Consider the following 72,089-nt stretch of genomic DNA (forward strand, 5'->3'; position numbering starts at 1 on the left):
AATAAAACAAAGAAGCGCAGACGCTTTTCACGCTTTAGAAGACAGGGAGCCCTATGTCGAGACAGGAGAACAGCTGCCCAAAAATAAAGAAGTCTTGCAAAGAGGCCGAAGCTACACCTCTTATATACAAAAGACAGTGGCAAAGTCGCCTACCAGATGTCAGCTACAGGAAGCCAATGGCTTCGATATGGGTCAATACCCAACCCAAGTAACATCCTCCAACAGACAACCAAGCTCGAGGATCCACACGAATTATCTCCATTCTCCAGGCAGCGGGGTCACAATGAGCTCTATGGCGTCGATGCCATACGCGAGGCGCGCACCCGAGATCGCGATCCCTTCTCCGGAAGAGCAAGCCCAGGAACCTCCAATCTCCAAGGCTCAACGAGGCTCCAAGGAAGCGCCCCGCACATAGGCAAACTCCTCGAACAGGAGTCAACCTTACACTTTGAAAGAGTTATCCACATCGAAATCAACAGGAACCACTGAGGCGTCCAAGGATGACCTTCATTTGGGGTGTCTCTCCCGAAGGCCCCAAAATTTGATGCAAGATCTCCAAATAAACTATCAGGCCACGACAGCTCATGCCTATCCGGTCGGTCCCGCATCAAGCCAAATGAACGGCAAAAAAGAAAGTAGGAAAGAGCCTTGCCCATCAGCTGGAGACCAAAACAGGTTGTCACGGCAAACTACAACGGCCCAGAAGCAATAGAAAGCATTTAAAAATCCTAAAGGGCGTGAAAGTAAACAAGCGCCAGAGGAGGAGAAAAGATCTATCTCACGCGGCCCAAAGGGGCCATCTACATCCAGATCAATAAGGTCTCCGAGCTACCCGAGAACGGCCTACATCCGGAGCGGCGCCCCTGGAGGCCCCGGAATTCAACACGCAATCTCCGAATAACTCGGGAGACTCTTACAAGCACCAACCTATCAGATCGACCCGAAATTGTCTCGAGGGACGACAGTAGGACCGAAATGGCCCATGCCAATCGGTGGGAAATCAAAGAAAACACTCACGTCCAAGATTAATATCAGCAATCAACAACACAAGGGAATACATTTGAAGATCCTCGAAGGGCATGAAAGCATGAGGAAATAAAGCAAATTCGAAAGCAGAGATCAACAAAATTCATTTCTCATTCATGAAGTTTTACAAAGTACAAGAACCCCCAAGGGGTCACAGCGTTCGATTACAAAGCCCCGGAAGGTCATTACATACAAGATACAAGGACTTACGAGAACCTATGCCTAAATCAGAGGAGCGGAAGGATGTATATGTGATGAAACCTGGGCGCCCCGCCCACCCTCGAGAGTTCATCTCCGGTATCAGCATACCCGGGTGCCCCACCCTCGAGCACGTATCCTCGAGGGTAAATCCTTCGACCTCCACCTCCCATAGGTTCCCAGCTCAATCCCCAAAGAGATCTCCATTGGGGAAGATGCAGGGAAGGAAAAGAAGGGGATGCGGAGGAGGCAGAGAAAAGAGACATGGCCCGCCAGAGCCAAATCTTGAAGATTCGGCGGACCCCCGTCTCAACAGCCCGCGGTGCCACTTCATCCTTTGGGTAAGAAGAGGCCTAGGAATGAAGTGGCACACCAGGCCCGGGTAGAAGAGTGAGCAGCGGTGCATAATTTGAACAATCATCTAAGCAAAGGTGAAATCAACTCTCCATCCATCGCCATCTCGAGCCGACGATAGCAGCAGCAACCAAAGTACATGTTTTCGTTCGATGAAAGTAGACCCCGACAGAAGGCTTCGAAGCGGCCCGGAGGATTCCCTCCAAACAGCTTCAAGATGGAAGGTTCCCACCATGATACTCAAAGACAAAAAAATGAGGGGAAGGAAGAAGCAAAACATATCAACATAAGTGTTGAGATGAAAATATGCAATACCACAAAACGCCTTCATTTATAGGGAGAAAACGACATGGTCATCGATGCCCTGAAAGACTGACACCGACGGGTGTAATTACTACGTCCTTGAAAAAATGAATCAACGGCAGCATGTTTTCCTCGAGGAGCGAAAGCGACACGAAATCGAGTAAAAACCTGTGAGACACGCCAGCGGCTATGAAAGAGCGCGCCCCGATTTGAATCGTTAGAATAGCGTCGCCAAAAGGAGCTCGAGGAGTCGAGTGTCCGAATCATTTCCCATCACTTCGTCATGGGAAACGCGGAGACTATCTGTACGCGGTAAAAATCAAAAGACTTGATTTTTTTCTATTAAGACAATTTGGGATGCTTCCCTCGAGACCCCAAGGATAGAAGGCTATGATCGAGTCCTCGACCTATGGGTTCATCGAGGTCCAAATTAAAGGAAGCGGGGCTCGAGGTCAGGGTAAGAGAATATGACTCCGCAGCACATGGCTACGCCTTACAGGGCCGATCTATCTATACCCTACTGAGATGACGAGCAATAGGGCGTCCCATCTTTCTACTCTTGTAAATAATATATGTATATTTTACCGAGTCCCCTCGCCTATATAAGGGGGACTCACCCCACCTTGTAAAGGACTGATGTTGCTCAACTTCTCCAATAAGCAATAATATCTCTCTCTATCTCTTTCTTCTAAATTATCGGTGTTCTTCGACCCCGAGGTCGCCCAAACATTTTATTGTTCTTCATTTGTTCTTCGTCATTTAGCTCAAGATTGACGGTATAAAGCCTTGTATGCATACATTTATCTGTTATCCCCTTCCCGATTACCCTCGATAAGGTTATCTTTGATAGACCCGAGGTAGGCTCGAGGCCTGGCCCCGAGGTATCTACTAGCTTGTCCTAAGCCCGGGAACATCCCTTACTGGTTCGATTATCGTTTTTGGCTAGCTCGATCTTTACTGTTTTTACTCCACATTAGCACTAATCACCCTTTCAAACTAGCTCGGGAATAGATCATATATTTTTAGAATCCCATTTACAAATTTAATTGCTGTTACCATTTTCACGGTAAACAATAATCTAACCGCAAATGAAAACCGAGAGTGCATACTCCCTTGTCTTAATGGACAACTAGCGGCCGCTAACTGTTCATAAAAATATTTTTCCTCTTCGTTAGGAGGTTGTTCAACACTTTCATGGGATTCAAAATCGAAGTGCATCCCTGAAGCACCCGCAACCATTTCATGGTATCTAGGATGTTGAACGCTATTCTCCACCGACCTACTACTATCACCAACAACTATGTTATGAAATACACCATCAGTACCATCAACCTCTCCATGACAAGTCCACACAAAATAATTATCCATAAACCCCTTTATATAAAGATGAGTCGTAACATCCTCCGGACCAAAAAATGCAAACACTTGCACTTCGTACAAGGACAGCTAATCATCCCTCCAATCCGAAACGGTTCGAGTGACATTGCATGCCTAAGAAATTCCTTAACTCCTTCTATAAATTCCTCCCTCAAAAACCGACGATTAGGATAATTCGTATTATACATCCAACTACGATATTCCACCTACATAAAGAACAAACCAATTATATTAATCAGAGTTCAAATTAATTTATAGAATTAAGTTACATAATAAACTTTAGTTACAATATAATTAATTTAAATAATTTGAGTGCTTATTAATTTGAAAGTTCATATATATCCCTAAATAAGTTTTTTTTTTTAAAATTCAAATAGACCATTGTGGTGCCCCCTTTTTCCTCGCGCATTCCGGGTTTCGACATTCATAGGAACAACTCATTTCCTTTTGGGAGTTGGGTATGGAATTTGAAGAGTCCCCACCTAACGGATTTAAGGTGTGTTAGGGCACCTAAAGCAAGTAACTCATAAAACCGGTTTGCATTACCAGAGATTGGGTAAGGGCTCGAAATAACCTTGAGGGAAAGGTGTTAGGCACCGCTCGCGGTCCACAACGGTGGGTCCCGACCGAACTCAAATTATGTGAATTAATCATATAAACAAATAGAGCAAATTAGACAAATTGATATTATATTTAAAACAAGGAGTAAAGGGGGTCCTAGGTTTTTTAGCCTACAGGATCACTTCTGTGCAATGCTTGGTAATCGTCCCCAAGTTGGGGTGCTACACATAGCATTAACGCACATGTCATCATATCCTTTACTACCCGATTACCCTCCCCTTAGTGGTAATATAAGCGATTCTAATTAAACGTACTCTATGCGTGCATTACCCATCCCTTCCTTATAGCCCTGGAGGTTTTTAGGACCTCTATTTAAGGCATTTCTAGACTCTCCTAAAGTTCTTAAAAGAGAAAATCTAAGCGACAAGCAATAACAAATAGGACATTCACGTAAAGGGGCAATTAAAGGCTCACTTTTACCTCCTCACGCAAGCAGACAATAGCACGTCTCAAACAGCAAGATTTCAGATATTTGAAAGGATCCTTGAGCAGGATATCTATGTGAGCATGACAAGTATAATATATGCAGCATTGAGTTAAAGCGAGGCGATAGAGACCTAATCAGTTTGCCTACTAATTTTAGGGCTTGCTGAATCAGGACAATTCACAAATAACGAAGCACAGTTTTACAGTTTGCAGGATTTTGGTCGCCCTATAGGCTTGCCTAGGCGTGCATCAGTGATGTGCTATGAACATTGTATCTAGTCATTAATCAGAAGTGCAATAAGCGAGTAAACAATTTTAAGCAGGCAGTTTGGTTCATTAGGCCCTAAAGGCATGCTGTCTAGGTGTAGAAACTGATTTTAAACTTATAGACGTGGTAGCTAAATGCAGAAATTAGTTATTAGAATCCTATAGACATGGTATCTAAATGCAGCAAGTAGTTTTAAAATCCTATAGACATGGTATCTAAATGCAGCAATTAGTTTTAAAACCTTATTTGCATGCAGGAGATTGATTTAAAGCCTGTTGGCATGCAAAGACTGATTTTAAGCTTGTAGGCATAGGGTCTAAAATGCAAGATTGATTTTAAAACCTATAGGCATGGTCTCTAGAATGCAGAACTGACTCATAGGCATGGTATCTGAACGTACATAAGCAAACATCGCAGCAAAATTACAGGTATGGTATCTAAATAAACAAACATTGCAATAACCTATAGGCATGGTATCTAGAATGCGAAACTGAATTTTAATCCAATAAGCATAACATCTACCCTTTCCCAATAAAATATATATAAGAATCCCCCCCAATTTTACTAATATCCCCAATATCTGTTTACAAAGAAATTATTATTACAAACCAACATAAATAATGAATTACAGAAATGAAACTGCTAGAACTATAGGGAGCCTGAACAGGCCCAAACAGTAAAGCTGAAGAATCAGGCCTTCAACCAAGTATGAACATGCCAATGATTTCATAATGCACCCAATGGTATCATGGTGCGTCAAAGTTCCCAAGGGCCTCAGGAGACCCCGGCCAATGCTCATACCAGAAAACTTTCAAAGCAACCTTTTTGTGAGCAAGTGTGGAAAGCCAGCCCCAATGTGTCAAAGTTCAGAGGAGCCTCATGGACTCCTAGGCAATACTCACATTGGAGGCGCAGGACCCTAGATGTTCTAAGAGTAGGAGCTGAAATCAGAAGATTGTTTTAAGAAAATAGTTTTGGATTCTCGGGAAGTAAGGAGCAAACAGGATCATTCAGTTCTAGTGACTCAAACAGAGGTCCCAGCATTCAAACAATATACAGAAACAGGATCACTTAGAGTTTTAACTTAGTTTATTAGTCGTTACTAGGTGAGCAGACACTAAACAAAGGCATGGCATGCTAGGATCAATCATACAGTCACATTCAAAGGGGTAGCAGGGATTGGGAGCCATATTGGTAAGGAGTCATGATAGAAAGAATATGCTAAAACAGACATAGGTGTACTTTAGATATGAGCAGGCAGGTGGACTTGGTGAAAGCAGAAGCACATAGGTCTAGCAGAAACAGAAGTAAACAGGTTGAAAGCAGAACACTCATAGGTTTAACCAAACAGTAGTAGACGTGCTATTGCAATAAACACATAGGTTAAACAGAAGTAGACATGCTATTACTCATAGGCTAAACAGGAGTAGACATGCTATTGTAGTAAACACATAGGTCAAATTGAATAGCAGGAAACATATAGTCTAATTGAATAGCAATAAACATGCTGGGTAGGAAAAAAACATATAGGTTCAGAAGAAAGACATGCCAATTATAAGGAAACACACATTGGTTTAATTGAATGGTAGTAGTGGAAGCATACCAGTTAAGAGATATCAATAGGAGAGTAAAGCAAAAAGGGTCTGAAGGTCTTGCCTTGGCTCTCAGCCGGCTAGATAATGTAACAGCAGAGAGTAGAAAATTGTGATAGAGGAAGAGAGCAAGAACTTTGTATACTTTCTATGTCTGTGTGTGTGTGTGTGTTGAACTATGTTTGTGTGTGTTAAAGAAAAAGAATGAAAGTTATATAGCATTGAGCAGAGTAAACGAATAAGGCAAAGAAAATTAACAGCATATAAATAAAGTATGCAAATCAATTAACCAGTCAACTAGGGCTAAAACTAATCAATTAACATCACTTAAATTAGGGAAAATCTCATACGAAATCATTCAGGAGGCATGATTGAAGTTAAATAAGGTAAGCAATAAGTCTAGAGATCATAGATTAGACTAATTAATCTAAACAAGGCAAGTAGTACCAATTAAAGATTATAAATGAGGAAAACAGGTAAAATCACGGGGAAGTACTAATATTAACAGGACAACATAATTCGAGCCCTAAGTAAATCAATCAATCCATTTTGATCGACAGAGATAAACAATAACAAAAAATTAAAGCGGACAGTGAGACAAATAAACAAACAAGGACTAAAACATAAGAGTAAAGATAACCAGCTTCAAATACATAGAAACTCTTAGAAAAGTTTTTGCAGAAACAAGAAGAAGTGGAGCCCTAGTTTTAGAGAAACATTTAGGATCGATTAAAGGTAGGGAAAGCAGAAAACCTTTAAAGAAAAATGCTATTGAAACTCGAAACAACTTCAGAGCTACAGCAAATAATAAAGAATAAGAAACCCTAATTTGGAGAAACATTAAAATCAATCGATGATAAAGAGAACAGAAAATTTTTAAGGAAAGATAGCGTATAAAATCAAAAACGTTTCAGATCTACAAGGATCTGAATAGATTCAAAGTATAAGAGATGATGTTTTTGAGAAAGTGACAGAGATAAAACAAAATCTGATTTGGAACGAGAGATTCGAGCCATAAACACGAGATAATAGTACTCACAAACGGAGATGGCCATAAGACAGGCCTGTGAGTCAGATTTCGACGAAACTTGGTTGAATCTCTTTGAGATTCTCTCATAAATCGACAAAGTCGAACAACCAGAAGATGTAACAGGCCGGTAGGGCCTCAAAATCACCGGGGAACCTCATGGAATATGTAGGAATCGAAGGGATTAGGGGTAGATTTAGGTGACGGCGCTAAGGTTAGGTTAGTCTTAGAGAGAAGAGATGAGATGAGGGATTCAAGGGCGGCGGGGTGTAACAAATGGATAGGGTTAGGGGGGTCGTTTAGAATAAAAAAGGAAAGAAGGAATGGGGATCGTTGATCTTAGAGATCAACGGCCGGGATTAGAAGGGGTCTGGGCCGGGTTGGATTTAATTGGGTTAGGTTTGATTTGAATTGGGCTGGGTTTGATTAAATTGGATTGGGGGGATCCGATTTTGGGTATAAATTAGGGGCTATTTGTTAAATACCCATTTTTACTAAATAAAATAATTTAAAAATAGCTAATTAAATGATAAAAAATAATTTTCATGCATGAAGGTGATTTAAAATAATTTCTTAATATTATAAAAATATAATAAGCCATTTTTTGTATAGATAACGTAGTTATGCATACATAGGGGCTATTTTTGCAAAATATGCAATTATAGTCTTTAAAATACATATATAATTATAAAAAGTTCGATCAAAATATTTGAACACTCATATGAACATAAATGATGAATTTAGATGATTAAATCATCATAAAATAATATGAGGGATAGTTTTGAACCTTTATATGATTAAAAAAATGCAGAAATAAATGGATTTAGGGCCTTTAAAATTGTAGAAAAATTGTAAAAACACTTGTGCATGTTTGTAAGTGCATGTACAATATTTTAAAAGTATGCATGCATATTTAAAAATATATGAGGGAAAAATTGGGTATCACAGCTGCCCCTCTTTACCCGGGATGGATGAAAGAGTTTTCGGGTAAAGGAAGGATGATCGATTTTGACCGAATGGGTGTTTCGTAACAAATAGAGGTCGAACCCTAGTTTCTGAGTTGCCTACATATCCCTGGTTTTACAGGAATCAGGCCATGTGTAGTTCTGGACCCAACGGTGAATGAAGCCGAAGGAAAAGGTTCTTTTGTGAAGTGTAGCATCGGATGGGTTTGATTGCGAGTCTGGAGTGTAACGGATGTATTATAGGGTAGGCATCTGAATGGTCACAGAGTAAGGTGGCTAATTGATGGGAATCGGTTATAATGGCAAAGTGTAAATGGTATGAGCGGAAACCGGAGTGAAGGTTGCTCCTGTTTGAAGAACGGTCACCTCCTGGATTACCTGCAAAACTTAAAATATGACGCATGCAAATATATAGAGTATTGCGAGAATTTAAACATGATGCAAATTCCCTTTGGACCATGAAGATTGTCTTTGGACGGTGAGGATGACATCTTTAGACTATGATGTCCTGGGGCATGAATTATGAGATAGGAGATTTGCAGACCATGAAATGATGTTCTCAGGCTATAAGGACGGTGCCTCTGAACCATGACGCCTTTGAATAATGATGTGCGAGTTTGAGGGATCCTCAGGCCATGGCATGGTGTCTTCAGGCTATACTGATGATGCATTCGGACTATGACGCCTTTGGACAGGTTGGCTATATGTCAGCCCATGAAGTGCAGAGATATGATATCAAAATGATAGCAAGACAAAGCTTAGTCTTGTGCGGAGTTTGGGGCAGAGCTTAGACCGAGGGAAGAAGATAGTGCCCAGTTTAGAATAGAGCAACATTTATGCAGGGAGGAACAATGCTTAGTCTCGTGAGAAGGCAGTGCTTAGCCTTGTGCAAATACGGAGGCAAGGCTTAGCCTCATGTAGATAGGGAGACAAATCTTAGTCTCATGCAAAGAGAAGGCAATGCTTAGCCTTATGCAAATATGGAGGTAGGACTTAGCCTCATGCAATATTTGAGACAAGGATTAGTCTCGTGCAAAGAGAAGTCAATGTTTAGCCTTATGAAAATATGGAGGCAGGGCTTAGCCTCATGTAGGATTTGACACAGGGCTTAGTCTCATGCAAAGAGAAGGCATTGCTTAGCCTTATGAAAATATGGAGGCACGGCTTAGCCTCATTCAAGATTTGAGACAGGGCTTAGTCTCATGCAAAGAGAAGGCAATATTTAGCCTTATGCAAATATGGAGGCAGGGCTTAGCCTCATGCAGTATTTGAGACAGAGCTTAGTCTCGCGCAAAGAGAAAGCAATGCTTAGCCTTATGCAAATATGGAGGCAAGGCTTAGCCTCATGCAAGATTTGAGACAGGGATTAGTCTCATGCAAAGAGAAGGCAATGCTTAGCCTTATGCAGTGAATAGGTAGCGAATAGGAGTAGAATGTTTCTTAGTTGGAGATATATTTGCGTCCGGCGGCTTGATTGATAGTGACTTTAATATGTGTATGTTTGCTAGTACTTCTATTATGTTCACTATGCCTGCATCCAAAGAAAAATTGTAAGTTTTGTAAGGGGAGATTTGTTCGTGCCTTCGTCTGCTGGCTTTGCTTCGCCCCGTTCTGGAGGCCTTGTTTGAGTTGCCCTGGGTAACACCTGGCAGTTAAGAAAATGGAGTTTTCAAAAATATGCACTTATTGATGAAGATCGAGTTATTTTAGAAAACACAGTGAACATATTGAGTAATTTAAATGAACCAATGACGGTAACACGTTTCAGAGACGTTGCAGCTTTCTTGTATTAGAATTTTGAGGGTCCTCCTCAAAATTCTGCCCTAGTTTGGTAAATGATCATTCGGCCGTTTTGCGGGTTACCAAACATGCTGAAACTCCTCCAGAATATTGAGAGTCAATCTCAAAATTTTGCCCCAGTTTCTTAACCGATTGTTGACTGTCTGGCATATGATGGCATTGGCTGGACATGCTCCATATTTTGAGGGTCCTCCTCAAAATTCTGCCCCACTTTCTGGTTCTGGGGGACAATGAAGATTTTATTATGTTATGACCGAACCCACAGGGCTGCCTATGTATTCCCTCTTAAATGGGAATCAGGTTAAGCGTAGTTCAATTACATCAGATGAACGAGTGTAAACAATCTAAACATAGTATCTCTTGACTGCATTTGAATTGATAGGCTTTGGCCAAAATTCTTCGTCCATTTCTGCAAGTGTGAGTGCTCCTCCTGTTAGCACCCGGTGAACCATGTAAGGACCTTGCCAGTTGGGAGAGAATTTCCCTTTGGCTTCATCTTGATGCGAGAAGATCATCTTCAGTACCAGGTGTCCTGGTGCAAACTGTCTTGGTTTGACCCTTTTGTTGAATGCTCTGGACATTCTGTTCTGATAAAGATGACCGTGACATACTTTCCATCTATAAGGGACAGTTGCTCATAGCGGCTCCTTATCCATTCGGCATCGCTGAGTTTGGCTTCTTGTATGATTCTTAAAGAAGGAATCTCTACCTCGGCTGGAATGACAGTTTCGGTACCATAAACCAGTAAATAGGGAGTTGCCCCAGTTGATGTGCGGACTGTAGTCTGGTACCCCAACAGGGCAAAGGGTAACTTCTCGTGCCATTGTTTGTGGTTTTCTACCATCTTCCTTAGTATCTTCTTGATATTCTTGTTTGCAGTTTCCACAGCTCTATTCATTTGAGGTTTGTATGTTGTAGAGTTTTTGTGCTTGATTTTGAAGGTTTCACACATGGCTTTCATCAAATCACTGTTGAGATTGGCGACATTATCAGTGATAATGGACTCGGGAACTCCGAATTAGCAAACGATACGATCCTTGACAAAATCCACGACGACTTTCTTGGTTACAGCTTTGTAGGATACAACCTCTACCCATTTTGTGAAGTAGTCAATGGCCACTAAAATGAACCGGTGCTAGTTAGAGGTGGTGGGCTCGATTGTACCAATGACATCCATTCCCCAGGCAGTAAAAGGCCAAGGTGCACTTGTTGCGTTGAGCTCATTTGGTGGTACCCTTATCATGTCTGCATGTACCTAGCATTGGTGGCATTTCTGTACGTACCGGATGCAATCTGCTTCCATGGTCATCCAAAATATCCAGCTCAGAGTATCTTCTTGGCTAGAACAAAACCATTCATATGTGGGCTGCAAGTTCCGGCATGTATCGCCTCAAGCAATCTGGAAGCCTCATTTGCGTCAACACACCTTAACAACCCCAGATCAGGAGTTCTTCTATACAGGGTTCCCCGCTTTGGAAGAAGTGATTGGACAACCTCCGTAGTGTGCGTTTCTGAGTATAGTTTGCCTGTTCTGGATATTCTCCTTTCGCCAAATATTCTTTGATGTCGTGGAACCAAGGTTTTCCATCTGTTTCTTCTTCAACATGAGCACAATAAGCTGGCTGGTTGGATTTTCACCGGGATGGGATCGATGAAATTCTTATCCGGATGTTGTATTATTGATGACAAGGTGGCCAGTGCGTCTGCAAACTCAATTTGAACTCTGGGCGCATGTTTGAATTCTATCTTTGTGAATCTCTTCATTAACTCCTGCACATGATACAAATATGGCAGTATCTTGGTATTCTTCGTAGCCCATTCTCCTTGAACCTGGTGTACCAGAAGATCCGAATCACCAATTACCAGCAGTTCTTGTATGTTCATATTGATGGCCAGATTGAGCCCCGTGATGCAAGCCTCATATTCTGCCATATTGTTGGTGCATGAAAACCTAAGTTTCGCGGATACAGGGTAGTGTTGACCTATTTCTGATGCCAAAACCGCTCAAATGCCCACTCCTTTGAAGTTTGCAGCTCCATCCAAGAACATCCTCCAACCGTCGTAAACTTCAGCAATGTCTTCTCCTACGAACGATACTTCTTCATCAGGAAAATATGTTTTCAAGGGTTCGTATTTTCCTCCTATATGATTTTCAGCAAGATGGTCTGCCAATGCTTGTCCTTTGACCGCCTTCTGAGTTACATAGACGATATCGAACTCACTTAACAGTATTTGCCACTTGGCTAACTTCCCTATTGGCATGGGCTTCTGAAGGATGTACTTTAGAGGGTCCATACTGGATATGAGATACGTGGTATAGGCACAGAAGTAACGCCTCAAATTCTGAGCCGTCCAGGTCAAAGCACAGCAAGTGCGTTCCAGTAGAGAGTATCGTGCTTCATAAGGTGTGAACTTCTTACTCAAGTAGTATATGGCTTGCTCCTTTCTCCCTGTCTCATCATGTTGTCCCAAAACACATCCGAAAGCTCCATCTAATCCAGATAGATAGAGTAACAAAGGTCTCCCAGGTTCTGGTGGGACTAGGACTGGTGGTGTGGACAGGTATTCCTTGATTTTGTCAAAAGCCTTCTGACAATCTTCGGTCCAACTCGTTTCAGCATCTTTCCTCAACATTTTGAAGATGGGTTCACATATAACTGTGGACTGTGCTATGAAGCGACTAATATAGTTTAGATGCCCTAGGAAGCTCATCACGTCCTTCCTGCTCTTTGGTGGCGGTAACTCTTGGATAGCCTTAACTTTGGACGGGTCCAACTCGATTCCTCGGCGGCTGATAATGAATCCTAACAACATTCCGGCGGGAACCCCAAATGCAAATTTTGCGGGGTTCAATTTCAGATTGTACCTCCTTAATCTGTCAAAGAACTTTCTCAAGTCTGTTATGTGATTTGCGGTTCTCTTGGATTTGATGATGACATCGTCGACATACACCTCTATCATATCATGGAAGATGGTTGTCATGGCCCTCATGTAAGTATCCCCAGCGTTCTGTAGACCAAATGGAATCATCTTGTAGCAGTATACTCCTCACGGTGTGATTAAAGCTGTTTTCTCTGCGTTTTCTTCATCCATCCAGATTTGGTGCAATCTACAAAGGATTGGAGTGCATGCTTGGCGCAATTGTCGATCAGGATATGTATATTTGGCAGTGGAAAATCGTCCTTGGGACTTGCTCTGTTTAAATCTCGATAATCAACACACACCCTGACTTTCCCATCTTTCTTCGGTACTGGTACAATGTTGGCTAGCTAGGTTGGGTACTCAACTACCCTGAGAACCTTATCTTTGATTTGCTTAGTGACTTCCTCCTTGATTTTCAGCCTCATATCTGGTTTGAACTTTCTGAGTTTCTGCTTCACTGGCGGACACATTGGATTGGCAGGCAATTTGTGGGCCACTATGGATGTGCTGAGACCGGTCATGTCATCATATGACCATGCAAAGATATCCTCATATTCCTTCACGAAGCGACTGTACTCTTCCTTCTCCGACGGTGATAGGTGAATGCTTACGCAAGTTTCCTCGACGGTTTCGGCGTCTCCCAAATTTACTACTTTGGTCTCGTCCAGGTTGGACTTAGGTTTATTCTCAAAGTTCTCAACCTCCCTGCCAACTTCCTCAGGTATTGCATCCTCTTCTTCTGAGTCACTATCCTTATGTTGCGTTGTCTCATTACATGTCACAGTCATCGGTTCGTCAGGAAAAGTAATAATAACGTTGTAGAAAGAAGAATGTGAAAGATAATAATGAAAGATAAATAGCAATCCATTGATTAAATTTGAAAATACCCCAAAACAAGTACGGCTCGATGAATCGAGCAATTATTTTGAAACAAAATGTGTCTCTAAAACAAAATTACTGAAAACATTTAAAATGCCTAGCATGGCTATAGAAATAAATTAGGCTAAGTGCCAAGCTACCCAGGGACTCGGTGGGCCCGGGATGGTGTGGCAGTCCAATTCCTGAAGACAGCTATCGTGCCCCCTTTTTTCCTCCTCGCGGAGAAAGTCCGGGTTTCGACATTCATGGGGGAACAACTCGTTTCCTTTGGAATTGGGTATTTGAAGAGTCGCCACCTAACGGATTACGGTGCGTTAGGGCACCTAGAGAGATTAACTCTTGGATTGGTTTGCATTACCAGAGATTTAGGGTAAGGGCTCGAAATAACCTTGAGGGGAAGGTGTTAGGAACCCCTCGCGGTCCACACCGGTGGGTCCCGGCCAAACTTAACTCATGAATTAGTCAAACAAATAGTTTATAAACACATAATTGCAAATAAGAGCAGGTTGGATATTGTATGACTCAGATAATAGACAAAGATTTGAGCAAGTTGTATACAAATAAAACAAGGTGTTAAACAGAAGAGATTTGGTAAAGGAGGGTCCTAGGTGGTTTAGCCTACAGGATCACCCCACACAATGTCCGGTAAACACTCCTCAATGAGGGGCTACACGTGACATTAGCGCGTAGTCATCACATCCCATATCTAACCTTCCCACCCCCTTAGTGATTATTAAAGCAAGTGTTGGTTGGCGATCTCTATCGCGTGCTGTTACCCGTCCCTTCTTAATGGTCCTGGAGGAAATTTAGGACCTCTACCTATAGTCAGTTCTAGACAGAACCCTAAGTTTAAAGGAGAAAATAATGAGGCGACAGGCAAGAACAAATAGGACCTTAGCACATAAGGCAGAAAAGAAGCAATTAGAGGCTCGAGTTTACCTCCACAAAGAACGCACATAAGCAGCACGACTCAAACACAAATAAGGGTCGTATTGTTAAACGGTATCCTAAGACATGATGTCTAAGTGAATATCAAGACATAGAAGATAGGCGGTTTGTTTTATAAACTCGGAAGTAATGACCCTATCAGTTAGCCTACTGATTTTAAGCCTTTTAGATCAGAACAACATTAAGTAGCAGAAATAGTTTCAGAGTTGCAGGATTTGAAAACGCCCTATAGGCTTGCCTACACGCTGAATAGTGGTGTCTTAAGAGCATGATAACTACATTTGATATAATAAAACAGTGGGCAGATTTTAAAACAGACTCTTGAGCTCTTATAGGCATGCTTTCTAATAGTAAATTAGAGCAGTACTCAAAAGGATTCATTTCAGGGAAAACAAACCACTAATTAAACCAGTTTCGAAGTAAACTAATCATGAACTGAATTGACTTATTTAAACTAAACTGATTTTTAGATCTATATGCAGAGTTTCTGATATTGTTCCCTATGATTATAAACTTATAGGCATGATTTCTAGCGGAAATAAATGTAAACAACCATTGGAACAGAAACTTGAACTTGATTACATGCTTAAGTATGATATCTATTTGTGAAGTTAATTGTAAAACCTATGGCCCTATCAGTTTGCCTACTGATTTTAAGCCTGTTAGATCATAACAACATTAAGTAGCAAAAATAGTTTCAGAGTTGCAAGATTTGAAAACGCCCTATAGGCTTGCCTACACGCTGAATAGTGGTGTCATAAGAGTATGATAACTACACTTGATATAGGCAGAATGGCCTAAATGGCACCTGTACTTGTGCCACTTTGTCATGCCGGTCCCTCTACTTTATATGTTTTCATCCAGACATTTCTACTTGATCAAAACTTATATTTTAAACCATTCTGACCGTTGACCAAGCGTATGCGGCGTTTATTTTGCTGAGTCAAATGAAGTGCGTGGTCACACGCTTTTAAAAGCGGGTGAATATACTGGGTTTGATTAAAAAAATACTAAAATCAAAAGAAACAAAAGGCCTCAAAGGCTCATTACGTCAACCATTAGGTGATTCTCTTGGGTGATAATTAATCAACTTGTCTCCATACAAACAAAAGTGAAATTTTTCTTCTTCCCCAGATCTGCACAAAGAACAAACATGTTAACTATTGTCAAGGTAATACAGAAACATCAAAATTAGAAGGAAGAGCACGTATTCAAGCGAAATCAAATTCTGGCCAATTTTTTTTCCAAGATCTGGTAGTTCGCCTAAGTTTATTTGGGATCTAATAACATAAAAGAAAGAGCGTAAGTCACCGGCCAGTTTTGTCGTGGAAGGAAGGTCCCGAAAAAGTTATATTTCCGGCTAGATCTAATTTATTCGGCTGGGTCTAGACCTGTAAAAAAACTAACAAACAGTTAGAGAAAATAAAACAGGGGGGAGGGAAGATGAAGAAGAGAAACGACAGAGATAGGGAGTGAAGCAACAGTCACCAGATTCTGAGGTGGGGGTTAGTTTAACTGTGTTCGAGCTCCCAAGAAGAGTTTTATGCTTGGGAAAAATCATGATCTAATTTTTTACATTTCATAATGGGTTTTATAGGAATTGTAGGAAGAAAAAAAGAGACAGTATGATTTCTCATCGTGGGAGAAGCCATGAAAGGTGATGGGTTAAGCTTGAAAGATGAAGAACAGATGAAGAATTGGTTTGGGGTTGGGGGAGGTTAATAATCATTTCCCGGTTTATTTTCCTACGTGACCATAATAAATGACCTGGAGCCTAAGTGGATTAATTTTCTTGACGTGGCATCATACGTGTAGGAGATTGTATTACACGCACTGACAACCTCCTGTCATAAGCGTTTATTATACACAGTTTGAATGAGTATAAGTGTTCAATTGACAAATTGTTAAGTTTGGGGACCGGCATGACAAAGTGGCACAAGTATAGGTGCCATTTAGGCCAATAGTGGGCAGATTTTAAAATAGACTCTTGAGTTCCTATTGGCATGCTTTCTAATAGTAAATTACAGTAGTACTCGTAAGAATTCATTTCAGGGAAAACAAACCACTAATTAAACCAGTTTTGAAGTAAACAAATCATGAACTGAATGGACTTATTTAAAGTAAACCGATTTTTAGATCTATAAGCAGAGTTACTGATATTGTTCCCTATGATATCTAGTTGTTTATAAACTTATAGGTATGATTTCTAATGGAAATAAATGTAAACAACCATTGGAACAGAAACTTGAACTTGATTACATGCTTAAGTATGATATATATTTGTGAAGTTGATTGTATAACCTATAGGCATGATGTCTAGCATAGTGAGGCAAGCATACCAAATATATGAAATCCTATAGGCATGGTTTCTAACATAGTAGAGCAAATATGAGGTCCTATAGGCATGATTTCTACCCATATTACCCCATAAAGGTGTAACTACCCACCCCTTTTACTAATCACCCCAATATTCGTTTACAAATTATTACAAACAAGATGAATGAATTACATAGATAAACAAAAAGAAGAAGTTACACTATGGGGAGCCTGAAGCAGGCACAAGTGATTTCCCCAAACCTCCAATAGCCTCAAATGCCAATTTCAAAGACAATATCATTGTCTAGGTGCGTCAAAGTTCCCTAAGGATCTCAAGGATCCCGGGCAGTGCTCACACCTAGACTTTGTAACCAAATTGAGTAAGTTTAGTGTGGAAGGGCCAGCATCAGTGTGCCAGAGTTCAGAGGGTTCTCAAAAAGATCCCAGGGCAGTACACACACTGGAGGGGGCAGAACCTAGGGACTTAGGAATAGAGTGAGAGTGCTTGACATAGTTTGAAAGGGTTCCAGTAGGAAAAATAGTGTTAAAAAAAAGAGACTTAGTGGAAATAAGCAAGAGAGTTGTTGGGAAAACAGCTTTTGAAAATAGTGGTGTAATTAAACAAACAGCAGGTCAGTTAAACAAGTTCAGCAATACTCAAAGAACAGTCTTTCAAATAAGCGAATGGGAATTGGGGACACATAGTAGCAGTTCTTGTGGGGTTTAAGGGATTAGGGGATAGCTATTGGTACCCATACAGTAAGAGTTTCAGAAGCAATCATAGAATTAGCCTTTTAAAGTGACAGATCAGCTTGCACATCAAAACCGGATAACAAGTAGACAAGCATTCAAAGTAAGGTACAGTCATGTTGAGACAGACTAATAAGGGAGGGTGTAGAACATGTTCTGAAAAGCCCTATGAGGGTTAGACTAGCAAGCTAGATGAAGCTGTAATGTAAACATGTCAATTGCATGTCGAACAACAGAACCATAGATAGAAACAAACTAGAAACATGATAAACTGAAGTAGTAAAAGAAACATACTGGTTTTGAGACTTGAATTGAAATCAGAACATACCAGTAGAGAGATGGTAAACACAAAGTGAGGAATATGAAAGCACAATAGTTAGCCGGCTGCACTAGTTAGCCTTGGCTTGCAGCCGGCTAACTCAGAATGATAACAAGTAACCAAAGAGGGAGCAGAAAACTTTTGAGTGTGAGAGAGCTCTTTTTTTTTCTTTTGAACCAATGTGTTCGTATGTTTGTGTTAATGAGAGAGTACGTATATATAGTAGTTTGAACTGGGTAAAATAAGGCAAGAATCACAATAGCATAGTCATTATGGAACTCAGAACCAATTAGAGCAAAATCAGTACAAGTACTCCCTTAATTTAAGGGAATCAGTTCAAACGGTACGAACAAGTAACAAATAAGGAAAGAAATCAATGTACGGCCAATAAGGAAAGATTTCAAATATAGTAAGTATAGGGTAAACAATTGGGGCTAAGTTCATAAAAACCCTAATTTAGGAGATAGTCAGTAAGAATAAAGTACCAATGTAGACAAGGTAGGCGAATCAATCAAATCGAATAGATAGGGTAGGAATCGAAGGATTAAAGGAAGGTCTTCAAATAAAACCATGAAACAGGGGATCCAGAATCAATCAAAGAGAAAGTCATGAGTCAGTGTTTAGCATATAAATAGAGTAAGATAAGAATAACCGGACTTAGCAAGCAAAGAGCCACGTCTTGAACAGTCAAGATGAACACAAGCACATAGAGTTGATGTACGGTAGGCTAAGAAACTCAATAGAAACATATTCAAGGCGAGATAGTCACAGAAACTCAAACGAGAACCGGCCAGTCACACAAATCAACCAAAGAAACCTAGAAAATTAGGGCTTCCAACATAGACGAGTTATAATTGTAGTAAAATCAGAGAATCAGTCAAAATGTGCAAGAAATAGAAGTTTAAACACAATGAATCAGTTAAACAAGGTTTTTCCGAAACCCTAATTTTTAGAAGATGGTGAAAAACACTTGAAATCAACGATTCTTGTAAAGAGTTCCAAGGACAGTGTAAAATATTAAAGAAACAAACTCTTATCGTCCTAGATCTGTACATATCTAGGAGGTATAGAAAAGAAATTAGGGTTTCGAAAGAAACCCTTATAGAGATGAAGAACCTGCTTAGAAAACCCAAGGATCGTTGCAAATACAGCATGATTTCTCTTGAAATCACACTGGAGTAGCCAAGAACAGGCAAGTGACAAACCCTAGATGCAAGTTGGCATTGCCCTGGGCCCTTGAAGACATTAGAGAAGGCAAGCATGGCATGAGAGAAGCCATTGGAGGTTCAAGAGACGATGAGAGGTGACCGAAGATAGCCGGAGATGGGAAGCCGGCGGTTGAAGACTAGGGTTAGGTTGAGAGTGTTTTGAGAGAGAAAAGGATCTTAGGGCGACGGATGTGGGAAATGGTTAGGGTTTCGGGGTCGTTTGGAATAAAAAAGGCAAGATTGAACGAGGGTCGTTGATCTTTTAGATCAACGGCCAGGATTTGACGGGATTTTGGTCGGGTAGGTCCATTTAGGGCCTGGGTTGGGTTATTTAACCCGAAATTGGGCTAGGGTATTGGGTTTAATTGAGGCTAAAATGAAATGCAATTTGGCTAGATTTTAAATAGCCGATATATCCACATATAATTTATAATAAATAATAGATAATTTTTAAAAAATAATTTCGTGTACTAAAATGATTTAAAATATATATTTAATGTTTTAAAAAATATAGAAGATCAATTTTATGCATATCAATGTAATTATATATTAACAGGGCTAATATTGTAATTATATGTAAATTAGCTTTAAAAATGTAAAATGCAATTATAAAAATGCACTAAAAATATTTTAATAATATTTTGGCATAAATATAGAATTTAGATTAATTACCACAACAATGATTTGGGGGATAATTATTGGGGATTTTATGAGTAAAAGGGGAGGAAATAAATCAATTTAAAATCTTTAAAATTATAGAAAATTACAAAACCTTGTGCATGCTTATATATGCATATATATGCTATTTTGAAAGTATTTATACATATTAAAAATATATAGGGAAAAATTGGGTATCAATACCTCCTCGGCGTCATCAGGGGTCGCCTCACGAACATGACGTGGCTACCGTCTCTCGTGGATCGGCGTGGCATCACTCCACTCATTGCGGGTATCGCTGATCGAATCCTCACTCCAAAGCTGGTTTCCTTGGACCTCAAGATTGTGCGTATTGTTAACACCCTTATCTGCCATATTTTGTGATTTTCTTGCTAAGACAAATAATCAAAACACGTTAGTAAAAGAGGCAAGGATCAACTTAATTGCACAACTGTCTAGGCCCCGCGATGGGTGCCAAACTATTTACCCGTAAAATGGTACAGTTGAATTTATGTGTGGTTTCTGGACAAGTAAATTAATTTGATCCTGAAATAATAAAAGAATTGAAGAAATATGTAACACTTTGCCTTGATATGAAGATTAAATAGCAGAAATAGTAATTCCGGGAGCGAGGCTTCCGGGCACAATGATAATGAAACCAAAAAGTAAGAAGATAAAGTTGTATAGAGCCTTGAATAGATTATAGCATAAGTTTGCCAGAAAATTCGTCCCCTTACGATGATAATAGAGCTCACTATTTATAGTTACACTAGGGAATAAGGACCTAGGATCAAGCCTCTCTTCAATGCCAATTACGAGGGCCATTGATAAATGTGTAACGGCAGGTATGAATGCCATATTCTTTTGTAACAGGCATCGTATTAGGTGCTGTAGAATATTTTTCATTAAATGCTACCGGGTGGCTGGCATTTATTACATCTTTATGAGCATCATTCCTTCCGGTAACAATGGAACAATTATCTTCGATTTTGGCTATCTTCTGCCTCCGACTACACGTGTCACTTTCTTATGCAATTACTTAGCATAACATATTTTATCCTATGCAATAACCAATGTACTTTCAACTGTTTTATGGTTATTCTTTTCCTCTTATTTCTTTTTGGCGTGGAGTGTGAAGGGACATGGCTCGCAATCTATTATTTGAACTTATTTGGCGGATTGTCAACACATGCAGCGTCCTAGCTAACCAAGGTGGATCCAAAATTTAAATTTAATAGGTGCAATTTTTAGGATTCTCAGCATTAAATTCATTATACTATTAAAATTATGGATTCAGTTCTAATATTTATTGAGATTTAATAGATATTTCCATATAAATTTTTACTTTATTTGTTGCGGATCCAGGATTTTCAAATCATGGGCGCTCAGTTATTTTTAATCTAAAAATTGCTACTAAGACTGGGTGCTCAGTTAATTTATTTATATGAATTACTAATTTTCTTATATAAGTAATAGTGTTTGGCTACAAAAATAATGGGTGTTCATAGAGTAGATCCGCATTAATTTCGTGTAAAAAATTATAGGTTTAGTTGAACCCGTAGCCAAAGCTGTTGGATTCAGTTGAATCCATCCGTAAGCTATTAGGTTTAGATAAAGAGGAGTAAGGATGTCATAAGCTGATGTTCAGAACTTGAGATCGTAGCCATCAGAGCACTAAGTTCATTCATCTTACCTCAAAAAGGTGAAATATAAGAAATGGTCCATAAAATGGAAGTAGTAGAGCTGGTTGTAGTAGTCAATTCCAACGGATATAAAGATGTTAGTTGCTCTTTTATCAAACTTTGCAAAATTGCAGCTTTGAAATTCAAGAAGATTGAGTTATTTCTTTTTTGTTTTCCATCCGTTGTTCCGCTACCCTTTTTGGTCGAACTAATTCCGAACTCGCGCTGAGAAGTCCCATATTGGGGGTAAAACACTCCCTAACAAAGACGACTCTATACACGAGACCTCTGGTTAAGGATGAAGGAGTACTTACGATTCCACGACAACCCTTATTAATATGAAAGAAGTGAGTTCATGTTAGTGGTTCAGTTTGTTTTCTTTTGGACCTTTTCAAATAGCTTATGTTCACGTTTGATATGTATGGAAATGTTAAACTTAGACGTGGTAAAATTGCATCCTTTTTCCAACTTACAAAGGGGTGAAAATTGCATGTTTACCAACTTCATAAAGCAGAGTTACTACATGAGACACCTTTCAAGTTTGAAAATTTATTCTCCTTTTGTGTTCTTCCCTTTTTATTTTCCATTCCAAATGTGTGAGTTCTTGGTCTATGTGTTTTTTTAGTTACATTGGAAAAAAGATAGTACTCAAAATACTATCCCGAGTATATGATTATATTCCAAGTTTATTTGGATAGTTATTTTTCAAATTGAAAAACTGAAATTTTCTTAATCAAATCTGAATGCGCACCCCCTGATATATTCCACTCCCTTAAAGAGAAATGAAGAGTTGACCATTAGGTACTCAAATCAATTTTCTAATATTTGGACCATTTTGTGTTGAATTCTTCTTTTTTATTTAAATCAATACCTCTTTGATTAAGATTTCTTGCAAGGGACAACATTTCAGAAGTTGTGGCCTAGTGTTTTCATCTTCTAGAATATTAAGCTAGATGACATTGTGTCCAATAAATTAAAAGAGGAATTAGGTGGGGATTAAAGTATGATTTTCATATTCTCGGTTCTTTTAGGGGTCGTTTTTCTTGGAGTTTTATAGTTAATACAGTTTAACGACTCAGCAGTTCACAAAATTGGTCAAAACAAGTTGCTACAGAAAGTAGTAATTACTACTATTATTTTTATTTTTGAAGAGTTGACTAAGCAACACTTACCACGTCTTGAGTCTCGACGATTGATTAGATTATGTATTAAGACCGTATTTTACTATGTGAACCTAGGGGCGGATGTACGTGGAACGAAGCGGTGTCACATGACATCGCTTTGTCGAAATTTTTTACGAGATATATGTAGTAATATTGTACGGAAATAATAAGATAAAAGAAATGAGACCACTTGATGTGTGGCTATAATTCATGATTTTTGCACATTATATGCTTTGCGTTTTACATGCTTTAATGTTAAAATACACTTTGTTTAAGCGTAATGAAGGCTATTTATGTGTAGGTGCATCGGAAATGAAAGTAGAGCTAAAGGGATGCTTAAATGTCGAAAGGGCGCTCGAGAACGGTGAAAAGGAGAAGTCGGGCAAAAGCCAGCTCGACCAGGCTTTATCCAGGTGAGGCCAGCTTAAAGCCAGGCCTAACCAGGCTTTATCCAGGTGAGGCCAGCCATGCTTAACCAGGCTTTATCCAGGTGAGGCCAGCTTAAAGCCAGGCCTAGGCTGGCTTTATCCAGGCGAGGCCAGCTTAAAGCCAAGCCTAGGCTGGCGTTATCCAGGCGACGCCAGGCCTAAGGCCAGGCCCAGTCCGAGTTTTGAAGGTTTTTATTGTTTCCCGGTTTGACTAGGATTTGACCTACACGTTTAGGTCCTGTCCTAAACATATAGACCTAAAAACGTCACTTCTGGGAGTCTTTAGAAAGACGAGAGAGAGATCGAGTTTAGACAGACATTAGACCTAGGGAGAGCACGGAGCCGTCGTGGAGATCGGAGATTCGACCTAAGGAGGCAAGAACACACTAGGAGCAAGGCGGAGAATTCGTCTACGAGTTTTTCACTTCCTTCTTCCTATTTTTATTATTGGTTATGAATTCTAGTATTGTAGTTATGCATACTATTATGAATAGCTAATTTGTTATCTAGGGTTTTGATGGAACCTACTGGAGGATGATTTTCCTGTTACGTTAATATAGATTTGCTATAGTATTTTCTCTATTTGTTCAACTACGTTATTATTGTGGTTGGTTGAAGAGCTCTCAATCGACTGTGCCTATTTAGTATGTATTACTCGGGAGAGAGTGCATATTTAGGTAGTTGTTGAACAACATCACTCCTAACGTATATGAGGGATCAATACGAAGGGTTTAAAGGTGGGATTAGGGATAACGAAACCTTGGGTGCGATCTAAGTGAGTTGTACTTAAGGCTAGCTAGCGTAATTCGGGAGAATATGTCTAGTATATTGTTGTAATTACTAGGGAGAGAGTTAAGACAGTCAGAGTACTCAGGATCGGTAGAGAAGACTTAGGCAAATTTATAAAAAACGTAGCGGAAAGGATTCCGACAATAGGGAAAATCATAACTCTAGACCTCCTTAATCTTGTCTCAAATCCTTATCCTTGTTAATTGATAGTTTTACTGCTTTCTAGTATTTGTTAGTTAATTAGATAAAAATAAATATTATATTGAACAACTGTAGCTAAGCCTTAGTTCTCTATGGGATTCGACTCCGGACTTGTAAACCGGATTATATTTGCAACGACCGCTTTGTCCTTTTTATAAGGTATAGTTGGGCGTGATCAAATTTTGGCACCGTTGCCGGGGAATTAAAGGTGTAGCTGTAGGTGTACATATTGCTAGGTTTCAAGTTTGAACTTTTACTTTTATTTTTTGTATTTGATTTTTTTATTTTATTTGTTTATTTTAAAAACATGGAATCTTGGAATTATGAGAGTTTTGATGTTGGTAATTCTACTTTTAATCCTCCTCATGCATATTTTGAAGAAAATCACCCATTGCAAAATTGTCAAAATATTCCCAAGAGCGAGTTGTGTGCACCAACTCAATCTTATGTGTGGAATATATGTGATATGTGTGGTGGTCAAGATGGTCACCTTCTTGGTTGTACTTATAATTCTTATCTTCCCCCAACCCCTTACTTTGATGGTTCTTCTTTTTCTTGTGAGGATAACAGGAACAAAGAACCAAGGGAAGCTGACCTAAAGGAGATCAAAGATATATTAAAGCGCCATGTGGAACAACATGATGAGAAACCACGGCAGATACAAAGGCAAGAGGCAATTATTCACAACTTGGAGGCTCAAGCGAATAAATTAATTGAACCTTGTAAAGCGCAACAAGTTGACATTGTGGATAGTAGCCAATATGAGTATGAATTGGCTGCAGAAATTGCCATTATATTGGAGGAATTAAAAAAGTACGGGGAGGAGCTAGAGGAGAAGTCCAGAATAAAACACCAACAATCAATCGAACTAGATTTTTGAGGATGCCGATGTCGTAGAAGAGATACTAGAGTCAACCAAGGATATAGAGGATACATATTTAGTTGACTCTAGTGTCATTGATATTGAGGATGTTGACAATCCCAATGTTTATGTAGTTGAGCACATTGGTCCACACTCCAAGCATTTCTCCACATTGTTTTTGGATGATGATATAGAAATAGAGTCGTCCGAGCCACTTGAGGAGTCAAGGAGTAAGGAACAAGATGCCTACATTCTAGAATTCTTCTTGCCAGAAAGTTGGGAATACACATCTCATCCAAAGGTAAGAAGTGCAGAATACTATATTGTTTTGTTGGGCCAGTCAGATTCGTTCTACCACCCCAGGAGCATGATCATAGAGCATAATCAAAACTTGGGGTCCAATTTATAAGTTCAAAGTGGAGGCAGAAAGTGATTCGCATCGTGCCACGACGTTAAATCAAGCGATTGTTGGGAGGCAACCCAGCTTTACTGCTTTCTTTTATTTTTATTTTTTATTTTTTATTTTACTTAATTGTATTATTTTTGTAGTGTCGATTTTTTATTTTCTAGGAGCATGGAAAGCAAAGCTATTGGAAGGATGCAACAGCAAACCAGATGGTTGGAACTAAGTATGAGGTACCCGCACGAAGGACCAAGCCTGGGAGAAGTCTGAGTAACCCATGAGTTGCTAGTGCTTTGGCCTTTGGCCTACAGGGAGTTTCTTTTACCCTCTTATTAGTTATAGTGTGCATTGGGGACAATGCACAATTTTAAGTGTGTGGTAAGGAGATTGTCTGGGTGACTTTCTATGCTATTTAAGTTGTGTTAGTTTAATTGAATAATTTTTTTTATTTTCTAGAAAAAATGAAAATAAAAATATAAAAAGATTGGACTTTTTCCGACGATGGATATCCTAGACAATTTTCTTGAGGAATTTAAGTCTAAAGAAAAAAGAATTTTTTGTAGGTAGTGTAGTAATTTCCCCTTGATTTTTCTTTGTGCCGCGGTTCTTTTCCAAGGGTTTTATTTGAACCGGGTGTAGTTAGTTTTTTTTAGGGAGTATGAGCTAGTGTGAGATGAATTGAATCGCAGCGATATCTCTTGACTTTGTTATGCCTTGAGAATAGCGAGTACTTTGGTTGTGACGCTTAGGCTCAATTTTTGACTCTTGTATAAGTACCTTAAATCGTATGATCTTATATTTGCTTAACTGCTTTGACTAGAGTGTCTTGATGATCCAATATTGAGTGAGTCATGTGCCATGTGCGTGTGAGGTTTGTTGTATTCTGTGCATTGCATTTGATGTCTAGAACTTTCCCCGTGTGTTTGCAAAGCGAAATAGTAGTTTTGTTCAGTCTTGGAAGTGATATAGGCTTTTCTTTGTTGAAGCAGATATGTATATTTACCCGCCTAATTGTTATGTAACGTAGTTAACCCCTTTGAGCCTGTAATCCTGTTTCTTTGGCAACCACACTACAAGCCTTACCCCTTTGTTTGAATTAACCATCTATTTGAACCTTTCAACCTCTCATGAGCACTTGAATTGTTATGAACGTTGTAAAAGTTAAAGTGTGGGGCGGTTGGTTTGGCTTTTGAGTGGAACCAATGAAATAAAGAAAAAGGTGCACTGTTTTGAAAAAGTAAGAGCCACTTGAATTGAAAAAGAAAGAAGAAAAAAATAATTGTATTGCTGTGAAAAAAAACATATATATTCCTTGATAGGTGGTGGCTTTTGATGTAATTGTGCTTAAAGAAGTATGGGGTAATATACATTGATATGAAGGTGAAGTTTTGGTTTGACATAAGTATGGGATTGAACGTTAAAGTACATGTATTAAAGTGCTTAGGAAGGTGTAGTCACTCTTATATATAAATGTATCCTACCCGTCCCGCAGCCTACATTACAACCAAATAAAGTCCAACTTGATCCTAGACTGAATAAGCTCGATTAGTAGAGTAGTACACCACGGGCAAGCCTATGGTGCATCTTTTGTAGCATATGAATGTTATTTCTGAGAGTGAGTGAATCATTTCTATCTTGACTTCCTAATTGTTCTTAAATTTTATTGTGTGTGCGGATCTACTCTCTTTTGTATTGTGAGGGCACTTGATTCATGAAGGAAAGGTAATGTCATTGACCTCCATGTTAGAGTAAGTGAGTGAGTTGTGAATAATGCATGGTACTTGCGAGTAAAATCTTAAGGTGAAGATGTTACACCCTTGTGCTTAGTCTATTTTAAAGATCCTTGGTGTGATGAGTTAGGAGAATTATTTAAAAAGGTCGTGTCTATAAGTGTAGTGTGATTGCTCGAGGACGAGCAAATATTTAAGTATGGGGTATTGATGTGTGGATTTAATTCATGGTTTTTGCATATTATATGCTTTGCGTTTTACATGCTTTAATGTTAAAATACACTTTGTTTGAGCGTAATGGAGGCTATTTTATGTGTAGGTGCATCGGAAATGAAAGTAGAGCTAAAGGATGCTTAAATGTCGAAAGGGCGCTCGAGAACGGTGAAAAGGAGAAGCCGGGCAAAAGCCAGCTCGACCAGGTTTTATCCAGGTGAGGCCAGCTTAAAGCCAGGCCTAACCAGGCTTTATCCAGGTGAGGCCAGCTTAAACCCAGGCCTAACCAGGCTTTATCCAGGTGAGGCCAGCTTAAAGCCAGGCCTAGGCTGGCTTTATCCAAGCGAGGCCAGCTTAAAGCCAGGCCTAGGCTGGCGTTATCCAAGCGACGCCAGGCCTAAGGCCAGGCCCAGTCCGACTTTGAAGGTTTTTATTGTTTCCCGGTTTGACTAGGATTTGACCTACACGTTTAGGTCTTGTCCTAAACATATAAATAGACCTAAAAATGTCACTTTTGGGAGTCTTTAGACAGACGAGAGAGAGATCGAGTTTAGACAGACATTAGACCTAAGGAGAGCACGGAGCCGTCGTGGAAACCGGAGATTCGACCTAAGGAGGCAAGAACACACTAAGATGTATCAGGATTTGGGGCAGCACTACTGGTGGAGGAGAATGAAGAAAGATATAGTGAGTTATGTAGCTCGGTGTCTCAACTGTCAGCAGGTCAAATATGAGCATCAGAGACCCGGTGGTGTGCTACAGCGGTTAGATATTCCCGAGTGGAAGTGGGAGAGGATTACTATGGATTTTGTGAGTGGTCTCCCTCGTACCTCGAAGAAGTTTGATTCGATTTGGGTGATTGTGGATCGGCTGGCCAAGTCCGCGCACTTCATTCCGGTGTGTACTACCTATTCTTCGGAGCGGTTGGCAGAGATTTTCATCCGGGAGATTGTTAGGTTGCATGGGGTCCCAGTTTCTATCATCTCGGATAGGGGTACTCAGTTTACTTCCCATTTCTGGAAGACTTTTCAGCAAGAATTGGGTACACAGGTAGAGCTGAGCATAGCATTTCATCCCCAGACGGACGGGCAGTCCGAGCGTACCATTCAGATATTGGAGGACATGTTGTGTGCCTGTGTTATTGATTTTGGAGGTTCTTGGGCTGAGTTTTTGCCACTTGCAGAGTTCGCGTACAACAACAGCTATCAGTCCAGCATTCAGATGGCACCGTATGAGGCCTTATATGGGAGACGGTGTAGGTCTCCGGTTGGTTGGTTTGAGCCCGGCGAGGCTAGACTATTGGGGACAGAGTTGGTTTAGGATGCCTTAGAGAAGGTGAAAGTGATCCAGGAGAGACTTCGTACAGCTCAATCGCGTCAGAAGAGTTATGCGGACCGGAAGGTTCGAGACGTATCCTACATGGTGGGCGAGAAGGTCTTGTTGAAGGTTTCGCCTATGAAGGGCGTTATGAGATTTGGAAAGAAATGAAAGTTGAGTCCACGATTCATTGGTCCTTTTGAGATACTTAGGAGAGTTGGGGAGGTGGCCTACATGCTTGCTTTGCCACCCAGCTTGTCGGAAGTTCACCCAGTATTTCACGTTTCTATGCTCGGGAAGTATGTTGGGGACCCCTCCCATGTGTTAGACTTCAGCACGGTTCAGTTGGATGATGACTTGACTTACGATGTGGAGCCAGTGTCTATTTTGGGTCGTCAGGTTCGGAAATTGAGATGAAAGGATATAGCTTCGGTAAAGGTGCAGTGGAGAGGTCGGCCCGTTGAGGAAGCTACTTGGGAGACTGAGCAGGAGATGCGGAGCAGATATCCTCACCTATTTGAGACCTCAGGTATGCTTCTCGACCCGCTCGAGGACGAGCGTTTGTTTAAGTTGGGGAGGATGTGACGACCCAACCCGTCGTCTCATGTATTACAGCCCCGTTTCCCCCATTTATTGCTCTTTCATGTTTTATTATCAGCAACGGGTGAGTTAGAGTTGAATTGAATTGGTTTGGATAGGAAATGAGACACTTAGTCTCTTTAAGGAAGGTTTGGTTTGGAAAAGTCAACCGAACGTTGACTTATTAGTTAGAAGGCTCGGATGTGAATTCCGGTGATTCGGTTAGCTTCGGGAGGTGATTTGTGACTTAGGAGTGCGATCGGAAGTGATTTCGGAGGTCCGGAGTAGAATTAGGCTTGAATTGGCAAAGTTGGCATTTTGGCGAATTCCGGTGGATGGGTGAGAATTTGATCCGAGGGTCGGAATGGAATTCCGAGAGTTGCAGTAGCTTCTTTAGGTGATTTTGGATATGTCTGCAAATTTTCAGGTCATTCGGACGTCGTTTGGTTGGGTTTTTGATCGAAAGCGCATTTCGGAAGTTTTTGAAGAACTTAGGCTTGAATTCGATGTGATTTGATGGTTTTAGCGTTGTTTGATGTGGTTTGATGATGGGAACAAGTTCGTATGATGTTTTGGGATATGTTGGTGCCTTTGGTTGAGGTCCCGGGGGCCTCGGGATGATTTCGGATGGCTAACGGAGGTTTTGAACTTTGAAAATATTGCAGAAAATTGCCCAGCTGTTGCAGACCAAAATTGGTCTTCGCGTTCGCATCTGTAGGCACGCGTTCGCGGAAGGTAAAATCTTAGACCATCGCGATCGCGTGGGAAGGCCTCGCGTTCGCGTAGAAGGGCCTGGGGGCCCAGCCTAGTTTGTTCATCGCGTTCGCGTAGGAGGGTAAGCTGGACTATCGCGTTCGCGTTTGTAGTATCGCGTTCGCGTAGGGTAATATTTTGGTCAACGGAATTTGTTCAATGCGAACGCGGGGGTGTTGACCGCGTTCGCGAAGGGAAAAACCTGGGCGTCCAGAGGGGTTTTTATATTATTTTAACCGCGATCCCATTCATTATTTCCTCCATTGTTAACCTTCTTAAGAGCTTTGGGCAAGAAATTTCGAGGGTTTTGACTGAGAATCGAGCGAAGGTAAGTTCCTTGGCTTAATTACTCGAGTTTATGGTAAATTTATTATAGAAATCAGTGGAAATTCATCAAAATGGGGTAAGTTAGGGCTTGAGAAATTAGGATGTAAAAATAGAATTTGGAGGGTCAAACGAACTCCGATTTTGGTAAATTTTATATGTACGGACTCGTGGCGAGACGAGGAATCCGGTGATGTAAATTTCGTAATTTTTCGAGAAGTGGGCCCGGGGCTCGGGTTTTGCCAACTTCGTGAATTTTGGTGTTTTTCGAGTCTTTTCGATTGGGTTATATTTCTTTAGCCTATTGTAATGTATTCCTTGTGGTTTTAATCAGATTCGGCGTGCGAAGAGGTTGATTCGAGAGGGGAAGGCATAGCGAGCTAGACTTGTGGCCGGCTTGAGGTGAGTAATAGATGTAGATGATGACCTGAGGGTTTGAAACCCCGGTATATCACACTGTGACGCTATATTGAGGCGAGACACGTACTCTATGACGAGTACGGGGTCGATAGTGACTGGGAATTTTGACCTAGTCTGTTCCGATTGATGTTCGTACTGTGTTCTTGACTAGAAATTGTTTGGTAATCATCCTACTTGGTTTATGAATGTGTTTGGGGCTTTGTGCCTATCATTTGCATCCTTCAGGGATCCTTATCACTGCTTTCATGATGCTTAGCATATTTCATGATATCAGTCCTGAGTTAGACACTGCCTCGAAATGGTTAGTAAATAAATAAAGGTTTAAACACTTAGCTCTAAAATTCCTAATAATTGACACTAAAATGAATAATTTGACTGTGCCCGATTGGCTTGCATGCATATATATACCTGGACTGAGTGTGGATCGGGCTGCACGCCACAGCGAATGTTACGATGATATTGCGTTTAGGCTGTAGGAGCCCCTCCGGAGTCTGAACCCCCACAGTGAGCGCGGGTACCCAAATGGATCGGGTTGCGCGCCGCAGCGGTCATGTGCATTTCATTGCATTCATGCATTTATACCTAATTGTCTTAATTGTCCTGGTATTGTTGTTGTTTCATCGTTTTATGTGCTGAATCGCTGATTATAGCTTTATATTGTAATATTTCGGAATTTCTTACTTTCAGCCATTATATATGTTTATTACTCACTGAGTTGGAAGTACTCACTTTACTCCCTGCACCATGTGTGCAGATTCAGGTGCTCCGCAGACTTAGTGGAGCTGTTTGCTGTCTTCTTGGATCTCGGTTTAGGAGTTGTTGAGGTAGCTGCCTGACGTCCGCAGGACCCGACTTCTCCCCTTTATTGCATTTGTCTTTCCCTATCCTAGACTCTCTTTATTACTATGAATATATTACTCTGTTACATTTAGAGGCTCTAGACTCGTGACTCCAGATCTATTGGGGGAATATTTGGTATATTCGTTATTATTTTTCGTACTATTTTATCTAGTTCCGGATTGGAAACTTGATATTTACTATTTTAATCGTATTATTTGTTAACGGATTGCGAATTTGGGTTGAGAGTATTTAATTGGTCGGGCTTGCCTAGCATTAGTGTTGGGCGCCATCACGACCGGGATTGGGGTCGTGACAGTTGAAGAGCTCTCAGTCGACTGTGCCTATTTAGTGTGCATTACTCGGGAGAGAGTGCATATTTAGGTATTTGTTGAACAACATCGCTCCTAACGTATATGAGGGATCAATATGAAGGGTTTAAAGGTGGGATTAGGGATAACGAAACCTTGGGTGCAATCTAAGTGAGCTGTACTTAAGGCTAGCTAGCGTAATTCGGGAGAATATGTCTAGTATATTGTTGTAATTACTCGGGAGAGAGTTACGACAGTCAGAGTGCTCATGATCGTTAGATAAGACTTAGGCAATATTATAGAAAACGTAGCGTAAAGGATTCCGACAATAGGGGAAATCATAACTCTAGACCTCCTTAATCTTGTCTCAAATTCTTATCCTTGTTAATTGATAGTTTTACTGCTTTCTAGTATTTGTTAGTTAATTAGATAAAAATAAATATTATAATCTTTATAATTAGGAAATTGTTTGGACTTGTGTTTCTTAGCAATATTGAACAATTGTAGCTAAGTCTTAGTTCTCTGTGGAATTCGACTCCGGACTTGTAAACCGGATTATATCTGCAACGATCGCTTTGTCCTTTTTATAAGGCATAGTTGGGCGTGATCACCACTTAACTGGCATATATTGTTGCTTGGCATGTTGGTTAAATTCTTAATTTTACTTTAACTTAAATAGATTATTTTATTTTTTTTGGGCAAATATTTTAGAGAGCCTCTATTGTTAATAGTTGTAACTCTTCTAACTTAAGACTAAACAAACTAATGGGCTAAAGCTATTTCTCGTTAGATAATGTGATGATTGTTATTATTTACTCTTCGCTCTTTTAAGTATTGACACCGCACAGAAAATCTTGCGTACACCTCTGTTTGAACCGTGATATGATGAGACTACAATATGTACACAAATGAGTCATTATGATTTAGCTTTTCTATTATATAGAAAAGCTAAGAATGGACGACCAAGGGTAGATTTGTCATTTTACTCTGTCATTTTATTTTATTTTCTATACATATTCCTGCCCAAAACACTCCTGACACAATTCTAGAACCCTCCTCTTCTTTCATAAACCTATTTTCTTCATTTCATACTTCGAACTACAACTCATCTTTCAGTTATATTCATCTTCTAGCTAGGTATCTCAATTTCAGGTAAGCTTTCCCCTTAATTTTTGCTTTAATCTTCTCCGGCTTTTGCTTGTCTGAATCACTTATTTGCCCTTGAACAATTTATTGTGCTTCTCAATGAAATGTCTTATGTGTGAATTCAAATGCAATCAAAAGCCACATACTGCTCTACCATCGTTCTACCCTTTCGATAGAGATTGAGTGTACTTCGGAGCTTGCGGATGTATCGAAGCCATCTCTTCTTTTGTTTAATCTCAGAAGATCTCATTCATTGAGATCGAGCCCGATAAATGGTAAGATTATTTATTTGTTAAACATTTTCATTTGTTGTGAGAAATTTTCATGATTAGTTTTCTCAACTACTTATTCCTATTAATTGAACAAAATAGTTTTCTAAGATGAGATCTGAATATATCATAGAGGGATATAAGGTTTCAATTGTTTTCTTTATTTATCTGTTTACGCTTTTTGTTCCCTTTATTTTTACAAAACGCGGTTGTAACGACCCGACTGGTCGTTTTGAGCAATTACGTCCGGTTTGGCAGTTTGAGGTCATGAGCAGCTTCATATTATGTGTATCGACTTGCGTGCATGGTTGGATTCTTTTTCCGGATGAATCGGAGTCGAATTAGAAGAAGGAATCTAGTTTTGGAAACTTAAACGGTGAGAATTTGACCGAAATTTGACTTTTGAGTAAACGGCTCCGGAATGAGTTTTGGATGATGTTAGTAGCTTCGTATGGTGATTTTGGAATTAGGCGTGTGTTCGGATTTGGATTTGGAGGCTCGTAGGGTGATTTGAGGCATTTCGGCTAAAGTTGGAAAAAGTTGAAGTTTGGAAAATGGAGAGGTTTGACCCATAGTTGACTTTTGTGTTATCGAGGTCGGAACGCGATTCTGAAAGTTGGAACAGCTCTGTTATGTCATTTGGGACTTGCCTGCAAAATTTGGTGTCGTTTGGAGTTGATTTGATATGGTTCGGACGCTTGGTTGCAATTCTAGAAGTTCTTGAAGTTCATAGTGATTTTCATGCGTTTTGGCATCAGATTCGTGGTTCTAGAGGTTATTTTGATGTTCCGATCGCGCGAGCGAGTTCGTGTTATATGTTCAGACTTGTGTGGATGTTTGGTTTGGAGCCCTGAGGACTCGGATGAGTTTCGAAAGTGTTAAGTGTTTGGAAGAAATTTCTGATTTTCTGCTGTCTGATCTCGCATTTGCGAGTAACGGGTCGCATTTGCGACCACCGCTTTTGCGGGCATTGAATCGCATTTGCGAAAAAAAGCTGGGGCTGGCAGGCTTCGCATTTACGAAGCCAGTCTCGCAAATGCGAAAACCATCTGGGCAGGGGAGTTTCGCATTTGCGATGTTTTGGGCCGCTTTTGCGAAGGCCCTTCGCATTTGCGAAGATTTGCATCGCAATTGCGATGTTGTCAGGGTAATCCAGGCTTCGCATTTGCAAACACTTTTGTGAGTTCGCATTTGCGAAGCCAGTCTCGCAAATGCAACATCTCCAGCCTGCTAAAAGGTGGGTATTCCGAGTTTTTGCTTCATTTTTCATATATTTGAACCCTAGAGTCGAGGTGAGCCGATTTTGTGAAGATATTTTTATACCAAGTCATTGGGTAAGTATCTTTGATCAATTTCCAACTATATTTTGTGATTATATCTTAGATTTAACATCAAATTCAAGAGAATCTAAAGGAAAATTTGGGGAAAATTGTAAAATCTTTCAAAAATGTAAAATGATGATTTGAAGGACCAAATGGAATCGGAATTTGATAATTTTTGTATGGATGAACTTGTATCGGAATGGGTATTCGGTTTTTGTAAATTTTCTCTGGTTTCGAGGTGCGGACCCGGGTGTTGACTTTTTGCAAATTGTATAAGAATCAAAGCTTTGTTAATTGAAATTGTTTTCTCTTGCATTGTTTGATGTATTCAAGTCGTTTTTGGCTAGATTGAGCCGAGCGTAGATGAATTGGTAAAGGAAAAGCTAAATTGAGTATTGAATTAGCCGGATTGAGGTAAGTATCTTGCCTAACCTTGTGTGGGGGACTCTCCCCTTAGGATTTGAGTCTTCCATGCTTATTGTAATCCGTGCACGCGAGGTGATGAGTGTGTTCTCGGACTTATTTGTGGAAAAATTTGCCTTTAGGGTTCTTAGGTCCTTATGTTCATTAAGTGGGAAGTTTTCCGATATGATTGGGTTTCCTAATTGCTTGTTTTACCTCTATATGCTCCATACGACGTTATTAGCTTTCCTCTAACTCTTACTTGTTACTTGGCCCTTATTTGCCTTAATTGAAGTGACTGTCCTCCTTATTGTTTTGTTACTTCTAAATTGTGAATTCCTCTATGACCCCGTGCCTATATGCTATGTGTCCATATTGTTGTGGTTGCCGGTTGTAGTTATCATGTGCCTTATATGTCTTGTTGTTTTTGTAAAGGTTGTTGTGCTTCTTGGTTTTTCCGTAATACTCTTGTTGCCGTGTACTCATACTCTTGGTGGTAGAAATCCTTGTGATTGGGTTGTTGAATTGTTGTTGTTGTTGATTTTAAACTATGTTTGGTTGTTGATATGTTGAGGAGGAATAAGGGAGAATTGATGTTGTCTGGTGGGATTGGGTTGTACGCCGCAACAAGGAGTAATAAGGGTGGACAGGTGGGATCGGGTTGCACGCCGCAAAAGGAGGAATAAGGGTGATATAAATTGAGGAGTAATAAGGTGGACTGGTGGGATCGGGTTGCACGCCGCAACAAGGAGTAATAAGGGTGAATGATCATGTTGTTACTGATATGGTGATATATATACTATTTACTCTTGTTGTAATTGTTAAGGAGGAATAAGGGAGGATTGGTGGGATCGGGTTGCACGCCGCAACAAACATATACTAGTTACTTTTATTGTAACTGTTTCGGAGGAATAAAGAAGGATTGGTGGGATCGGAATGCGCGCCGCATCATTATATATATGCTTATGTATTCCTCTTTGACTGTACAAGTTATTCGGTGGTTTGGCATTTCATTTAGGATTTGGTTATAGTTGAATACGAAAAAGACCCTAGTTCATTTGTTTAAGACTTTGACAATTTGTATTTCGGGTTTCACTAAGTTTTGAAGATCGAGTTATTGGCATTGAGTTGTAGACTTGCCGTTGTTCCTTGAATTCTTTCTCTGAAACTGTTTCTCTGGTGAATTGATTTTTAAAGTAAGTTTACTACGTTGAATCATTCCCTATTGTCCTATTAAGTTATTAGTAATATCGTGATTTAAAATAAAGGAATTAGTATTACGCCGCTATATATGACTTTTAAATTTGAAATCGCTGTGTATATATACACCTTTCAATTATTCAAATTCCTATAAATGTTATGTTTTATTTCAATTAGTTTCTCAATTAAATTTCCTTAACCCGATGATATTGAATCTTACTTAAAAAGAAATTTGTACTAAGTTTTGATTTATTAAATCATATATTAGAAGTAATAATTCATTCTATGTTGTATTTTATTTAAAAAGGGTATTTTCTTTATTCAAATGATTTCTAAAAATAACTTCATCTTTTCTTGTTGATTTTCTAATTGATTTAGAAGCTGTAATCTACTTTATATGATATAAATGAGACTCCTTGAACATCTTGATTGCATTGGTTATGGACCCTATGTACTGAGTAGCATGAGGATGACGTTGTGCAAAGTGAGATAGAAATATGTGGGCACAAGGTGCCGTGTGTGCTAAAGGTTTGGAAATTGAGGTTATGATATGAGACACCGAGGATTGAGATGGTCGGGATTGTGTATTAGAAACGATGTGATTGATTGAGTTGACATCGCCTTCTTTGTTCGAACATATTCTTACTTGTCTGTGTCCCAGTTATGTTGGTGTTAATTTACTTGGTTATTGTTCGCTACTATCTGTGTTCCCCTTTATTGTCTCTACTGTTTTAGTTTGATTTTCTCCTGCTATTGATATTACTTTGTTATCCTTATCCTGGTAGTTCATTATCATACCTTGTTCAATCTACTTGACTAGTAGGGTCTTGACTGTTCCTCGTCACTACTCCACCGAGGTTAGTCTTGATAATTACTGGGCACCGCTATGGTGTGCCCATACTACACTTCTGTATATTTTTTTTGTACAGATCCAGGTATTCGATCGGTAGCAGCTGTGCGGATCGTCGCGATGGAGACTCAAGGCAAACCTGCTGCTGCGTTCGCAGGCCTCGGAGTCACCTTCATTTGTACTTATTTTCATTTGTTCCTTTCATCCTGGAACAGTGGTGTATTTATTATGTATAACTACTCTTAGAAAGGCTTATGACTTGTACCATCCGTTTTGGAAATTGTAATTGATCAGAGGTATATAATTTGAAGTTAGTGAATATCAATGTTATTTCTGTAAATGTTAGGCTTACCTAGTTTAGGGACTAGGTGCCATTACGACTCTTTCGGAGGGATTTTGGGTCGTGATAGCGGTGTTTGTCTTTCCAGCAACTGCAGATAGTACTAAAGATGTCGACAAAGGATATTAATTGAGGGATGGGTTGGAGTTTCATAAGAGCATTAGCTGAGATAGTGTTGCTTTTTCCTTACTCTCACAATTTGCATGTTTCAATCTGCTTTATTCTCGGTAATTTCTTTTCTTTCTAATTAATTTTTGTTGATGACTTTTGTCGTAAAAGATTAAATACAGATGATTCATAGTAGTAAGGAAGAAATAACTTTTGTTGTTAATAAGTATAAAATGCTCTATTAAATAATTGAGTAATACAACAAATTCAATCTTGTGGCATATCAAATAGAGTTTGTGAACGACCTGTATAATCATTGTTGAATTTGTGTAAACAATTAAACAATCAAAGAAAGTAAGATAGAAAGAAGAGAGGTTCCATGAACAACCACTAAATTAAGTGGAGATGCACTAGACAGCTGTACAGGAGTCGAGGATAGAAGAATTTGTGGAAGATGAATTTAATAGTCTTCTTATTAAGATTCAAGACAGACAAAAATATGTTTCGAGAAAAAAGGAATTCAATGAGATTTAGTATGTATGAGTTTGTATGTTTTTTCTTATAAATGCAGTTATATATAAAGCAAAGTAGCATGTATGCGAGATTTTTAAATTACTTTGTTATCAATTTCCTCTTTGAGTTCTCCATTGATTGATTATTTTATTACAGTAGAAGTTAATAAAGATGCACAACAACTCTATATTGTTGCGAACTTCTTTAAAAGTTGATCAAAATGTATTGTTGCGGAAAGTAGTAGGAGTATGCTGTTATTCCGAGTTAATGGGTCATCTTAATGTATATGTGATTGGTATTGTTGATTTAAGTCTTTTTCCCTCTCATGTCTTGCCTTTGAGCGCTCTAATACGTTGGACGATTACTAAAACGTTTCAAAAATCCTCATTTTGGTCCATTTAATTTTTTTACTTCTTATAGGAAAATCAGGAAAAGTATCTATATTTTCTTATGCAAGCGACATGCTCTTAGATGCTTTGATTCAATACTATTTCTATCAAGTTTAGAGGATCAAAATAAACCTTGTAGATTATGCTGTTGTGGTTGAAAAGTTATTGCTTGCGGTCTTACTGTTTAAGAATTGAATCTTTAATTAGTGTCAAGAAACCAGAAAATGATGTCTTTTGGTGGTTGGAGCACGTATATGATGAGCGAAACATGGAAGGGGACTGTCAAAGAATGAGAAGGCTCAAAAGTAGTGCATTGTCTTAAATCTTTTTCATATCTTTCATCCTAAGTAGCATTAAAGCTTTTATAGTTATTCATACATATTGCTGCCTATTGAAGTGACTATTTGTTGGAGTTATTATAGCATTGAATTCTCCAAATAAAGAAAGTCTCTGTGAATTATTTCAGTAAGTTATTTTATTCTTCAAGAGTGCCATTTATTATAAAACTGATTCTTTCTTCTACTCTAACGCGTGTTCTGAAAGTTAAATCTCTCAACTTATCTTATCTTCTACTGGTGAGTGTTCCCTTGCAGGATTTTGGACCTGTGTTATATGAATAAAAATATTTATAAAATATTTCCATGAGTTGAAATATCTCAAGGTTGACATCTTCTTGTATTAGCAACTTTTTTTTTAAGGTTGTATGTTGGAGATGTGAAAGAAATACATCTTCAAGTGCAATAGATGTGCATGTTGTTGTGTCTTCGTCAAAAACAACAGTAAAGTTGTCTTCTGAAAGGAGGTGGGAGAATACTAGGAAAACTATCTGCAGAATCAGTTGATGTATACTATTTATTGGTAACCTGGATCTAGACTCTGGATTTAGATGTTTTTCATTCTTACAGTTGAATTGGCTATAATTGGGTTATATTAGTTATGTTTTCTTCTGGCTATCATTGGGTTATATTAGTTATATTTTCTTTTCCTTCGTGTCTTTTGCTATCCATTTTCCAATATGACCATAGTTTTGAAGTTATTGTAAAAGAGCTACTAGATTCTTGTCATTTTTTCCTCTAAATTGCCAAAAAATTTAAATTTGATTTTGCTCACATGAGCACAGACATCTAAGTTACAGCGTTGGGCATGTGCTGACAGCACAGGCGTCACTTTATCTAGTATATCATAGACATGAATACGAAAATACACAAACACGTTTATCAATTAATCTTCCAATATAAAGACATCCAACGGCACTTGAGCACTTGGGATTACCCTTAATTAGAGAGATAAATAATTAATGGAAAGAGGAAATTTCGTATCAGTAGACTGGCAGTATGGCAGATAATTAGATGAACATTATTGACCGGTCTTTCCCAATATACGTCAATTCCTAATAGATTCATCAACCATGCATGGATTTTTTTTGGTTTTCTCCGGTGTCCGTTATCTATATTGGAGTCTAACAAAATTCGAATTTGCACAGAAAGTCTCACATAGGGGGGGGGGGTAGGGGGGGTATCACGGACTCAATTCCCGCTATAGATCGTGACGGCATCCAACGTTGCCGTTAGGCAAGCCAATGGTGAACAATCAACTTACTTATTAATTTTATTACTTTTGAAATCATGAATTTTATTAAATAAAGAAATTAATGCATTGAAAATCATGGATACATACGATATTAGTAAGATATAAAATAAAAAGGTGATAATATTTAAGCAAAACCATTAACATCTACTAAAATCTTCCAAAATTTGATGTCACAAGTGCATGAGCATCTACTAGGAAGTGCAATACCAATACAACTTCTGTCTGGAATACAAAATAGACAGGATAACATAAAAGAATATGATAGGAACTCTATGTGCTGCGAATCGTATCATGGGATGCAGCTCATCGTAAAGTCCCCTCAATAGTTGCGTCCTTGCGCCTAAATGACTATCAGAAGTATATAGCTACACAATAAATGCAAAAGTGTAACATGAGTACGTAAATCAACGCGTACCCAGTAAGTATCTATCCTAACCCCGGAGAAGTAATGACGAGGAGTCGACATCGACACTTACTAGTGGTCCAATGAATCAATATATTAAATTATGAACAAATATGAAACACAACAACAATAATGAGGTAAGAACTGTAACTAACAAAAATCCTCCAACATTATGACAATATAAATTTCTCAAATCTCACATACTATCTCAACATGTAAGAAATATCAGGTGCTATCTCAAACAGATAAGGAATATCATATAAATGCCAGGTCTCAACTAAAAGGGAAATCTCATAATTATTCGGACTCCTAGCGATATTACGCACGAGTTATGATGAGGTCGTACGGCCCGATCCAGAATAATATGTACACCGCAGGGGTCGACTGACGCGAACCATATATGCATCTCAAATATACTGTCGAAGCGTTCTACCCGAACCACAGGAAGAGAACAAACTTATCGAATTGCGAATCACGTGTTTGAAACACAAGAACAGGAACATAAAGTAAGCATAACTATTACCAGCGATGAAATATCCCACCAAGCACCTCAAGGTAATGAGGTTCGTTCTAACATGATCTCTAATCAAATTACATTTATAAGTTTTTGGTAATTAAGCTAACAAGTTGAGTTCAGGTAATACAAATATCGCATATTAAAGTCCTAAGTCTACCTGGACATAAGCATGATTTTAGCTACATACGGACTCTCGTCACCTCGTACATACGTAAATCCAATAACAAGTAGCACATAACAAATACAGTACATACGGGGTAGTTTCCTTTTCACAAGGTTAGACAAGAGACTTGCCTTGCTCCGAAATCTAATAACCGGCTCCAACGCCTCTCTAACACCTCAAACCGATGTCAAACGATCCGAAACTAATCAAACAACGTGCAAATCAGTCAAAATATACTCCAATACTCATAATTTAATAATTTGTAACAATTTCCAACTCCGCTCGAAAAGTCAACAAAGTCAACCCTCGGGTCTACGTGCTCAGATTTCGAAAATTATCAAAAATAAATATTACCCATAACTTATATAGTCTATATTCATAAAATTATCCAATTTTGTCCATGAATTGACCATCAAATCAACGATTTATCATTTCTCAACTTTGGGCTCAGAATTCCAATTTCTACAATCCAAATACAGATAAAAATAATAAACAACGAAAATAATCATGATAAAACATTAAAATAAAGTTTATATATTTACTCCCTTATTGAGACAAGAACAACGCCGCGAAAATCACCTCAAACGGAGCTCTAGAACTCAAGATATGCTCAAAATAAAATGCTCGGTCTACCGAGGTGATTTTTGTTCTTTGCTTTCGCGGCACACCTTCGCGTTCGCGAAGAGCAAATTTTTGCGTTGACCGGTCAACCCAGAATTCCTTCTTCACATTTGCGGGACCGCTCTCGCGTTCGCGAAGAACAAAAGTTCGCACCAAAAACCAGCAATCTTTTTCGACACAAAAATATTGATAACTCTCTCATATGACCTCGGAATTCAATGATTCTTGTTGCTATGGTTCCGTAATTACGACACGATCTAATGGTCCAATATAATCACAAATCAAAGGTCATTTTCTCAATATGGTACCCTTTATATCCAAAGAAACAACGCTAAAATATTAAATAAGAGCGCAACACAACCCAAACCCATCCGAAACACACTCGAAGTCCCTAGGACTCCGTCCAATCACACCAACCAGTCCCAAAACATAACACAAACCTACTTGAGGCCTCAAATAACACCAAACAACATTAAAACTATGAATCGCACATCAATTCAAGCCTAATAAACTAATGAACTTTTAAACTTCTAAAACTCATGCCGAACCATGCCAAATCAACACGGAATGACCTCAATTGCATGAAAGTCCCAAGTGATCCAACGGACCTATACCAACTCCCGGAACCATAATCCGGACCCGATATAAACAAAGTCAACTCTCGGTCAAACCTATCAACCTTCCAAACCTTCAATCTTCCAACTTTCGCCAAAAGCATCAAATCAACCTACAGACCTCTAAATCCAAATCCAGGCCTATGTCTAAGTCCAAAATAACCATCCAGACCAAACGGAACCGTCAAAACTCCGATCCGAGGTCGTTTAGTCAAAAGTTAAACCTTGGTCAACTCTTTCAACTTAGAACTTCCGAATTGAGAATTATTCCTCCAAATCAATTCTAAACTTCTCGAAATCGGAACCAACCACGTGTGCAAGTCATAATACATGAAGTGAATCTACTCAAAGTATCAAACCGCTGGACGATATGTTGGGGAAAAATTGTATTTTATATATATGGTGACGTGTCAGGACACGTGGATTGGTCAAAAGGTCAATAAATCTCAATTAGACATGATTCAACAATTGTAAAACAGACACGAGCAAAGAAGGAGGAACAGGTACGGGACATCAGATAAGTAGCACGGCGCCCGTACCTAGTTAAATCATTTATATCCGGGCATCCGAAGGAATGAATCTGGTTATAAAAAAGCGTGCAGATACAGCATTTAATGGGTATTAAATACTGAGTCCGTTAAGGAATATATATATTCAATATAATGATTGTGTAACGTAGCATTCAATGTCTTTAATTATTCATAGAAGCCTCATTATGATTTGGGCATAATATACATTGTCAAAAGTACCTATAAAAAGGAGATATATGATCAGTTGGAAGGGACACAAAAAGCTATCGAAATATACATTGGTATCACTTGTTTTTCTTGATTATTATATTTCTACTCAGGATTATTTTCTCTTATTCATTTCTTTGATTATCAGTAACCCGAGTTCTTCTAAATTCTAGCTTTGACTAAAATTCCATTTGTTAGTTAAACAGAGCCGAGCAGTGAATGCCGAGGTCAAGAACTCAGATCAGCTAAACGGTAAGTTTAGCGATAATTTTTTAAAGAATATTCGGAAAAATATTTTCTGTATTTGTACTTTCAGTAGCTAAGGGGAATATCCCATATAAGTAGGAAGAGAGAAAAAGAAAAGGATCCAATTATTATCTATCTTGATAAGCTCTCTCTAGAGAAGTTGACTCCCACATAACTACAAATATCATCTTTATACAATATTCAATTTACCGTGTTGTTCCAAGCTTTTCCACGCTAGATCCGATAAAGCTTGATGTTCACACGTTTGGCCATCTTACATCATTGTCAGAAAGAGAATCATCCATCTTGTTACACATTTGGGTGAATTATTCTCTTTATTTACAACCATTGCCATTCATCTCATTTACTTCTTGTCACTATTCTTTCATTTATTCACAAGAATATCATTAAACCACTTTTTGGCCTTAAATAGCTTTAAATGCGATTTCTATGTTGTTATTTTCTGCCAATCTTGGATATAGAATTTATTATATTTAACTAGAATTTACCGGTTAACATATATTTAATTAGTTTTAAAAGAAAGGTTTAAGACTTTTTGGTCAAACAAAATCTTAGCTGAAGGGAGTTTGATATGTTTATGAACAGTATATGTGAAGTTTCCTGCATTTACCTTTATTTTAACTATCTAATTGCGTAAAAACTTTATAACGTCACTACGTGAATTTAAACTCTTAGCTAATAAAGGTATGGAAAAGTTAGTAACTAGGCAAGAAAATAAGAACGTGCCTTCAATGGAAAGTCCATATTTTTCTGAATTTTTTTTATTCTTTACAGTGTTTGCCTATGTAAAACAGAAAACTGGGACGCTTCCTCAATTTTCCAGTGGATCATAATACGCTGCAAAAGTAGTTTTGGGTAACCTTTTTATCCGCACAGTGTCTGAACGTGGAAATGGTGTGCTTGTAACTAAAAAATATACTATATTAAAATGGTACAACAATTCAAACGTGGTAATGAAAATGTTGACTTGTTTCATATTTTATAATATTCGACAATGACCTCACAATGCATGAGCACTGCTCATGTGAATAGGTGATGGAAGAACAATATGCGTGTCGCATGTTACTATCAAACTTTTCAAACACAACGTTAAAAATTGAGTAGTTGTTACGAAACTTAGCTTAAAGTAATAATATAAAACAAGAAAATAGACAAGAATGTAGGGAGCAAGAGAGAAGAGATTCTTATTTCTTCCATGTATTCAAGTGTATTACAAAATGACTTCTCATCCTCTATTTATAGTACTACATAGAGGTATGCCAAAAGAATTCCATAAATATGCCATTAAGCATTTGAGATCATGGTGGAAGATCATGGGGGAGGTATGAGAGTTACAACCATAACTCTATAAGTATTAGAGTAGTGGGAGTTATGGAGATAATGGAGAAGAGTAGTGGGTATTACTCATTTGGTGGTTATGGACATCCACTATAATTATATTTTATAACACTCCCTCCTTGGATATCAATAATAATGTGCCTCGTTAGAACCTTACTAAAAAAAATCCCCCGTGGGAAAAAATCTTAGTGAAGGAAAAAGAGTACACATATCTTGTAATACGCATTGTTTGCGCCTCGTTAAAAACCTTGCTAGGAAAATCCAGTAGGATAAAATCTCAGCTAAGGAAAAAAGAGTGCAGCGCGTATCTTACTCCCCCTGATGAAAACATCACTTTACTTTTCGGAAATGACGCATTCCAATCCCGTATACCAGCTGCTCAACTGCTGGTGTTGGTGATTCATTGAACAGATCCACCAAATTATCAATAAAATAAATTTGTTGAACGTCTATATCACCAATCTGTCGAAAATCATGTCTGAAAAGAACTTTGATGAAATGTGCTTTATTTCATTGCCTTCAATATATCCTTCTTCCAATTGATATTAGCAAACAACATTATCTTCAGTATTATTGGAATCTTCTCTTCAAAGAAAAGTCACACGTCTGTTGTGTATTGAGTCTCTTGCTTTATCAATTGCTTATCTTGACATGACTTGAACAAGTATCAACAATTAACTGCCTTGTAAGATGATAATATGGCAGTACTCTCACATGCAAATAGATTGTTTAAAGAACAAACTTCATGAAAATGCCTGCATTTGCATAACTAACAAAATCTTGACAATATTTGTTAGAATAAACAAAAATCTATATCAAGGATTCCCTTTGCAATATAACACTAATTGTATTCCCATATCTCCACATAGGAATAAAACTATATCTAGCTAGCATATTATTATACTCATGGTTCTAGCCAGATATATTAGTGCACCAAATGCACTAGACACAAAAACAAATCATGTACGCCATGATCGCTCTAATCTACATAAGGATTTGCCAAAACTTTATTTAATAAATTGCTTCGGAACATTAATATGATTCAGAACAATTTAAATCCTTCAAGGATGCATATCAAATGTATTGTCATATATTGCCAAATTGAAACCTGAAAAGGATTTCATCCACCATAGGAGAACATATCTCCATATAACTAATGTCGGAATATTTACGAAAAATCTTGTGCTACAAGTCGTCTTTATGTCTATCGACTTGATTTTTTATTTCACTTTCAGGTGTTGGGACTATCTGTCCAACTTCATATTTTTCAGGTGAAGTCAATTTCATTACGTACTTTCAATCATTTATCTGTCCAAATTTCATGACAGATTTGAGCTCAAGATCCTTGTCAATATTAATAATATTGAGCGCCACATTATATCAACAACATTGTTGACGATCATTTTACGTCGGTTCCATCATCAATCAATGAAGACATAACTTATCGAGATCTCATTATTTTCAAGTACCTGATCCTCTCCCATGAGGTCTTATAAAGTGTTATGTCACGGTGCTCTTATAAGGCACTTGCCTCCTTATTATGACCATCTTTATCATTTTCTCCTCTCCTTCTCTAAGGTGTTTTCTCTTTGAAACCGATTAGTCTATTACGCTTCATGCATTCCATAGACTATGTCCATCATGGACTTTATTCTATCTGGATCATTAGCAGCTGAAATATAACATTTAGCTTTGGGTCAGCAAATGCGCCTGGCATTATTTTGCAAATGAATTATCACTTGAACTTCAAGTTCACATTTTCTTGTACGAGGATCTAGGTGTACTCATAATAATTCATTCCATGTATTACTTTTTCATCTGCCCATTTTCTCCCCCTAATATTGGGATCACCAACACATTTCCCAAACCCTTTTAAGGGACCCATCTTTGTGCATTGTGGTGGAAAATTAAATCGTATAGCACATCCATATCTCTAGATGAAAATTATTTGGTTCCTGACCCTGAACCAATTGTGATAGGGAGGATTTATCATAACTTGTTGGCAAGATGCATACAAGTGTTGCTGTATCATAAATAATACACCTCATACCAAATTTCTATCTGAGAGTTTTGTTCTCATAACCAATGGTTTAGCTTAATTGGAGGCATACAATTTCTGCTAAAGCAACTTGGATTTAAACCAGCATTATCAAGATAAATTATCATAATTTTTATTTTGGAACTATGCTCTAATAATTTGAACAAGAAACCTTGCAAAAACCAAACTGCAAGTTGATAACAAACGCACATGTAACCGTAGAATAGATGCATCTATTAAAATCATATAATAGTAAACGGTCCACATGGCAGGTGACTGGGCCCATGTATAGATCACCTTCTATACGTTCCAAAAATCAAGGAATACAATCTCAAACCCAGCTGGTATAGTAATCAATTTATCATGAGAACAAGTCATACATGAGAATTCTCGAAGAATCTCCTAATTCTTCAATATATGCCAATGTGAATTCTTAATCATTTTATATATCATAATTGAACCGGGATGGCCGACCGGTCATGCCAACTGAAATTTATTTTAGTAAACATCTAATTTACTATGGCATGTGATTCTATCATCATGCTTATACTTATGTAGTACAAATAGAAGAAAAGTCAGGTAACCTTTTAGATTTACCCGGTATAATTGTAGTAATATGAAGATATTCAATCTTCCTTTCATTTATAGTCTCAATATGCCTATCACTTAGCTTATACATTTGAAACTCAAAAGTTTCGTTTGAGACTTACTACAATATCAATGTCATGAACAATTTCATTCATCCGGGTAGTAATAAATTAGCTCTTCCGGAGCTCTTAATTGATTTTGTACTACAAGATCTTTTGTCACACCATCCATATGGTGAATGTCTCCTTCACGGAGAAATCATATCATAATAATTGTCATGGTCAAAATCATCATAAATAAAATTATTTCTTGCTTTAATTTTGCCTTTAATAACCTTTTATACGGCACGACAAAATATTTTTTGGCGTACTACATGTACGCGACCAATGACATATTCATGTAACCATATTGTAATATTTATTATCTTTATTTCTCTCAAACCTCCCTTAGAGGTGAGTTGTGGTATTCTTCCAATCTTGCATAAGCACAATCTTATGCATAATTTGAATCACATATATATATTCACATTCACTTTCAAGAATGAGTTTGCATTTACAACGTATATCACACGTCACATTCTCTTCAAGTGGACTATAATCATATGATCATGCTTATTATTTTCATACCACATTGGTGGCAAACATCACCTTCACAATTTGAAGGATCATTTAGAGAACCCTTATTGTTCTCATTTTTACAATTACCATAATGATGACTATTATTATTTGATCAATAGCACGCCCATGTTCATTGGTCAACCACTTGTCTTCATTAGACTTATTATGCAATTTTACCAAATTTACTTCAAGAATGTTGCAAAGCAAGTGGTACAAGCTTCATGCTTTTTCACAAAAAATATGTTATATTTCTTTAGTCATCATTATGGTGCATTGGGACTCAAACCCAATGTCTTACCTGTCGCGCCCCCTTTTTCCTTCGCGGAGTCCGGATTTCGATATTCATGGGGGGAACAACTCGTTTCCTTTTGGGAATTAGGTATTTGAAGAGTCGCCACCTAACGGATTAAGGTGCGTTAGGGCACCTAGAGCGATTAACTCATATAACTAGTTTGCATTACTAGAGATTAGGGTAAGGGCTCGAAATAACCTTGAGGGAAAGGTGTTAGGCACCCCTCGCGGTCCACAACGGTGGGTCCCGATCGAACTTAAACTATGTGAATTAGTCATTTAACAAGTAAACGGTCTTAGTACATATTTGCAAATAAAGTAGTTTTCCCCCATCTAAATGCATATATGATCACAGAAATTCAGATAATGAAGGTAAAAGAAGTTTGGACAGCTTACACATGTATATGTAAAGAAAGGGGAGTTTAGATAATTTAAACACATATAGAAATTAGAAAAGGGGAGTCCTAAGTTGATTAGCCTACAGGATCAATCTGTGCAATGCCCGGTAATCCTCCTCAGCTAGAGGGGCTATACGTGACATTAGCGCGCAGGTCATCATATCCCTTTACTACCCATTACCCCCTCCCCCTCCTTAATNCCCCCCCCCCCCCCCCCCTTAATGGTTATATAAGCGAGTTTGATTAACGGCCTCTAAGCGTGCTGCTACCCGTCCCTTCCTTATGGTCCTGGAGAATCTTAGGACCTCTAAATCTGGCCAGTTCTAGACAAACCTAAGGTATTTAAAAGGCAAAAATCTAGGCGATAAACAAATAACACGTAGGATAAGAAAATAGGGAAAAAGCAGTTAAAAGGCTCATGTTTACCTCCGCATATATACAGGCAAATAAACAGTATGTCTAAAACACAGATTCATGTAATTTCCAGAAAGAATCCTAGGACAAGATATCTAGGTGAACATTAATACACAGATCTTGCAACGATATTTCAAAACTCAATGGCAGGATCCAAGTCAGTTTTTTTACTGGTTTTAAACCTGATAGACTTAAGCAGTTTATAGACAATTGAAACGCAGTTTCTAGTTTTATATAAGGACATTAATAACCTAAGGCTTGCCTAGGAATGGGGATTATACATAATCATAATTACAGGAACTGTTTGAATAGTTGAGATTGTTCAACCTATAAGCATGCTGATCTAGGTGATACAGATTATAACAGGCGATTTGTTATTTGTGTTTGGAGACATGATACCTATACGTGAGCTTGTTTTAAACCTTTTCATGGACAGCTACTGATTTAATCGAAATGGACGTGGTTCAAACAGATGCAAACAGAGTTCCTAAGAACATGGTATCTAATGCATACAAGAATGACAGTTTTATTAAAATTATTAGATAGCAGGATGTCTATGTGACAGTACTTAGGAATTGAGCATGCAACATGCTGAAGCAGTAAACATGAAGGCCCTAAAGCAGGATATCTAATGCACAAGTTCAACATGGTTAGAATGCAAATAAACACAGTAATCCTAGAACATGGCTTCTAATGCAGATTTGTAGAATATAAAGCCTATAGCATGTTTCCTACCCAGTTTTACCCACAGTGTCAACTACCCTCCCATTTCACTAGTTACCCCAATATATGTTTACAAATAATTATTACAGACCAGAATTAAATAAATTACATAAATGAAATATAAATTAAACTATAGGGAGCCTGATGCAGGCCCAAAGCAAACTTGGGGTACCAGGCCTTCAGTAGTCTTAAATGCCAAAGATTCATTGCCACATTTGTGTCCAGGTGTGTCAGAGTTCCCTAAGGACCTCAAGGATCCCGAGCAGTGCTCACACCCAGACTTTTCTCAAATAAAGACTGATTATGTGCAGTGTGGAAGAGCCAGCCCCGATATGCCAAAGTTTAGAAAGATCTCAAGGATCTCTAAGCAGTATACATACCAGAGGGGCAGAACTTAATAACCTAAGAGTAAGTGAGAGTGCTTGATATAGTTAGAAAGACTTAGTGAAAACCGCTTAGGAGTGAAAAAGGTTTTCTAGAATAGACCAGTTTTGAGAAAATACTAGTAATGAAAGCCAGTTTTTAGAGGATATTGACTGCATTTGAAAATAGTTCAGAAGAGAGCAAATCAAGTAGACAACTAGTTGGTCATAGAAGGTTCAAATTCACAAGTACTATAGCAGGCAGGCTTGCAAACAGGGGGTGAAAGGGGATTGGGAACATATAGGAATCTCATGGAGGGTACATGAATAGGGGAGGGAGGCATGTAGACAATTTAGGATCTTCATAGTTTTACTAAATTAGCCAGGATAGCAGGCAACTAAAACATGGAGCAAAGATGTGGAGGACAGACCCAGACACACTAGTAGGGTCCTAGCATGATCACATAGTTAAGGGACTAAACATGAATTGCAATCAGGCAAGCATCAGATAAAAGGTGAAGTGTAGACATGATAATTATATATTTGAATATGGCAAAATTTAGGCATGCTAGATAAAGCAGTAGGTAGGCTAATATAGTTAGACATGTTAATCACATATTGAACAGGACAGTGCTAAGCAAGACAGTGAACAGAAACAAGAATGGAATTTATAATTGATGAACTTAAGGCAGTAACGAAACACATAGGGTTTAGATTTTAAAAATAATCAGGGACATACCAGTTAAGAAGGAAAACACAGAATGCGAAGCAATTGTTGAGTAATATCTAGCTTTGGCTTACAGCCGGCTAGACTAATGAATACCACAAGTAGTAGAGAAGAACATATAGCTTTTAGAGTGTAAGAGTGTTTTTTGTGAACTAATGTTCGTGTCCTAGAAGTGAGAATAGAGGAGAGTATATATAGTGATTAGGAGCAAAACAGAATAAGGTATAGGAGATCAATCATTCAGCAATTAAGGAAGCCACAGAATCAATTACACACAAATTAGTGTAGTTTTCCCTTAATTAAGGGTAATTACCCAACGGTAAAGGCCAGGATACAGTTAAAGAAAGAAAATCAAGTGAGCAATTAGGGGTAAATAGACAGGAGTTCAATTAAGGAAGCAATCTTGAAGAATCGGTAAGTATCACAGCTAATCAAATAAGGTAAGAAAACTAATTAAGGTCGTGAATAAGGGGAATAATCAAGAGTCAGCGCATAAGTTTGACAGAGCAAATCAGTAAATCAGAAATACGAAATAGTACTGATTTGAGGGGGGAAGAATATCAGTTTCCACAAATAGACAAATAGGTTAAATAAATTTCATCAACACAGAAATTAGCCGAGAAATCGACTCAGAAACCCTAATAGAGATGAACTAGGGTAAAAGTCAAAAACAATGAATCTGACTAAGGGAAGCATGTGAATCAAACACGGAATGAAACATTGCACAAGTAACACGAATAACTCAGAATCTGTATACGGTGAAATCGGAGGGTCCAATTCCTCGTCATCGAGGCACCTTAGAGGATCATCTCGAAGGCTCGAGGCTACAAGGCTACGGTCGAGTTTTCTCCCTCGAGGTTCGTCGATGCTCGACCTTGGGACAATGTTGACCCCGGCTATGGTAGAGACGGGGAGTTCCCAAAGTGTGCAGCTAGAGCGACAAAGTTTGTCAGGCTAGTCCAAACCCGAATCAGGGCGTCAACCACCTGTCCCATCGCCATATCTTTGCAATTAATGTATTTTGTACTATGTTGGGATGACCCTCATATATAAAGAGGGTCCTTGCCGTTTTGTAGACATCTGTTGCTCCATACTAAATACATAAGAACATTCTCTCTGCTCTCTAACATATTCTGTTGATATTATTGCTTCCATTTATTATCTTCATTATTGTTCATCATTTATTGCTTATCATTGGCCATAAAGAGCCTTCGTTGATTTTATTATAACTGTTAGTCGCTCTCCAGATGCCTTCAATAGCTCCCAGCCGAGCGTCGGAATCGACCTCGAGGCCCCCGAATCGACAAGCTCGAGGCCCCGATTGTTAACCTATTGGTTTGGTTATCACCTTGTTCCTAACTCTTATCTCGTTTCTAAGTCTCACACATAGCATCAACCGCATAACAACTAGCATAAAAATAGATCACTTATTTTTAGAGTCTCATAATCAAATTTAATTGTTATTACCATTTTCACGGTAAACAGAATCGAATCACAATATGAGAAAATAAAGGCTTTAGCATAAATCGACTAGGTTAAGGCAAACTCAACGTAAATCGGTCAGAAGCACGTAAGAACAGAAGATTAAACATTCAAAATCGAAAAGCTTTTAGAGAAGATGATTTTCAGTAAACCCTAGTTTTTAGGAAAAATGGAGAATCAATTGAAAAACCATAAAATGTTCACAAAAACATGTGAGATAGGTTCGATTCGTCTCAGATCTGTATAGATCTGAAAAGATCAGGGACCCAAAATTAGGGTTTTTGAAAGTAAAACAGAGACAGGATCATAGGCTTAGGAATCCATGGATTTAAGACGAAAATAAGAAGGATCTTACTCAAAGTCGAACCAAATTGCCTGAAACAGGCGAGAAAAACTCAAAGGTGTACACAGACCTGCCTAGGTCCCTTGAGAATCTCCTCAAGGATCTTTGAGATGAAGATACCATAGCATAGAAGAGGCCGTTAGAGGCCTGAGGTGGTGAAGAATCACCATAGGAAGGCAGTAGGTGAGTGACGGGGGGGGGGGGGGTATTAGGGTTAGAGTTAGAGAGCGTTTGAGAGACGGAGAGAAGGGTGACGGCGGGGGGAAGGGTGAAAATGATTAGGGTTAGAGGGGGTATATAGGTTTAATTAAGGTAGGGGGATCCTGGACTGTTGATCAAGAATGATCAACGGCCAGGATTGGCCAAAGGGTTTTGGGTCGGGCAGATAGAGTATTGGGCCTAAGGGTTTGGGCTTAATTTTAAAGGGGGTATTGGGCTGGTTAGTTTTAGGCTAGAATTGAAATAAAAGAGGCTGTTTATTAAATACCCAAAGTAATTGAATAAAATTAATTTGTAAAATAATTAACTAATTACCAAAAATTATTTTTTATGCATGGAAATATTTTATAAATAATTATTTAGTATTTTATAATAGAATGGACTAATTTCTGGTAAAAAATGATGCAAAAAATGTATGCATGCAATTATAGCCAAAAGATGTCAATTTGACTATTTATGAAATAATTGGAACTTAATAAGATCATAAATGGTAATATTAAATCAAGAAATATTTTAAAATCATCTGTAATGCAATTTGGTAATTTTATACGAAGAAAATATTGAGATAAATTAATTTAAAAATGTAAAGATTATGGAAAAATACCCATTGATGCTAATGCATAGTTTTAAAGGTATATATGCACTTCAAAAATATTATAGGAAAAATTTGGGTATCAACATTACTCATATAAAGGCATGTTAGGCCATATGCGTTGGAACTCGAATCCAACGTCTTTTCATCAACATAGTACGTTGGGACTTGAACCCACCGTCTTACCCTCAATCAATGGCATCATTACATCCAGTCATCATAAGACTTTAAAATATTACCACTTCCAAAGGTTATAAGTGAAAACTCATCTAGTGATAAATAAAATTTAATAGTATTTGCATAACATTATCACATATTTACTTTTGTGCAAAAATGAATTATATTATCAGAAGATCTAGAAAGTCAATTGTCGGGTAGTCGTACAATCACATATCTCAATATGGATATTAAAGCACATCACATATTATTGCTCCTCAAAGTTATTATTTTTATATATGATTCTTGAAGAAGTAATCAACTTAGATTGATGATATATGCATCTAATTAGTTAGTATGGACCATGATATAACTATTATCATCTTTCATGGGTCTAAAGCAAAATATTAATTAGCGTAATATATATTTCCGCTGCCAAAATAGAAGTCACTTTTCCAGATTGACCACATAAAAGAATTATGAGTGCACCTATCGAATATAAATTTTATAATATCATAAAAATAATACCTAACATCATATATACTGTTACCTGTCGATTACTTTGGTGGCTTAGAAAGCAATTGAGCAAAGTGGCGGCAGAAATGTGTTAGATCTAATTCAACACAACTACTTTATTATAAGCAATGCCCCATCTCGACATTATAGGCTAACTTACAACGACATGAAATGTCAACTTATCACTTGCCAAATCAGCAAAAGCAATGGTAGCTCCCATGGAAGGCTTTCATTTCTTATAGAAATATCAGAAAAATATAGCAATTCGTGCTAATAACGTGTTACGAAACTTAGTTCAAAGTAATAATATAAAACAAGAAAATAGACAAGAATGTATGTAGGGAGCAAGAGAGAAGTGATTCTTATTTCTTCCATGTATTCAAGTGTATTACAAAATGACTTCTCGTCCTCTATTTATAGCACTACATAGAGGTATACCAAAAGAATTCCAGAAATATGTCATTAAGCATTTGAGATCATGGTGGAAGATCATGGGGGAGGTATGAGAGTTACAACCATAACTCCATAAGTATTAGAGTAGTGGGAGTTATGGAGATAATGGACAAAAGTAGTGGGTATTATTCATTTTGTGGTTATGGACATCCACTATAATTATATTTTATAACAGTATTAAGATAAATTGAAATTCATAAGCTAAATTTCATGTATGCCGATATGTTAATTCTTTAATTTATTAATTTCTATATGATCTACTCTTAATATGTTTTAAGTATTTACAAAGTTATTGTTGGATAGTTTCTAAAGGGTGTGAACGGAAAATGGAAGAGGCACCTTTTGAATTGCACCTCTTCACCTCACCCTTTCATTTTCTATAAATTTAGAGGCTTGGTCTCATTTTTTATACCTTGAAAATCTGAAAACTTCTCCCATCTTTTCTACATTGTTGCATTATTTTTCAAAAAATATAAATAAAGTGGCAAGTGTGATTTGCCCCGTTTGTTGAGTTCGCCGAAGTTCTGTAATTTTGATTGCTAGTATTACAGAATAGTTTTTCCATTCTATCCTGGGAGGAAGTAATCAATAACCTTGGGCAATAGTGAGGGGATTAAACTCCTTAAGAACACATAAGCAATTTATGAGCTCAAAACGAGAAAGAAACGTTACTGTGGTAGAAATTGAGGGAAGATACGGTTGTTTACATCCAATTTCCAACTGAGAAAGGCAATGTTTGAAACCCTAGGGGTGTTCTACAAAGTGAGAAAGGTCGTCGCAGTGTAGTTTTACTTTACTAGAAAATAAATTGCGAAGAAGAACTTTAAAACATGTCCTGAAATATTAATTGAGATGAAGAAGAATGTCACGTCTTCTTTGATTCCAAGAAAGTCATTTACGTTGGATGTCAATTGCCAAAGTTTTTCTATCATCACTTTGGAGGGAAGTCATTAATCAATCGAGAAATATACTAGGCGATGTAATTCAAAAAGAAAGTGACTTTCTCCAATTTAGACCTAAAGGACGTGACTGAACGTCCTATTTTCTCAATATATAATTGAGAAAATGAAGATATGATTTTGCTGCCAAAGGATATTAAAAGGATATTCATGGAGGACAAAATCAACTTGAGAATAATGGATAAAGGAAAAGGTTGCAATAGAGAAATGCGGGTTCTACTTTCTTTTCCTTATTTACTTTAATTATCTATCCTTGTGATTTATGAAATTCAATATATATATGTGTGTAGATGTTAGGATAGATGTTTATTATGTGATGATCTCAAAGTATATTTTATTTGCATGCCATAAAATATATTTTGGTCGCTTTTTGGCCAATAAGCGACCAACTTTGGTCCCTTTTCGTGATCACTAAAACCCGAATTTCTAGTAGTGATTATTTTCAAGATTGTAAACTATGAATTAGGCTTACACTAATACTTGAAAATATTCTTGAGTCATGAATATAATATGTAAAGTTGTACATATATTTTTTTGATTAGAGTAAGAGATCAAACCGTTTAAGTATTATAATGGTTTAGTTGGAAAGCCATTTGAAAAGGGAAAAGAAAAATATAATTGTGATTTTCTATTCCATTTGGAGATTAAAATCTGCATGATTTTCTACTCAATCTCTGAGATTAAAATCATCATGACGTTCTATTTATTTTATGGAGATTAAATTCGTCTTCGCGGCTTTCTACTCTGGTTGGAGATTAAAGTCTAAGTGATTTTATACTTCTTTTGGAGATTAAAATCTTAGTGATTTTCTACTCCAATTTATTATTCCGTTTGAAGATTAAATACTTCATCGTTATTGAATTTGATTGTGTCATAAATTACTCAGTTTGAAGATTAAAAACTTCACCGTTTATTAATTCTGAATATGTCAGATTGGTTTGAAGATTAAAAACTTCACCATTTATTAATTCTGGCTTTATCGTGACAAAAACAACATTTTTTATGGTTGGCTCTACAAAGTAATAGGGGTAGTGAATGTGAATCCCCTTTTTGAAGAAATCTGTTTGGAATACAGTATTATTCCTCAAACGACAGCTCCTTCGTCACCGCAATCTAATGAAATTGCGGAAAGAAAATAGAACGTTAAAGTAGATGATGAATGCCTTGTTGATAAGTTCTGGTTTACCCGGAACTTGTGAGGGAAGCTATTCTTACAGCTAACCGAATACTCAATCGAGTTTTCTATAGCAAAACGCAATCCATTCTATATGAAAAATGGAAAGGAAGGAAGCATAACTTAAAATATTTTAAAGTATGGGGGTGTTTATCTAAAGTGCAAGTTCCCAAACCTAAAAGGGTAAAGATCGGACCGAAAATTATTGATTTTGTTTTCATAGGATATGCAACACATAGTAAGGCATATCATTTTCTGGTTCATAAATCAGAAAATCCCGAGATTCATATTAATACGGTAATCGAATCAGATATTGCCGAATTCTTTAAGAATATTTATTCGTATAAAAAGGAATGTGAGTCGTCTAGTGAAATATCTAAGCAACCTCGGGAAGAAGCAAAGAAAATTACACCTAATGCCGTGAATCTAAGACGTAGTAAACGTCAAAGGACATATACTTTCTTTGGACCATATTTTCCGGCATTTTTGTTGGAAAATGAGCATCAAACTTTCAGAAAAGCAATGTCTTCCTTGGAAGCATAGTATTGAAAAAGAGGCAGTCAATAGTGAAATAGAATTCATATTGAACAACCATACATGGAATTGGTTGATCTTCCTCTTGGAAATAAATCGTTGGGTTCTAAATGGATTTTTAAGAGGAAAATGAAAGATGATGGCAGTATTGATAAATATAAGGCGAGACTTGTTGTCAAAGGGTATAGACAACGAGAAGGTCTTGACTATTTTGATACATACTCATCGATTATGCGTATTACGTATATATGGATGTTAGAAGCATTGGCTACAGTGTATGATCTTGAAATCCATCAAATGATTGTAAAGATAACCTTTTTAAATTGAGATTTAGAGGAAGAAATTTATAAGGAACAACCTGAAGGGTTCGTGGTTCCTACAGGTTAAAAAAAGGTGTGCAGACTTGTTAAGTCACTTTACAGACTAAAACAAGCACCCAAATAATGACATACGAAATGTGGCCAATTAATAGTGTCATGTGGATGATATGTTGTGAATAATAGAAAAGGCACATGAAATATTTGAAATGTGGGTGCGTTTAGCTTATGCATGACATGATGTCTATATTCCCATAAACAGTGAAAATCAATATGGTAGTCGGTAAACTCATTACTTGTTCAGTCTTAGTGAAGACTTGTTGATGAAACTACCAGTTCGGAAATTGGTCAAGTGCCTTTCTCAAAAGGTTGTTTTCTTTCTTGAAAAATTAAAATGTTTAGTTCTTTTATGAAAGGATGTCACTATGAAGGTTGTGACTTTTCATGAAAAGATATGTCTGTACGTTTTTGTATGGGCATGACTGTTCATGAACGAATGTATTAATATGTTGGTCTATAATACAATGAACCAACCAATGAAAATGATAAAAATTCATAGCAAGTTGGATTTGCTTCATGAATGAAGGTGCTATAATTTGCATATCGTATAGACGTATGAATAAATAGCATACAAATGCTTGAAAATAGCGGAGTGGTTGCGAAATATGTTACATTTAAAATATTGTGGCCACAACTGATGCCAATCATTCTAGCTGTTGTTATAATTTACTATTGATACATTAAGTGTAGTCAATAATCTGATATGCAATAAAAAGTCGAGACGTATTAGTCTACGGCATAAGGAAGTTTGCATTGAACTGTCATGACAATAAAATAAGTTTTGGGATATTTGTAATATACTCATGACTATGCGTTGCACTATAATAAATATCCTGCGGTTATTGAGGGGTATAGTGATGCGAATTGGATCACCGGATCAACCTAAACTATAACCACAAGTGGATATATTTTTACAATAAGTGGAAGAGCAGTGTCTTGAAAATCGTCCAAACAAACGTGCATTGTCGTTCTACCGTGGAGGTTGAGTTTATAGCCTTAGACAAGGCCGGTGAAGAAATTGAATGGCTACGGAGTTTTTAGCCCAAAATATTGGTACCTATGTGCATACATTGCGATGGTCACGCGACAATAGGAAGGGCTGGGAGCTTTATGTATAACAGAATATCTCGTCATATAAGACGAAGACATATATCCGTTAGACAACTACTCTATAAGGGACTATCATAATTGACTATGTGAAGTCAAGCGATGTGTTGGATCCACTTACAAAAAGCTTAACTAGAGAGGTAGTTGAAAGATCATCGAGGGAAATGAGACTATGGCAGAGGACAAGTCATTGTGGCGGCAACTCTACCTAGAAGACTGGAGATCCCAAGATCTAGGTTCAAGGAGATCAAACAAAGTCATTAAAAACGGTTCAACATTTTTCAAATAAAAATATTTGGTCTGTTCTCGTGATAAGACAATGTTCAGTATCAAGGATAAAATGTTAAGGCTTTTTAATAGTTTCTAAAATTGATACATGGTATATCAAATAGTGTATCTACGGGATTACACGTTTAGGAATTACCTATGTAAGTGTGAAGTGTAAGCCGCTTCAAGGAGAATTTAGTAAGGCCAGTTCTCTATGCACTTATAAATCAGGCGGTGTCCATGGCTGAAACAAACACAACAATGAGAACCAAAGACGGTTAAACTGATTGTGTGACTTATGGTTGATTAGGTATACACCAAAACTCGACGGTACAAAGATATCAAATCTACCGATTGATTGAGTATATTCGACATAAGCTCACTACGGAAAGCTCAAGCGAAACATACTTATCCAGATGCGATTAATCCTTTCTTGCGAATCGCAGTTTTCATACATGTTTTTATACATATGACCATTCCCCATTCACGTGGGGGATTGTTGGGTATTTTCTAAAGGGTGTGAACGAGAAATGGAAGAGGCACCTTTTGAATTGCACCTCTACACCTCACTGTTTCATTTTCTATATATTTAGAGGCTTGGTCTCATTTTTATACATGAAAAATCTGAAAACTTCTCCCCTCTTTTCTACATTGTTACATTGTTTTTCAAAAAAATAAAATAAAGTGTCAAGTGTGATTTGCTCCGTTTGTTGAGTTCGCTGAAGTTCTGTAATTTCGATTGGTAGTATTATAGAATATTTTTTCCGTTCAATCCTGGGAGGAAGTAATCCATAACTTGGACAATATAGTGAGAGGATTAAATTCCTTAAGGACACATAAGTAACTTATTGGCTCGAATTGTTTTACGTTTTATTTATTGAATTATTGTTTTCTTTTCCTCTGATTTTCTGGTTTCGAACACAGATTACCAACAATTAATAATCTCTACAGGCTAAGAAAAATTGATGGAAACCACATATTTCCAACTACCATGTTAGATATTTTTAATATGAAATAAGTATAAGATATTTTGATAAAAGGTCCTTTGCGTTATTTATGACTCTTAGAGAAAAAACGTGCGTATAGTTATACATTATATTCATCAATCAACATATATTATAAAAGTACTTATCAATCAATGGCCTCCATCCAGCCACAGCTCTATTTGACGTTCAATTTTGTCTTTTCAACCAAAAGAATAGCTTTCAAAGAAAAAAAGCTTGCAAAGTTTTGTTATGTACATTACTTTTTCACATCCAGTTGTTATTAAGAATCTTGATTGTATTGTTCATATATTACTCGGCCCAATACAAGTTTAAGAAGATCATTTAAGAAATAAATAAGATACAACAGATTAACAATAAAAGATAAAGACAGACTTTTGAATGTGAAAGACCGTTTTGAGGCAGGCCAGCTGTGGAAGATGACTCTGACTTTACTACTATAGTTGGTAAAACTCACTTATTTTAATGTGACAAAAATAAGTTTATGAGTTTATCCAATATAAACTTATAAAATTAAATGATCATACGTGAAATTAACGATTTTTCCCCTCTCTCCCCTTTCTGTTTTTGTGGAATGTGATATGTTGATATATATGGTTATAGATGAAAGTTGAAAGTTCAAATATCATTATAATATAAATAATTCAGAAATTACAATAGAAAAGTAATAATAAAGGTTTGTGACGATTTTCAATCTTTTGATTAGGTAATTTAGTATCCTTATGCATGAAGTTGAGATAATTATTTCGGTCGTTATGATCATTCTATTATGAATTTCTGACCAAATTGGCAAATTCTCCGTAAGGATCTCTTATCTCTTCTTTCTTTGAGCTCTGATTATGGAAGAAGGAACCGCCTCTTTTGTACGTAATCGGGTTTACTCTTTATGGTTAAAGTCAAATGCGAACAGGAACAATAATCACGATGAAAATAATTAGCTCAAATTGACAAAGCAACTAGATCAGTGCTTGAAATATGTATAAAGTAACAACAATTTTCTCGTATATAATACATGAGTTTTACTTGTTTTGGTACTCTTTACTTCGGAAATCTACACAACATTGGAAAATACAAAAATGGATAAAGAAAAGTAAGAGTTAAAATCATCCTCGTCATCAATTATTATCACGTAGGAGACTTTCACGGACTGATGCACCCACGTCAACATCTTCAACAGCTCATGGTGTCACGTCAACTATACATTTTCACCCGGTACAAATCGCTTTATCTAATAGTGGGACCAACAATAGCGATGATATTTTTAACGTGGAATATCGAATGAATATTTTACGGAATTATGAGAATAAATTATGATAATGTGAATATAGGTCGATTCTTGGAATTTGACAAGGGGTTGCGCCGTTGCTTGTATTCCTCCAATAGAGCCGAAGTCTCACTGCACCGGCCACCGTCTCCACGGCTGCGAAAAGATCGTAACATTTTCTTAGTACAATTCTCAATTTCTTTAATTTCATCCAAATAAATCTGCCTGTTCCTACACTCCAAACTGCAGAAGCCCAAATCACCCCTGCATTAATCAATATATAAACATTGTTAATTAATGTGTCTCTCAAAATGATATATAGCTAGCAAATTAAAATGGATAATCAATGAAATTAAGCTAGTTGATTGTCTTTGTAAATATATAAGTACGTACTTGTACATGTAAACTTGTTTGTCAAGCCTCAGAGTCTTGTTGCAAAGGAAACAATATTTGAGGAAGCAACAATTTTGTTCACTGCTGCTAGATTCAGTATGATCTGTGTGGAAGATGGGTTTGACTCTAGTGAATCTTGAAACATTATTAGGATTTGCCTTGCCCTGAAAAAGCTTCTGATTAATTAAGATCTTCAGGCCAACTATAGCAACTGATTTCTTGTTCTCAATCCCATGGCTGTCATGACCCATATTTTTGTGAATAAACTCTAGAGCAGAAATTAAACAAGGAAAATGATGATTAAGTAAGCAGAAGGGTGTCTGAAATGAGGGTATTTTAGATGGAGGGATGAAGGGTATTTATTGGCAAAAAAAGGTGGGGACAAATGGGTTGGCCAACAAAAAAAAAAAACCAAGACAACTTATTTTATGGTTCATAAGAAAACAAGACTACTTTTTTCAAGATATAGAACGTGCTTTAAAGGAAAGGTCCTCGTTTGTGTAAATTTTTATACTTTTCCGTCCAGAATAAGTGATTTTTTGGTTGTTTTCACATAAATTAAGAAATTTATTTTTTAACATTAATTAGCAATGAGATTGACAATATTAACATTTACTATCTCTTCACATAAATACTCGTAACACATACTCCAACACTATTTACTCCAAGGCAATATAGGAAAAAAATAATCAATTCATTCTTGAAATCTAGAAAAATCACTTATTTTGGATCACAAAAAAAAGACGAAAAATTACTTATTGTAGACCGCAAAGAGTATAATCTTAACATGTTTGTCTATCACATGGAGCCCACGCATGTAAAAGTTTACTTCAACTTTTTCAGTGGGTCATATGTTGAAGAAAAGGTGAAAGAACATTATTTAGTATTATAAGTAGAAGAAATGCTTTGGGTCCCCCTTTTTTTAAGAGTGGCTAAACGTTGAAATTGTGGTTATAATATAAGTAGAAAAAATATACTCGAATACCCAAGCTTGGTTGTGGAAACGTTAATTTACGTAGAGCTCAGCGTCTTTTGTAAGCCTGTTTTGATTTGGTCTTAGAAACATTAAAAGGCTACAGTGTGATTATGATTCCTCAGTTAGAGATAAATTAATAATTTCCACTTTGCCACTTGATGTAAATGTGGGGAATATGATTCCTAGTCAATAAAATAATTTACTAACCCAAAAAACTAAGTTTATTCCATGATTCCATCATAAGCCACGCGTTAGGAACATAGGGTTAAATGTGCAGTACTTAAAACGTTGAAGAACACTCCCATACACATGCCTAAAATATTCAAACGCTGAACTTCAATATTAATTTGCAGGATATAACATCAGTATTTGCAAATATTCCTTTAATATTTCAAAAAATGGTGAAATTTTAAAATATTTGTGTAAGTAGGAGATCAAAACAATTTTCTTTTAAATATAATTCATGTCTACGTTTGGTTGAATTTTTATCCCGCAAAACTCAAAATCTGGAAAATAAAGTGGTTGTGTGATGGTCTTGTACAGTCTCAATGGCTCTACTTCTTATCAAAATGATTGAAGATGTCCATCTAGAAAGTAAATATAGTTACTTAACAACAAGAATTGATCTGAGAATTTAGAATTGCTTAAGCCGATCAAACGCCACACTAAAGGGAATTTATGCAACCTTTCAGTACCTTGTAGTAATAGAAATTATCCAGCCATCTCAGTCCATCAGCCATATGTGATAACTAAACTTGTTCCATAACATGACAACCTGAACAATTGTGTGTTCATGATTTGTTTCAAAAACAAATCCTCTGCTAATGAACTCTTGACTGTGTATTGACTATGGGGGCGAAAGAATTCCAATATCAATGGTGTTCAAAATTCAATATATATAGGAGTGTGATAGAATTTGAGGGTCCACCAAACTATATAGAGAACCAGGTTCTCTACTAGTTTCCATAGAACACACGCATACTGCAGGAAGTAAATGACACAGAGGAATTTTACGTGAAAAATTTCCAGCTCACGAGATCAAAAACTACGACCTACCCTTGTAGGACTTCAACTTCACTACTAGGCAAACTTTTAGATTACAACCTTTTGTAACCTAGGAATTAACCTCTTAATCCCTCACTAACGTGTAATAATCCTATTACAAGCCACTTTGTAATAACTCTATCACAAAGACTTTACAACTCGAATAACTCTAGCCAAGACACAAACACAAGGGTTTATGATTTACAAAGGATTTCCTACACAATGCTTCTAATTAAGCTAAGTAGGAATTACAAGTAAGAGCTTTGACAAAGTTACAACTTGTGATGACCCAAAAGGTCATCTTCTGTTTTAGAACTTGATTCTGTGTTCCGAGGCCTTAAAAATCTCATTTTATCTCTTCTTGATTTGCGTGCACAGTCCGGACGTATATCCGAAAAGCTTTTATGTGAAAAACTAAGGGAATAATAATTTTTGGCCTAATAAGTTAATTTTTGTTGACTTTGGTCAACGTTTTGCGTAAACAGACCCGGATATGTGTTCAGACGATCCCGGTGGGTCTGTAGTAAAATATGGGACTTGGGCGTATGCCCGGAATCGAATTCCGAGGTCCCTAGCCCGAGAAATAAATTTTTGATAAAAATTGTAAAATTGGAATTATAAAGGTTTTAAGAATTTGGTTAATAATTGATCTTGTTGATACTGGGTCTGTATTGTGGTTCCGGAGCCCGATACAGGTCCATTATGATATTTGTACCATATTTGTGAAATTTGGTGAGAAACGGGACTGATTTGGCGTGATCCGGCTTGGTTGAGAAAATAGGTGTTTTTGAACTTTCTTGAAACTCTCATGCAATTTGGTGCTAAATTCGTAGTTTTAGGTGTTATTTTGGCGATTTGATTACGAGCAAGTTCTTATGATGTTTTAATACTTGTGTGCTTGTTTGGTTTGGAGCCCCGAGGGCTTAGGTGAGTTTCAGATAGGCTACGGGATGTTTTAGACTTCGAAAATCTGGTATAAGTTGCTGCTTCTGGTGTACAGGCATTTTGTGCTTCGCGGTCGCGAAGCCACTCTCGCGATGCAAAGTGTAATCTGGGATGGGGTTGGGTTTGTTCATCGCGGAAGTGGAGCACTGGGGGGCTGCTCTTCGCGAAGCGACCGACATCACGCGAACGCGTGGAGTAAAATGGAGGTGGGCTGGGAATCATGAGTTGTTCTTTGCGAACGCGGTCCTAGGCCCGCGAATGCGATGGTCAGGGGGGAACAAACCATCGGGAACGTGAAGGCCATTCTGGCCGCAGTGCATCGCGACACGATAGGTCTCTCGCGAATGCGATGAAGACCTGTCCAATGATTTTAAAACAGAACCAAACACGGGATTCTTAAAAAATTTCATATCTCTTCCATTAGAACTCAATCTAGGGAGATTCTTGAAGAGGGAATTCAACACCAAATCATCGGTTGTGTTCTTCAACTCACTTCCTTCAATTTCCATCAACACCCATTAGATTTCTAGCCTTAAATCTTGTTCATTCATGGTAGAATTAGGGATTTTTAGAAGAATTGGGGATTTTGCAAAAATTGGGAATTTAGACCTCCATTTGGGGTCAGATTTCGAAACTAATTACTCCATCCGTTTCAAATTAAATGAGGTAGTTTGACTCGGCACGGAGTTTAAGGAAAAAAAGAAATACTTTTGAAATTTGTGGTCTTAAAAGCTTAAGGGGTAAAGCTTTGTGGGGCCATGACTTTTGTGTGGTTATAAAAGCTTCTCATTAAGGGTTGTTAGTTTGTATGGATCCACCAAATCTCATAGTACCTGGTCCTCTACAAGTTTCTGCTGAGAGTACTTAATAAAGCAGTAAGTAAACGAGGCAGAGGATTTTTTACGTGGAAAAATCCCGCACAAGGGGATCAAAAAACCACGACCTACCTTGTAGGCTTTTAAATTCACTAACTTGTAATCTTACCTATTACAAGCCACTTTACAATACTCCCCATTGCAAAGACTTCAAACTAACTTGTGGTACCTTTACCACAAGCCACTTTGTGACTATCCTAGTTACAAAGGCTTTTTTTTCTAACTTGTGGTGCTGTCACCACAAGCCACTTTATAACCCTACGATTACAAAGACTTTTCTTTATGACTAAATCTAGCCACAACCTAAACTCAACGAGTCTGAGGATTTACAAGAGGATTCCTAATGAGTAAAACTTCTAAGTAAGAGATTTAGGAGATATTGTAAGTGCAATAACAAGGTTACAACTCAACTAGGACAGTAATAATCAATCGTTTAGGAACTGGTCCGTAGTGGCGTTCAACCTTGTTCTTCAAGCTTGAGAGAATGATCTTTTCTGTTTTTGCTTGATGCTTGAGTGAAAATGAAACTGAAACCTGTTTGTGATGTTTTGTATAAAAGCCCCTTTGGTACAACTTGATCACATCACTTGAAATGATGTGAGTACTTTGTTTGGTTAGAGAATGAGTTGGCTGTCAGTGTGGTGCAGGTCCGAAAGTGTGGCATTTGGTCAAATGCCACACTTTTTGATAGTTTAAGTCACGCTTTTCAGGTGTAGTTAAAGACCTAAAATGTTGTAGTGATGGAAATTCTGACAAACCTCTTTGGAGCCTTAATAACAACGGGCACTTCACCACCAAAAGTTGCTACCAGTTAATCAATAACACCAATCCGGTGGCTCATGACTTTGACTGGATATGGAAGTTACACTGCCCAAAAAAAATAAAATTCTTCCTTTGGCAATGTCTCCATGGTAGAGTCCCTAGCCGTCAGTATCTTTATCACATTGGTATTAATATTGATCCAAAATGTACTATATGCCGTAGAGATGAAAATATTACACACATCTTCCTGACATGCCCTAAATTGAAAATATTTGGAAATCTTTAGGCATCAGCGTCCAAAACATCATTGGATATAACCATTGGCTGATCAATTTAAAAGAATTGAACATCATAACTAAGTCTCCAATAGTCGAATGGGGTAATCTATTTCCTTTCCTTTATGGGGTGTTAGGACTAACAGGAACAAAAACAATTACAACAACACCAACTTCCCTCCAATACTGAAAACCTTAATGGGTCAAGCCAGAGAATTCAATTTCCTAAACACAAAGGGTGGCCCACCTCAATCAAAAATGACTGTTAATATAACTTGACATACACCTCAAAAACATTAGTATAAACTAAACACTGATGGTGCATACAAAGTTGGTGCAAAAATATCAGGTTTAGGTGGAGTGATCAGAACTCACATGGGTAAGTGGATCATTGGCTTCCAAATGTAGCACACGACGATTTCTCCACTTCATACGGAGTTACAGTCAATTCACGAGGGTCTCCAAATTGCAAGAAAATTCCAACTCTTTCCCCTTGAAGTGGAGACTGACTCAACTGAAGCAATCAATGCAATACAGCAGGGCCATTTAGTTTATTCTAACCTTATTTATGCATGCAGATCATTAATGCACCACTAGAAGGACCTCTACTTCGACATAACTTTCGTGAAGGCAACCAAGTGGCGCATCTCCTTGCAAAAGAAGCCACCAAAAAAACTACAAGCAGCTTTCTCCTCATAATCCAAAACTCCATGCAACACCTCCTCTTTTTGTGAAGCAACAACTGACTATGGAAGAAAATGGAACCTGTCTTTTTGTAAAAACTTTAGCAACCGATGCTTGTAATATGCTTAGAACTTTAGGCAATCAAAATATTGCATGTGACAATCCACCAATGTGTGGTAATTTTCCTACTATCTGTAACAAACTGAACGTTCTCTATTTTTTATAATATATGTCCCGTTATTATCAAAAAAAAAAACTTGTTATAATATGATGCATAATGTATTTGAAGCATTCAATTTACCCCTTTATGGCTAATGGTGTCCATCATTAGTTATAAGTTCTAACAGTAAACTATTAATCCGAGTTAATTTTTGGTTTATTTTGCTTGATGCAATTATTAATTACCCAACAAAAACAGTTATTTCTACTAAGTATGCTACAGTCAAACCTCTTTATACTAGTTTCATTTGTTCCAAATTTTTTTTGTTATTATAGTGAAGTGTTGTCATAAAGAACATATATTGTAATATAGCATAAAAATTGGTTCCATAAACACTTGCCCTTTGCAGTGAATGATTGTTATATAGTGATGTTGTTATACAACGGCGGAGTCGGAATTTGAAGTTTATGGGTTCTGAACTAGCCACTAAACACAAAGCCCTGTATTAGTTATTGGGTTTACAATTAGATATTGCACTTATTTGATGAATTTTTTAATACAAATACAATTAGATATTAAACACATAGCTCGTCTTAGTTACTGGATTCACAATTAGATATTATACTTATTTGATGAATTTTTTAATACAAATACAGGATTTAAACAAAAGATATTGGGTTCGGCCGAACCTATACTCAATACTCTACTTCTGCCTCTACTGTTATACATAGGTCTAACTGTATACCATTACAGCTTGTTTGGGTGATTGTTGCCTATTGTATTGTATAGTATTGTTACTTTAAATACAATGTTTGTTTTGATTGTTACTTAAATTTTATTGTATCGTATCGTTAAAACCGTTATTACGTAATGATGAAATGTACCACTTTATGTAACGACCGATTTGGTGTGGTCGCGTCGTTACCTTGTCTTTTTCTCTCAATCTCACCCTTCACTATTATTAAATAATTTTATTTTACCATTTACCCTACCTTTTTATATACCGTATTATAATTTTTTTTTTAATAATATTCCAAGTTTATTTATCATATTACTAGTGCGTGATACCATGAAACGACAACAAAACGACATAATCCATCCAAACATTGTATTCATCAAACGATACAGTACAATACAATACAATACGATACATTATGAAACGATATGTAACAACCATCCAAACGAGCTGTTAGCAGGATCTTTTCGCCCAACGTTTATAGTATTTTGGGCTGGAAACTTAAAGGTAGCTTCTACAGAAGAGAAAACTACCCTCTATAGCCCCTCAAAATTTTAATAGCCCATTTTTTTCCACTTACACAAAATGGCCCTTCGGCCCAAACATATTACATCTAATAGCCCGAAATGTCTATTTTGTATATTTTTTGTATAGTGACAGTCTATTTTATATATTTTTTGTATAGTGACAATCTATTTTTATATAATGTTGTATAATGACAGTCTATTTAGTATATTTTTTGTATAGTCATAGTCTATTTTGTATAATTTTTGTATAGTGACACTCTATTGTATATAAATTGTACAGTGAAAGTCTTTTTTGTATATTTTTTGTATAGAGACAGTCTATTTTGTATATTTGTTGTATAGTGATAGTCTATTTTGTATATTTTTTGTATAGTGACAGTCTATTGTATATATATTGTATAATGACAGTCTATTTTGTATATTTTTGTATAGTGATTGTCTATTTTATATATATATTGTATAGTGACAGTCTATTTAGTATATTTTTTGTATAGTGACAGTCTATTTTGTACAGTGACAGTCTATTTTGCATCAAACACAACCCAACAAGATGAAAATATAAACTGTTTATTGCTAATATAGTAATATTGAGAGGGAAAAAAATGCAGATCACTTGTTTTCATCTCCTCTTCTTCTCATTTTAAGTTTTTACTCTAGTGAATAATTAAAGAGGTAAATAATGGAGTATAATTAACTGCCAAAGAAAACTAATTGACTTTTAAGAAAACAAGAACAAGGATGACAAAGAAAAGATCTAACAATAACAAAACCTTCTCTTTGTGTCCTCTCTCCCACTTTCCTCTTTCTCTATTATAGCCGAAACCCTAATTATCTTCGTCTACCCGATTCTCTCTCTCTCTACACACACACACAGTTCCTTGCTCTTCTCTCAAAATCTAGGATTTCTTAGCTTCAAAGTATCTCCAATTTCATTTTCAGCCAGCAAATGAAAATTTTGGAAGAAAATAAAAGGGGCTTCAAATGAAGAAAACTCATAACCATTGATGAAATTCGAGTCCTCTTTCTCCCATCTTTCCCCCTCTCACTTCGATCGCGGACCCATTTTTCTTCCCCCTTTCTCCCAAACCCTAATTTCAAACCCCCCAAATCTCTATACATGTATCAATTTGATTCAATCCATGCACATATAGATATATAGAGCTAGGTTGAAAGAGAAAGGAAGGAAAATAGAGAGAGAGTGTGTGTGTGAGTGAGTGAGAGAGAGAGAAAGAGAGAAGGGTTGATGGCAGCGACAGTGTGTTTCCATGATAGTTGAATCGGTAGCTAGCCTTTTAATTAGTTTTGGGCTATAAATTACATGCTGTAATTTTGTGGCTAGCGGCTGATATTAGTTTCTAGCGGCTGGCCATAAATGAAGTTTCCTCTCTAAAGAACTCCATTTGAAGTGACGTTTATGATGGTGGAACAAACCTATAAACTTGAAACCCAACAAACATCCAAATTGTTGATGGGCCCTTGTGAGATCCAACATCGAAAGGCTAATAGATCCCTCACTAGCAAACTTTTTCTTACATAAATAGCCAGATGGATTTACTGTTTATTTTTTTAGCCGATATGCACAGAATATATATACTAATTATATATGATTATAAATACATTATACATGAATTATATATAAAAAGGCTTTTACTGTTATTCTCTGGCTATTTTTAGTTTAAGCGATTGAGTAGACGACTATGTAGGTTAATACTTCAATCTATATGAAGGGCTCAAAATTGCTACACAAACCATTTGATCGTGGTTTTGACTTCCGGCGTAAGTTCTTATTCTTGAAGTTCATGTCACGACCCGGATTTTCCACCGTCGGGAGTCGTGATGGCGCCTACTAATAGGAGCTAGGCAAGCCAATTAATCATTAACTTTTTAGGCAAACCTCGACAATATTAAGGCAATGAGACATTTAATATAAAAGCGGAAGTTCTAAATATAAATAAACGGAAAACAAGTGCAGAAATTCAATTACAACCTCTACCCAAGACTGGAGTCACTAACTCACGAACGTCTATAGAATACTAAAAACAAAGTCTGAATAAAATACAATACTGTTTGTTCCGGTACAAGGACAACAAACGAAATAAGGATAGAAGAGACTCCGGGCCATGCGGACGTCAACAAGGCTACTACAATTTTCTTTAAAGTGCCCAGTGTTGCCACAGTGAGTGCAAAGCCAATTGTCAGGTACAGTAACGTACTTGCTATGAGGGTTGTAGGGAGTCTTTTCCCTTTGGAACCCGATTCGCTGCCTGTTTCCCCCATTGTTTGTGTACAGGGCAGTGATAGCATCAGGGACCAGGTCTACTTGAGTGATTTTTCAAGATCACTCTTCACTCTACCTAGTTCTTCTTAAAGTTGTTTATTTTTCTCAAGCTCAGCACACAGACTAGACTTTATTGAATTTAACTCACTTTCAAGCTTAATGTATGCCTCACTTGCAACTTTCTTTCCTTTTTTAGTGTTCCCAGGCCTACTTTCCATTTTTAGTTCCTCAATTTTTTTCTTTAGGTCTATACCCACAACTAATAGGTCATCTCTCTCATGCTCAATGTTAAAAACCTTCTCAGTTATAACCTTTTTCTCCTTTCTAACACACTCAATGGTTTCCTTTAGATTGACCACAACAACCACTAAATTATCTCTCTCATGTCCTATGTTTGCAATTTTTTCAGTTAAGGAATCTTTTTCTTTCTTCAGACTCTCAATTGTTTCTTCTAAGTCTTCAACTCGAACTTCTAGATCTTCTCTAGATTGTTCTGCTTCTCCCAATTTCACAGTTAAGGCATCTTTATCATTTATAAGACTATGATACGCATCAATTAAAACATTAGACAAAGACATAAGTTTTTTCGGAGAATAGTACTTTAGATTTCTTTGAACATCAAAAAAATTTACCTCATCATCATCATCTTCTTCATCCTCATCAGATTTTGCCATCAATGCAAATATGGAATCATATTCATTTGCCACTGCCATCATAGAACTGCTTCATGCATCTGGTTCCTATTCTGATTCATTGGAGGAGTCTCCCCATGCAGCAAGAGCTTGCTTCATAACATTATCAGCTGCACTTTTTCGGCTGAATTGTTTGTTAGGGACCGAGTTCCTTTTTGCTACTTTGTCAGAGTTGTGTTTGTAATGCTCTTGTTTTATAAGTGGGCAACCTTTCATGAAGTGCCCTGGTTTTCCGCACTTGTGACAACACTAGTATCCTTTAGTGTTTCTGCTGGAACTACCCTTCTTGGGAGTGCCTCTATTCCTATGAACCATTTTCTGAAATCTTTGTGGTCTATTGGTTGATTGACTTTCCTCAAAGTTTGGTGGAGTAGGCATGT

At 37.5% G+C, this 72,089-nt stretch overlaps 1 protein-coding gene and 1 long non-coding RNA gene across 2 annotated transcripts; one reads left to right on the forward strand and one right to left on the reverse strand.

Moving 5' to 3' along the window:
* Positions 33,014-37,476, forward strand: LOC109229323. Its single transcript, XR_002068544.1, has 2 exons — positions 33,014-33,389; positions 37,237-37,476. It is a non-coding gene; the product is annotated as an uncharacterized LOC109229323 (long non-coding RNA).
* Positions 61,033-62,100, reverse strand: LOC109230541. Its single transcript, XM_019396027.1, has 2 exons — positions 61,756-62,100; positions 61,033-61,626 (listed from the first exon to the last, which is right to left on the reverse strand). Exons 1-2 carry the CDS (start codon positions 62,004-62,006, stop codon positions 61,407-61,409), a joined length of 471 nt encoding a protein of 156 aa, XP_019251572.1. The 5' UTR covers positions 62,007-62,100; the 3' UTR covers positions 61,033-61,406.

The sequence above is a fragment of the Nicotiana attenuata genome, chromosome 7 (genome assembly GCF_001879085.1).
Source record: "Nicotiana attenuata strain UT chromosome 7, NIATTr2, whole genome shotgun sequence".
NCBI lineage: Eukaryota > Viridiplantae > Streptophyta > Magnoliopsida > Solanales > Solanaceae > Nicotiana > Nicotiana attenuata.

Coding starts and splice junctions, on each gene's coding strand:
- LOC109230541 (XM_019396027.1), bottom strand. CDS start 62,006: ATGGGTCATGACAGCCATGGGATTGAGAACAAGAAATCAGTTGCTATA. Junction 61,627..61,755: donor AAACAAGTTTACATGTACAA/GTACGTACTTAT, acceptor TGATTAATGCAG/GGGTGATTTGGGCTTCTGCA.